The sequence below is a fragment of the Dasypus novemcinctus genome, chromosome 18, assembly GCF_030445035.2.
Source record: "Dasypus novemcinctus isolate mDasNov1 chromosome 18, mDasNov1.1.hap2, whole genome shotgun sequence".
Taxonomy (NCBI): domain Eukaryota; kingdom Metazoa; phylum Chordata; class Mammalia; order Cingulata; family Dasypodidae; genus Dasypus; species Dasypus novemcinctus.
In genome coordinates, this window is record NC_080690.1 from 84293396 (window position 1) to 84363422 (window position 70027).

The 70027-nt window shown below is 52.5% G+C and overlaps 2 protein-coding genes across 4 annotated transcripts in view; both read left to right on the forward strand.

Moving 5' to 3' along the window:
- Positions 1-688: 688 nt before the first annotated feature.
- On the forward strand, positions 689-27762 carry ZNF71 (zinc finger protein 71). Of its 3 annotated transcripts, XM_058280922.2 has the most exons (4): positions 690-766; positions 4736-4819; positions 19472-19598; positions 24836-27762. In XM_058280922.2, the coding sequence occupies exons 2-4, from the start codon at positions 4787-4789 to the stop codon at positions 26320-26322; spliced, it is 1647 nt and encodes a 548-aa protein (XP_058136905.1). In that variant the 5' UTR covers positions 690-766; positions 4736-4786; the 3' UTR covers positions 26323-27762. The 3 variants fall into 3 exon arrangements, with proteins under 3 accessions (XP_058136906.1, XP_058136905.1, XP_058136907.1); XM_058280923.2 differs by lacking the exon at positions 19472-19598 and having other exon boundaries at positions 689-766; XM_058280924.2 differs by lacking the exons at positions 4736-4819; positions 19472-19598 and having other exon boundaries at positions 711-766.
- Positions 27763-63785: 36023 nt separating this feature from the next.
- Positions 63786-70027, forward strand: part of SMIM17 (small integral membrane protein 17) — a 16335-nt gene continuing 10093 nt past the window's right edge. The window contains exons 1-2 of the mRNA XM_058280930.1: positions 63786-63976; positions 68769-69052. Coding sequence (XP_058136913.1) covers positions 68884-69052 — 169 coding nt within the window. The 5' untranslated portion in view covers positions 63786-63976; positions 68769-68883. The remainder of the gene's footprint in view (positions 63977-68768; positions 69053-70027) is intronic.

Consider the following 70027-nt stretch of genomic DNA (forward strand, 5'->3'; position numbering starts at 1 on the left):
TGGTACACAGGCAATTCATTGATGAGGGGTTTAGATGATCATTTGCACCTGGGTGTACTTTCCAGCTTTTCTACAAGCCTGATTAGAGGTTCAAGAGAGCTGCCCAGGACCACTCCTCAAAGCAGTCAATTTATAAAGCGCAGGAAATGGGACAGAGCCCCTTGCACCCCTCATTTCTTTCCCTCCTTTTCTGTTCTTTTCCCTCCTCCCACGGTAGGCGTCCCCGTTCCACCCCTTCTTTTTCTCATCCCTCCCTCTTCTCTATTCTGTCTTGCTATCCTGGCACTCTTTCCCCCCTCCTCCCACAACCCTTCCTCCCAGTCTCCCTTCTCCCACCTCTCTTCCTCTCCCTTGTTGGTCCAGCCTCAGGGTCCTTTGCCCCACGTGCCTCCCTTCCCTCTTTCCTGCCCCTCTCCCCTCCTGCCGCCCTGCTCTCCCTCTCCCTGCCCTTCCTCCTGCCTCTCTCTCCTCTGCTGCCCTCACTCTCCTCCCTCCCTTCTCTTTTCCTGCTCTCCCTGCTCACCCTTTCCCTCTCCCAGACGCCCTCGCCCTCGCCCCTCTTCCCCCGCCCGCGGGCCGCGGTGCCGCGAAGGCCTCTGGGAGAGGGGGCGTGGTCGGATCGCTCCGGCGCCGCTGGGCGGGAAGGCCCGCGGTCCTCGGCGGCGGCGCGGGGGCGCCTGGGAAGTGTAGTCCGGCGCCGTCCGCGCAGGCGCCCTGCGGGCGACGGCCTAGCGGGCCGGGCTTTGTCCTGCCGAGCGGCGCGCCGGTGAGTCCGGCCGCGGGCGGGCCTGGCCTCTCGCCCTCCACCCCGGCCCGGAAGCGGCCCGTGCCGGGGCGGGCGGGGCCTGGGCGCCGGGCGAGGGTGTGCGGGGCGGGCGGGCCCGGGAGGGCGGGGGCGGCAGGGGACGGGGTGCAGCCCGCGAGGGGCTGCGCCCCCAGGTGAAGGTGCGTGCGGCGGGGGGGCGTGGGGGCTCGCGGCCCTCGGGGCCCTGCGCGCGGCCTGCCCCGCGGGCCTCCCTGCGCGCCGCCTCGGGGAGGGCCAGGGGCGTCTTCCTGCCGCCTGCCTCTACCCGCCCGCGTCTCTGGAAGCCTGCCTCCGGGGCCTTCCCCCCGCGGCTCTGCCTGGGGGCGCGTACGTGCTTGGGTGTGCCCCACCCGCGGCTGTCGAGGACGCGAGCTGCCGGCCTTCCCTCCCCCTCACTTCTCCCAGCCTGGCGTCCCTCCACTCTGCCCAGAACTCCCTCCCAGCTCCTCGCCCCTCAAAGCTGCCTCTGGCCCACAGAAGGCCCCAGAGGTGTGGGGACCTGGGAGGGCAGCAAGTGTACCGGGATGGAGCGGGTGCGATGGGGGTCGTTTACTTTCCTGACATCACAGACCCTTAGGTGACAGTCCCACGGGGCCACTGCCCCCTCCCCCATCCTTACCAAGGTGGGAATGTGCATCAGTGGCTCGAGTGTGCCTCCCGACAGCTCTGACATCGGGACCGTCATGGTCCCCACTTTACAGACAAACTGAGGCGCAGAGACTTTAAGTGGCTCACCCAAGGCTACTCTGTGTTGGGGGGGCGGGGGGAGAGGAGCGTTAGGTCGCATCCAGGTTCCAGAGCCCCAGAATTAGCCACCAGACAAAGCGGAATTCCCTGTTCCCTTCTGGCTCCTCTGAGACAAAGTGGCAGGGTTTTTCCCTAGGAGATTTTCCCTTAGAAACAATGGAGACCAAAGAAAGGAAGGAAATGCCAGAAAGCCCAGAGGAAGAGGAGGAGTGAGGAAGCCACCGACCTTGAAGACACACAAGTCTAAGGCCAAACCGGGTCAGCCCTCGCCAGTCCTTGCCAGCCCTCGCCAGCCCAGAGTCCAGAGCTGCAGTGTAACTTTTGGGGCCCTAACCACAAATACTAAAAAGTTTACTTTGTGATGTAAAGACAAGTATAAATCCAGGCTGCAGTACATGCCATTTTTTCTTTATGCCTTTAAAAGAAATTAAAGCGCCTGGGGGGTGTCACAGGAACATGCCTGCTGTGCCCACTGGATAAGTTGGCTGTGGCCACGCCCGCTGCAGTAGGAGTCAGTGCTGCTCACTTCACAGTATAGGGCTGAGAGAGATCACTAATCCAGAAAGAAGAGGTCTGTAAAAAAACCATATTCCATTTCAACAGTCATGAAAGCCACTTGAGGTCACTGCACCCAGGGAAACAAGGGCATACAAAGAAAAAAATAATCACCCCTCTTCTCATGCCCACTCCACACCCTCCAGACCCCTTCTGGTGCCCCCCTTTCCACAGCCTTCCCCAGGCTCTAAAACGGTGGACAGAAACATGTACACCCATGTTTGTTGGTTTGTTTTTTTTTAACATAAAGGGGCTAAGTTTACATGTAAAGCCTCGCAACTTGTTTTCCCCACTTAATGAGAAGACACCACAGGTATGTCTTCAACAGGCACAGAACTGGTAACTTCTGGAGGTGATGTCGTATTTCATAATGTAAGTGTCACTATTCAGATCCAACCATCTCTTTACTGAGCGGCATTTGTTTCCAGCTTTTTTGGTTTGATTGTTCCCTCTACTTAAAAATCACTTAGCTTTTTTTTGCCTGAGAAAGAAGGGCTATTTGGCTTCAGAAAGAGCCTTTGACTTCTTGGTTCTTTCAGTTTAAGAGCCATCAGTCACCTGGGAAGCTTGTTTGGAAATATTGATCCCACAGCCCCACTCCAGATGGTTTGATTCAAAGGGTCTTAGCTGGGGTTTAGTAATATTTTAGTTAACATCCCCCGTGATTCTGATACTTTAACAAATGGCACAGTTCCTGAAGGTCTATGGTGTAGAAGAGGACAGGGTGTTTACCGTGTAACCCCAAGGGTATGGAGATATAGAAAGGCTTGCTTTGGCTGTAGCAGAGAAAACGTTGCTGCCACAGATAGTGAGCTCTCCATCATAAGAGGTATGCGAGTACTGGCAGGTGCCCATGGAGCCAGCATTTCTCAGACGCAGGAATATGTCCACCTTGTACCGTCTGTTACTGTTACTTTGTCTTCTATTTAAATCGACTCACTTTTTTTTAAAACTTAAATCAGCTTAGGTTAAAAGGGCATTCTGTGACTACCATAAGCTGAGTTTTGCTATAGGAAAGGAGACGACAATGAAATGAAAACAAACCCACGTAACTGACTAGATGTTCTGCTCTGACTCCCTTGGGGCCTGAGCCCTGCTGTTCTTTTGTCCAGTGGTGGGGGAGCTTGGGGGTGTGGGGGAGAACTGAACCGGCTACGTCCCCCCTGGCGAGTGCATGCCGCTCTGTGCCCCTCAGTGCGACCTGGAGGTTCAGTGCTGCGAGGCGCTCCCCACTCCTTAGGACTGCTCCGCTGACAACAGCTGCTGTCCATTGAGCGCCTACTGTGTGCCCGGCTCTCCGAGGCCCTCACAGTGACCCTGACCCAGCACTCAGACCCAGGAGGGGGTCAGGGTGGGGTGCCTAGGAGAGGGCGGACAGCCTGTGGGCGCCCCCGCCAGCCTGCGGGCGCGGGTGTGTATATGGCCGCGGAGGTGGGTGGCTTGGGGGTCCAGGTGAGACGCAGTGTGGCCGGGTGGTTAAGCATGTGGACTTGGCTTCCGATCCCAGCAACTGTGATTTTTTTTTTAAAGAAGCTTTTTATTTTGAAGTCATTTCCAGCTTACAGGAAAGTTGTAAAAATAATAGAAAAACGGTACAGAGAGCTGCAGTAGTCTCCCCAGACACCCAGTTGTCCCAGTTCTTAACATTTGGGACATTGATGAAATCATTCTCTTTATCTCTCTGGCCGTCGGTGGGTGCGTCCTAACCGTTCACCCATTTCTCTCCATCCGCCCGTCCATCCGTCCACCCGTATCTGTCAGCCTGCACCGGCTTACGTGAGCCTCGCGTGCCCCTGTCCCGAGAGCAGGGGCACGGACTCCCGTACGGGACACTCGGGCACGTCCTCCGCGCTGGGAAGTGGGCGCTGACGGAACCGCCCGCAGGGTGCAAACACCCCGCCCCTCCGCCTCCTGGGCCGCTGGAGCTGCGCCCACGCACCCCCCCAGCCCCCCACCCCCGCCTCTCCTCCCTCCACCCCGCCCCGCCCCGCCTCCTTCCCGGCCCCGCCCCCACCCCGGCCCCCGCCCCCCCCCCCCCCGTCCTGCCCCGCCCTGCCTCTGTCCCGCCTCCTTTTCTGCCCCGCCCCGCCTCCTTCCCGGCCCCGCCCCCATCCCGGCCCCCGCCCCGCCCTGCCCCGCCCCCATCCTGCCCCGCCCCACCTCTGTCCCGCCTCCTTTTCTGCCCCGCCCTCATCCCGCCCTGCCCCGCCTTGCCCCGCCCCCGCCCTGCCTCTCCTCCCTCCACCCTGCCCCGCCCCATCCTGCCCCGCCCCACCTCTGTCCCGCCTCCTTTTCTGCCCCGCCCTCATTCCGCCCTGCCCCGCCTTGCCCCGCCTCCTTCCCGGCCCCGCCCCCATCCCGGCCCCTGCCCCGCCCCCATCCTGCCCCGCCCCACCTCTGTCCCGCCTCCTTTTCTGCCCCGCCCTCATCCCGCCCTGCCCCGCCTTGCCCCGCCCCCGCCCTGCCTCTCCTCCCTCCACCCTGCCCCGCCCCATCCCGGCCCCGCCCCCGTCCGGCCCCGCCGCTGTCCCGCCTCCTTTTCTGCCCCACCCCGCCCCGCCCCGCCCCGCCTCCGCTCCGCCCCCGGCGGCCGGGCCCTCTCACCGCCTGCTCTCTCTGCCCCCACAGCCGCCCCGGCCAGCGGGCCGACCCGGCGCGGGTCGCTGCGGACAGCGGAGGATGGCTGCCCGGCCGGTGACGGACGAGACCCTGGTGAGTCCCGCCCCTGCGCGCGCTCGGCCCGGGGCTGAGCCCGACCCGGTGTCTCCCCTCCGGGGCCGTCGCCGCGCCCCCTGGCGCCGCCGCGGGCTGCGTGCGGGGCGGGGCAGCTGGGAGGGCCGTCTGCCTCGGCCAGCCGCCGTGCGGCCTTGCGCGGGCAGCCGCCGGTGTCCCTGCGGGCGGGCGCGGGCGGGCGCGGGCGGGTCAGCGCGTGGAGCAGGCGCAGCGCCCCGGGCCGGCCTCGGCATCCTCGCTCCTCGCTGTGCGCGCTTCCTTAGGAGGTCCGGGCCTGTGGCTCCTTGTTGTATTTTTGCTAAACTCTTTATGCCAGGACTATTTCATAATTAAAAATAATGAACTGTAAAATGTGCATTGTGGAAAACTGGGAAAATCCAGTCAACTATGGGTAGGGCAGTAAAAGTCATTTATAGTCCCTCAAAGCAAAGATAACCATTGTGGACATTTTCTGTATCCGTTTATTGTTTAACTGCTCTGATGGTTATTTTTAAAAGATGACTCTTAGGCTTGCATTTTAATCTTTTTTGTTTTCATTAAAAAAATGTATTGAAGCATATCACATATAAACATGCATACACAATAAGTATATATTAATAGTTGTGAACTTACAAAGCAAACACACACAGCATCATATAGGACTCAACTCACCCCACCATCAATACCTTGCATTGTTAAAATTTTTAAACTAATGATTAAAGAGCATTGTCAAAATATTACTACCAATCAGAGTACTTTACCCCAACCCACACTATTATTTTTATATCACTTATACATGAACATATGTAAACAATAAATGTATAGTAAAAGTTGTGAACTTACAAAGCAAACATGCATAACATCATACAGGGCTCCCATACATCAACCCTCCACCAACACCTTGCATTGTCATGAGACATTTGTTACAAATTATGAAGCAATATATTGTCAAAATCTTACTGCTAATCGTAGTCCTTATCTTACATTTAGTGTGCACTTTAATCTTGAGCTTTTTCATCCAACATTATGCAATAGAGATTTGAGAACTTTACAGACAACACTTGTTCTGACTGCCTAAATGTTTATCCAGTATTGGTGAGTTTGGTTTTTTAAAAATAAGTTTTCAATGCTATAAATAATATATTACAAAAGAAAATTCCTGATAGATAAGAAGATGCGTGATGATTATTAAAAACAAAACAACTTAGAAAACCCAGAAAAATAAAGCCAAAAGAATAAAATTCATTCATGTTCTCCCCAAAGACCACCACTCTGGAACATCTTAGCGCCTTTCCCTCTTTTGATGCATATTTTGTTTTGCAAAAATAGGAAGCACCCTGGCTTAGTGAGTTTTATATCCTTTTCCATTGAAGAGTTTGTCCTTGGCGCCTCTGCAGCACAAAACCTCCTCTACCACCCTCTCCACGGCTGCGTTTTGCCTAGTGGTAGTGCCCTGGCTTGCTTAACCATTCTCTGGTTGTCGGGCCTTTAGTTTGTCTCCATTTACTCATGACTAATAGTAATGGCGTAAGTCTTCTCCTGCGGTTTGCGTGTTTTCTTGAGGAGTGATGCCTTGAAGAGGAGTCCTGGGAGGGGTGTTTTCGAGGTCCTTCATATTGCTTTCCAGAACGGTTTTGGCGTGTGTTCCTGTGAAGGCCCCTGCCCGCTCACACTGGCCAGCGTGGGTGCTCATGCTCTCTTTAAAATTTGTGCAGTGGATGCATGGCAAGTGGTACCTCACTGTTTCCTTCTGTGTCGCGTTGTTTGTGTTAGTAGTGGTGTTCAGTTTTGTTTTGTTTTTTTAAGTTTAGTAGCCATTTCTGCGAGTGGGCATGTTATCTTACGCTTATCTTTCATTTACAGGAATCTTAGTCTTCTTAAAGATAATAAAGAATTGTATGTGCACGTGTGTGGAAAGATTTGTGGCAAATGTTTCCCAAAGTTTGCTTTTATTTTCTTACGTAATTTATGTTTTTAAGTACAAAAGTCTGTAGTGTTTTAAAAAATCAAACCTGTTGGTCTTTCCGTTTATGGCAGGGGTTCTTAATTCAGGTATTTAAATTCAAAAATGTTATTCTTGAGGGGACGTGTTGGTGCAGGTGTGATATGTTTATTAAATAATACATAGCATAGTATGGACTTAGTAAGGGGACTGGCAAAGGGGTCCGGGGAACAAAAAAGGTTAAGAACCCTTGCTTTAGAGTGTCTTACTGTCTTTATGCTGTAGGAGGGTTTGTCCATCTGCAGATCAGATAGCACCCGTATTTTCTTCCTTTGTTTCCTTTATCATTTGAATTTTAACATTAAACTTCTGAATCTGTTGAAGCCACCTAGAACTTATTTTGATATCTCGATATGTCCATTGACTTTTCTGAGTTTTGGCTTATCATTTCTCCGTGCCTGCCTCCCTCCCTCCCTCCCTTCCTTTTCTTCCGTGTTGTTGAGCTCTGCTTCCCACACCAGGCAGATCACCGTCCTGAGTGCCAGTTCATTGGCTTCTGGTAGTCACAGAGCTGTGCGGTCACCACCACAGTTTCAGAGCACTTTCACCGTCCCCATTCTCAGCCACTGTGCATTCTCTCCTGGGTTCCGGGTATTTCCTGTCAGTGGAACCATGCGGTGTGGGGTCTTGGGACTGGCCACTTCCCCTCGAGGCTGGCCTGAGCGGGCTGACGAGGGCGCGGTCGCTCCTTCCCTCCTGGACGGCTCCGCGGGTGGCTGTGCCGGCTCTGCCCAGGCACTCCCTGGCTGCCGGGCGCTTGGGCAGCTTCGCCCGTGTGGGAGTTGCGCTGAACCTGCGTCCAGGCTCCCCTGGGGTGGAGCGCAGGTGCTGGGGCAAGCGGCAACGCTGGCCAGCCTGTCGGGGAACCACCAGACCGCTTTCCTCAGCGCCTGTACCACGGAGTCTTCATTTCCAATTCGCCTGTTTTTAAGCATTGTCTTGATTCCTTCTTTTACCTACATTATTTAGAAGTCTTTTTCAATTGTTTGCATTTCATTGTGGCTGGGATTTTTGGTTTACGTTTTAATTTTTTATTTTATTTTTTATCACTTCTAGTGTAATTATATCCTGGTCAGGAAAACAGAGCCTGTCTGATTCCTGCTCTTTGGGATTTGGTGAGATTCTCCTCCTGGTGAAATGATTTTTGTCATTACATAGGAAAGGAAAAGAGATGTCCTCAGGCCTTCTGGGTTAGGCACGGCTCCACGCCGTGGAGCTCCTGGCCAGGGGTGTGTCCCCCCCCATCCAGGGTGACTGGCCTTCTGCCCTCCCAGCACCCTGTGCGGCTGGCCGACTGGTGGCCCGCGACCAGGCCCTGCCGGCGTCGTTCCCCGGCACGTCCCAGGTGCCATCCTGGGCTCGGGAACACGCCCAGAGAATAAGCTGTTGAGCGAGCGCAGGAGTGCTTGGGAAGAACTTCCAGAAGGGCATGTCAGCAGAGCCGGTGGTCGGACAGTAACAGCAGGAGTTAACTGGTGGAGAGCCTGCTCTGTCGCACCTGACCCCGACGGGCGCCACGTGTGCGCCTTGCTCCGTTTAACCTACCTGTGCACCACAGACGGGGCCCCTGTTACGGCTCGGCCCACTCATCCCAGGAGGCCCAGGAGGGAGAGGCAGCTGTCCAAGGCCGCACAGCTGGGGACCGGGTCAGTGTCATGTGGATGAGGCCATCTGCTGCCGGAACTTAGACAGACGGAGCTAATCCTCCACCACTTCATCCTCGTACCACTTCTCTGTGCCTCAGTTTCCCCTTCAGGATAAGGGGGATCGTGCTAGTGCCCACGGGACGTTGCTTTGAGGCTGCCCTGAAATTCATGTAAAGGCTTAAACAGTGCCTCACATTGGTGCTTAAGGAGGGTTATCATCCTTATATATAGATATAATACCACATCTGAATTGCCGATATCTGGTATAAGGCAAAGAATTCTGAATTATTAACCCACAGCCTGTAAGAAATAAAAAAGGAAATTTACTAGGTTGAGATGCTCAAAGACGACACCTTTCATCTGCGTATTTCCCAAATATATGCAGATGGTTTTATGAACCCCATTTCATCCCTGGTATAAAGCAAGGGCTGGAGAACTGCTCTTTCAAGGCCCAGCAGTAAATGCTTTCCTGTGTGTCGTATTCGCAGCTGCAGCCCAGTGCCTGGCACACGCAGGCGCTCAGCGAGTACTGGTTGAACGAGTGGGTGGGGGGAGTATCAGCACTCTGTGTTTCCAGGAACCTGGGTGGAAGAACATTTGGAATAGAATATATCGGAATATGTATTAGACACCACTGAGCTGCTTAAGGGAAGCAAGTCCCCTAAGGCTCCCTTAAGGGAAATGTATCTGAAGCCGTTTTTCCTGTTTGAGGGATGAACTTGGCCATGTGTGCCAGACGCCCAGTGTGAATTAAACACCGGTGACATTTTGTTCTGGTTACACTCGGCAGGGTGACAGCCACCCAGGGCTTGGTGGCCTCGGACCACCTGGCTGTCACCCTTTCTCAGGCCCCGGGTTGGGGGGCCCAGCCCGGCGGTGTTTGCTGGGCACCCTCAGGCGTGGTGGCCAGGGCAGCGGCTGGGCCCCCCGTTCTCCTCGTGGCGCCTCCGTGGCTGCGGGGCCCCCGCCTGCCTTCCTAGGTGGTGACTGGCTTCTCCGCGCAGGCGTGCCCGGCGGCGCAGGCAGAGGCACAGGCTCCAGGAGCAGGGAGACTCCGTGAGTAAAGCACTCGGGGCCGTCTTCAGTCTGCCCCTCGACCACTGTCTGCTTTATCCAGAGCCTCTGCGGGTGGGTGGGGGCACCCGTGTCCTCGGTGCTCGCGACGGAGGACTTGGCATTTCTAACTCTCAGCCCGCGGGAGCCAGCCGAGAGCAGCGCGTGGTCGGTCTGGGCAGACGGTCAGCGCCGGGGACTGCTGTGGCTTCCTGCCACGTGTGACCGCTTCATCGGGCCTGTCCAAGCCCAGCATGAGAAGTACCAGGACTGGTCACTTGCTCTGCAGTGATTATGAGGGACCCGCTGTGCGCCAGCACTGCTGCAGGGCCTCGGGGTGTGGCGGCGGAGCGGAGGCCGAGGTGTAGGCCCTGGGTCCCCCTTTCACAGAGGAGGAAGGGGGGAGGTCAGCCAGTCGAAGGCGGAGGGTTTTACACATTTGCATGGCGGAGCCAGGGCTCCAAACAGGCCTTTTCTACCTCCAAAACGCATGCCCCAGGCAACACATCGCAGCGTCCTATTTTAAAGAAGTGTACACACACTGTGTCAGTTACCTATCACCGCGTAACAAATTACCCCAAAATGTAACAGCTTGAAACAGCAGATTCTTGTCCTGCTGGCCCACGAGGGTGAGGGTCAGGCGCGGCTGGGCCGGGTGGTTCTGGCCTCTCCAGACCCGGCGCTGGCTGGCGCCTCGTCTCCGGGACGGCCCCGTGCTGTGGGGGTCTCAGCTCCCCGCGGGTGCTGGCTGGCCCTGGGGGCCTCGCTCCTGGCAGGGGCGCCCCCTCCTAGGGCTGCTCAGCCCGCGCAGCTGGCTTCCCCAGCGCCAGCGACCCGAGAAGGGGTGCGCCTCGCCGGAAGCCGCCGGCTTTCCAGCCTTCTGGAAGGGACCAGCATCGCCTCTGCTGTGGGCTGCTGAGCCGCGGCAGGCTGGCTGCACGCGCACCGAGGCCAGGGGACTCAGCAGCTCCGTTCCAGGGCAGTCTCGTCCCTGTGCATTGCTTCTCCGTGGATGAGATAAGATGGGATGGGGTACAATCTCAGCGTTTTCACATCAGGAGAAGCTCTCTACAGTCGTTTTACGAAAATGGCTGTATAATCAGGCATGGGGGTAAGCCGTGATTTATTTAACGAATCCCACATCCTGAGGTTTTATGGTTGTCCCAGATATTTGTCATTATAAATACAGTGGGATGGACATCTTTGTGCTGAAAGCCTTGCCAAATATTTTGGAATATCTCTTCAAGATAGATATCCAGAAATAGAAGGTCTGAATATTTTTTTTAATTGGAGAAGTAATGCGTGCGTATGGTAGAAAGGTTCAACTGTTGAAAACAGTAAACTGAGTAAAAGGATTTTCTCTCCCCCCCATCCAGAAGCCTTTGACGTCAGTAATGACTATTACCAATTTCTTTTTTGTAACATCTTTATTGAGATATAATTCACATACTATAAAATTAAATATGTATAACTTAAAGTACACAATTCATGGGTTTTAGTATGTTCACAGAGTTGTGTAGCCATCACCACAACTGTAGACCATTTTCATCACCCCCTAAAGAAACTCTGTGCCCTTTAGCTGTTACCCCCCTACCCCCATTTTTCACAGCCCTGAGCAACCCCTGATCTGCCGTCTGTCTCTAGAGGTCTCTCCAGCCTGAAGATGCCAGGAGGTGGGATCCTGCAGGAAGTGGACTTGGTGACTGGCTCTCTCGCCTGGCCTAAGGCTCCTCCGCGTGCAGCACAGAGCAGAACTAACTTCCTTCTCAGGGCTGAACAATACTCCATCGTGTGGAGAGACCACTTTCTGTTTATCCGTTCCTCAGTTGGTGACCATTTGGGTTATTTTCATCTTTTGCATATTATGGCTAATGCCGCTAAGAACATCTGTGTGTGCGTTTTGCACAGACGTGTTTTCATTTCTTTTGGGTAGATTCTGTGAGGGGACTTTCTGGGCCATACGGTACCTCTGTATGTACCTGACATTTCCCGAAGTGGCTGCACCGTTTTACCTTCCTTCCAGCAGCTTATCTTGCCAGGTACTTGCATGCACTCCCAAAGATGAGGCTGTGCCTGTGTAAGCATGTGTTATTATTTCCTTGACAGGAATTTTAGTAAACTAGGCACCCTGCTTTGTTTGCTGCTTTCTCGTGTAGCAACATATTCAGGAAGTCATTCCATATCTGCACCTAAAGAGCATCCTCATTCTTTATGGCCGTGTGTGTCCGTCGGGTATATATACTGTAGTTTACTTATCCGGTCCCTACTGACGGGAATTTAGGTTGCTTCCGATCTTTGTGTTTCTCCAATTGATGCCATAATAAATATCCTTAAATATGTATCTTTTTGCATGTGTATTAATATATCTGAATTAGTACATTTAAAAAAATGAATTGTTCAAAAGATGTTGGGCTTGGAGTTTTGGTGGGTATGGTCAAATGGCACTCTGTAGGTGCTGGTCTGAGTTCCTCTCGGGACAGTTGAAGATGGCTGTTTCCCCCAGACTCTTGTCCCACAGTGTATTATCAGACCTTTCATCTTTGCCTGTCTAATAATCTGATGCTATGGCTTCATAGTTTTGATTTGTACTTTTTTTCATACTTTCTTAATGAATGCATGCAGTAGAGCATTTTTTCATGTATTTAAAAAGTCATTTGTATTTCTTGTTCTTTGAACTGTTTCTTTATGACATTTGTTATTTTCTTTTGCTTGTGGTCTTTATCTTACTGACTTACAAGAGTTGTTTTGAGATTTATTTTTTATTTATTTCTCTCCCCTTCCCCCTCCCCCCATTGTCTGCTCTCTCTGACCATTCACTGTGTGTTCTTCTGTGTCCGCTTGTATTCTTGTCAGCGGCACTGGAAATCTGTGTCTTTTTTTGTTGCATCAGCTCTCCGTGTGTGTGGCGCCACTCCTGGGCAGGCTGTGCTCTATTCGCACTGGGCGGCTCTCCTTACCAGGCGCACACTTTGTGCATGAGGCTCCCCTACGCACACCCCTGTGTGGCATGGCACTCCTTGCACCCTTCAGCGCTGCACGTGGGCCAGCTCCACACGGGTCAGGAGGCCCTGGGTTTGAACCACGGACCTCCCGTGTAGTAGGCGGATGCTGTATCCATTGAACCAAATCTGCTTCCCTATAAGAGTTCTTTATATATAAAAGATGTTTTTCTATGTCATATGTATTATATTTTTCTCCGGGTTGTAATTTCCCCAGGTTTTTTATGTCATTTTTCCCATTTAGAAATTTTCAGTCTTTATTTTATCAGTTTTCTTTTATGGCTTCTGGGTTTTGTGTTTCACATACAAAAGTCTTTCACAGGCTTTGTTTACAAAAATTGTATTTTCCTCTGTTACTGTTCTAATTTTTTTCTTTAAATATTTGACCCTATCTGGATTTTTAAAATTTTGTGTAAAAAGTAAGGTTGCAATTTATTTTTTCCAGATGACTAGCCATTTGCCCCTCCTAATAATTTCTTCAATCCATTTTAGCCCCTCTACTTTGAAATCTTGTTAAAATGCTTTTTTTCTTTCTATTTCTGTACAGTAGGCAATTAGAGTTTTTATTGGTATTGTGGGTTTTTCATATATGTCCTTTATCATATAGAGAAATTCTTCTATTCCCATCTTTCAAAGTGTTTTTATCAAGAAAGAATGCTAGGTTCTGTTAAATGCCCTTTCTGTATCAATTGATATGAGCTTGTGTTTTTTTCCCCTCAGTTTGTTAATGTGATGTGTTATGTTGATTGATGTTCTTATATTGAACCAGCCTTGCATAACAAGAGAATTTTTACATCTATGTTCATTAGAGAGACTGGTCTGTAATCTTCTCTTCTTGTAGGATCTTTATCTGGCTTTGGTATTAGGGTGATGCTGGCCTCATAATAAAATGTTTTGTTTGTTTGTTTGTTTTTGAGGGTGGCAAAGACTTTGGTATCCCAACCTCTAACCGTGGCTCTTGCCCCAGAGACTAAATTTCTTTGTATAACCTCCCAGCCCCTCAGGGAGCTGTTTAATAAATGTACTTTCTTGTTTGTTGTTTGTTTTCCCTCCTTCCCCCATCCTGCTGTTCTCTTCTCGTTTTCTCTAGGCTTCACCAGGATTCGCTCCTGGGGACCTCTGATGTGGACAGAGGTTCCTGGCACTTGCGCACCTCGGTTCCTGGTTTCTGTTGCGTCTCGCCTTGACTCTCCCCCGCGTCTCTCTCTTGTTGCGTCGTCATCTTGTGTTGCTTGCCATGTGGGCCTGGCTCACTGTGCATGCCTTTACCAGGGGGCCCCGGAGATCGAACCCGGGTCCTCCCGTGTGGGGGGCGGAAGCCCAGTCACTTGAGCCACGTCTGCTTCCCTAAATGGACTACATCACTACATGACACGTTCTCCCCTGCAGCTTCCAGGATAAAGGCCAGACTCCTCTGCAGTGGACACACCTCTGAGCATCCGGCCGCTGCATCCATTCATTCATCTGGTCATTTGTTCAACAGATAGTTGTTTAGCACCTACTACCTGCCAAAAAGGGACCCAGGAGTGGGGTATTTGGAAGTGAAGTGGTGATGGGCATTACTGTTGTATTAGTGAGGCTGTACGTTGGGGTGCTGCAACAAGAGACCCTGAAGATGACAGCCTTTCCCTCTCGCCTGTCCCATCTGGGGACATGGTACCACAGCTCCATATGGGAGGGACCCAGGCTCTTGTCTTCTCTGTCGTCATAAGGGGTCCTGCCTCTGTAGCCCCAGTTGCCGCTCCAGCTTCCGCCAGCCTGGCTAGCCCCCAGCCCCCAGGGAGGGACGTGGTCAGGTGCGCATGCGCGCCTTCCTTTCAAGGGGGAGACTGGACGCTGACGTTGCTCCGCCTGCGCTCCGCTGGCTGGCACCTCATCAACTGGACCCTCACGTGGCTGCAAGGGAGGCTGGGAAAGGTGGTCGCCTAAGCTGGGCAGCCAGCCGTACCTTTATTACTGAAAGAGAAGCCCAAGAGGACGTTGGGGAACTACCAGCAGTGTGTTACAGAGGTGGGCATAAAACACACAGATTAATTTCAAGTAGTGTTTATGTGCTGTGGAGACAGTAAAACAACATGGCATGACACAGAGTAACTTGGGTATGGGGAAAAGGAGGCAGAATCCGTTGGTGCTGGGAAACCCGGGAGGCTTCTGTGAGGTTCACGTGCCCCGAACTGCTCCACCCCTCAGCCAGCACCCCTGCGAGCCCATCTCCTCTCCTGCAGGCCCCCCACTCTCCTCACTCTCTTGGTCTTCGGAACCCCCTCTCCTTCTGCACCCAGAGTGTGCTTTTAAAATCGTAAACTATATCCTGTAACTCTCCTGCCAAAGCAGTCCAGAGGAGGGCTGAGTGGATGAGAGCAGAGGAGGGGCCTGCTGTGCAGAGGTGTGAGGGCAGGGCCTCCAGGGAGGGCTGAGTGGATGAGAGCAGAGGAGGGGCCTGCTGTGCAGAGGGGTGAGGGCAGGGCCTCCAGGGGAGGGCTGAGTGGATGAGAGCAGAGGAGGAGCCTGCTGTGCAGAGGGGTGAGGGCAGGGCCTCCAGGGAGGGCTGAGTGGGTGAGAGCAGAGGAGGAGCCTGCTGTGCAGAGGTGTGAGGGCAGGGCCTCCAGGGGAGGGCTGAGTGGATGAGAGCAGAGGAGGAGCCTGCTGTGCAGAGGGGTGAGGGCAGGGCCTCCAGGGAGGGCTGAGTGGGTGAGAGCAGAGGAGGAGCCTGCTGTGCAGAGGTGTGAGGGCAGGGCCTCCAGGGAGGGCTGAGTGGATGAGAGCAGAGGAGGAGCCTGCTGTGCAGAGGAGTGAGGGCAGGGCCTCCAGGGGAGGGCTGAGGAGATGAGAGCATAGGAGGGGCCTGCTGTGCAGAGGTGTGAGGGCAGGGCCTCCAGGGAGGGCTGAGTGGGTGAGAGCAGAGGAGGAGCCTGCTGTGCAGAGGGGCGAGGGCAGGGCCTCCAGGGAGGGCTGAGTGGGTGAGAGCAGAGGAGGAGCCTGCTGTGCAGAGGGGTGAGGCAGGGCCTCCAGGGAGGGCTGAGTGGGTGAGAGCAGAGGAGGGGCCTGCTGTGCAGAGGAGTGAGGAGGGTAAAGCCTCCAGGGAGGGCTGAGTGGGTGAGAGCAGAGGAGGAGCCTGGTGTGCAGAGGGGTGAGGGCAGGGCCTCCAGGGAGGGCTGAGTGGGTGAGAGCAGAGGAGGAGCCTGCTGTGCAGAGGTGTGAGGGCAGGGCCTCCAGGGAGGGCTGAGTGGGTGAGAGCAGAGGAGGGGCCTGCTGTGCAGAGAAGTGAGGAGGGTAAAGCCTCCAGGGAGGGCTGAGTGGGTGAGAGCAGAGGAGGAGCCTGCTGTGCAGAGGGGTGAGGCAGGGCCTCCAGGGAGGGCTGAGTCGGTGAGAGCAGAGGAGGAGCCTGCTGTGCAGAGGGGTGAGGGCAGGGCCTCCAGGGAGGGCTGAGTGGGTGAGAGCAGAGGAGGAGCCTGCTGTGCAGAGGTGTGAGGGCAGGGCCTCCAGGGAGGGCTGAGTGGGTGAGAGCAGAGGAGGAGCCTGCTGTGCAGAGGTGTGAGGGCAGGGCCTCCAGGGAGGGCTGAGTGGGTGAGAGCAGAGGAGGAGCCTGCTGTGCAGAGGGGTGAGGGCAGGGCCTCCAGGGAGGGCTGAGTGGGTGAGAGCAGAGGAGGGGCCTGCTGTGCAGAGGAGTGAGGAGGGTAAAGCCTCCAGGGAGGGCTGAGTGGGTGAGAGCAGAGGAGGAGCCTGCTGTGCAGAGGGGTGAGGGCAGGGCCTCCAGGGAGGGCTGAGTGGGTGAGAGCAGAGGAGGAGCCTGCTGTGCAGAGGTGTGAGGGCAGGGCCTCCAGGGAGGGCTGAGTGGGTGAGAGCAGAGGAGGAGCCTGCTGTGCAGAGGGGTGAGGGCAGGGCCTCCAGGGGAGGGCTGAGTGGGTGAGAGCAGAGGAGGAGCCTGCTGTGCAGAGGGGTGAGGGCAGGGCCTCCAGGGAGGGCTGAGTGGATGAGAGCAGAGGAGGAGCCTGCTGTGCAGAGGTGTGAGGGCAGGGCCTCCAGGGAGGGCTGAGTGGGTGAGAGCAGAGGAGGAGCCTGGTGTGCAGAGGGGTGAGGCAGGGCCTCCAGGGAGGGCTGAGTCGGTGAGAGCAGAGGAGGAGCCTGCTGTGCAGAGGGGTGAGGGCAGGGCCTCCAGGGAGGGCTGAGTGGGTGAGAGCAGAGGAGGAGCCTGCTGTGCAGAGGTGTGAGGGCAGGGCCTCCAGGGGAGGGCTGAGGAGATGAGAGCAGAGGAGGGGCCTGCTGTGCAGAGGGGTGAGGAGGGTAAAGCCTCCAGGGAGGGCTGAGTGGATGAGAGCAGAGGAGGGGCCTGCTGTGCAGAGGAGTGAGGGCAGGGCCTCCAGGGAGGGCTGAGGAGATGAGAGCAGAGGAGGAGCCTGCTGTGCAGAGGGGTGAGGGCAGGGCCTCCAGGGAGGGCTGAGTGGGTGAGAGCAGAGGAGGAGCCTGCTGTGCAGAGGTGTGAGGGCAGGGCCTCCAGGGAGGGCTGAGTGGGTGAGAGCAGAGGAGGAGCCTGCTCTGCAGAGGTGTGAGGGCAGGGCCTCCAGGGAGGGCTGAGTGGGTGAGAGCAGAGGAGGAGCCTGCTGTGCAGAGGGGTGAGGGCAGGGCCACCAGGGGAGGGCTGAGTGGGTGAGAGCAGAGGAGGAGCCTGCTGTGCAGAGGGGTGAGGGCAGGGCCACCAGGGGAGGGCTGAGTGGGTGAGAGCAGAGGAGGAGCCTGCTGTGCAGAGGTGTGAGGGCAGGGCCACCAGGGGAGGGCTGAGTGGGTGAGAGCAGAGGAGGAGCCTGCTCTGCAGAGGGGTGAGGGCAGGGCCTCCAGGGGAGGGCTGAGTGGGTGAGAGCAGAGGAGGAGCCTGCTGTGCAGAGGTGTGAGGGCAGGGCCACCAGGGGAGGGCTGAGTGGGTGAGAGCAGAGGAGGAGCCTGCTCTGCAGAGGGGTGAGGGCAGGGCCTCCAGGGGAGGGCTGAGTGGGTGAGAGCAGAGGAGGAGCCTGCTGTGCAGAGGTGTGAGGGCAGGGCCACCAGGGGAGGGCTGAGTGGGTGAGAGCAGAGGAGGAGCCTGGTGTGCAGAGGGGTGAGGGCAGGGCCTCCAGGGAGGGCTGAGTGGGTGAGAGCAGAGGAGGAGCCTGCTGTGCAGAGGTGTGAGGGCAGGGCCACCAGGGGAGGGCTGAGTGGGTGAGAGCAGAGGAGGGGCCTGCTGTGCAGAGGGGCGAGGGCAGGGCCTCCAGGGAGGGCTGAGTGGGTGAGAGCAGAGGAGGAGCCTGCTGTGCAGAGGGGTGAGTGTAAGGCCTCCAGGGGAGGGCTGAGTGGGTGAGAGCAGAGGAGGAGCCTGCTGTGCAGAGGGGTGAGGGCAGGGCCTCCAGGGAGGGCTGAGTGGGTGAGAGCAGAGGAGGAGCCTGCTGTGCAGAGGGGTGAGGGCAGGGCCTCCAGGGAGGGCTGAGTGGGTGAGAGCAGAGGAGGAGTCTGCTGTGCAGAGGTGTGAGTGTAAGGCCTCCAGGGGAGGGCTGAGGAGATGAGAGTAGAGGAGGAGCCTGCTGTGCAGAGGGGTGAGGCAGGGCCTCCAGGGAGGGCTGAGTGGGTGAGAGCAGAGGAGGAGCCTGCTGTGCAGAGGTGTGAGGACAGGGCCTCCAGGGAGGGCTGAGTCGGTGAGAGCAGAGGAGGAGCCTGCTGTGCAGAGGTGTGAGGGCAGGGCCTCCAGGGAGGGCTGAGTGGATGAGAGCAGAGGAGGTGCCTGCTGTGCAGAGGGGTGAGGGACTGGGGCAGCCCGTTTTGGACGTAGGCAGGCACAGCAGAGCACGTTTAAAGAGAAGGAAGGGCCTGGGGCTGGCGTAGGCCAGGGAGGACTCCGAGAGGTAGGAAGGGGAACTGGGCTGGGAACCCGGGGCGGCCACCTCGCCTGCTTCGTGAGGAGCGCCAGCGTTTTGAGAGTGGGATCCTGGCCCCCGTTGCCTGCCCGCCTGAGCTCAGGGCCTGGCTGGCCCCTCAGTAGCAGTGTGGCCTCAACAGGTATCCTCGGAGCCTCAGTTTCCTTATCTCCACTTCCACCTCCCTGCTGCACTCCCCTCTGGCAGAGCCAGCTGGTCAGGCAGAATTGGGAGGGCAGAGTTGAGAGGCTGCGTGGCGGCTAGGATGTAAAAGGCGGCAGGAGCTGATAAGGGGCGAATCAGCACTGGCCTCGTCCCGCTGTTGGGAGTTAACAGGTGAATCGACGTGTGAGACGGCTCGACAGCGCGTACCGATGGCAGGCTGTGTTGCCCTCAGTTATGCCGTGGTCATCTCGCCCACCACGCCACCAGGCTCCTGTAGTCCACGTGGCCCTAGGGCACGTGCTTCCGCTCCACCGCGTGACCCTCTCGCCCCCCAGTCTCGCCTGCCTTCGAAGCCTTAGGTCTTGATCCAGGCTCCCGCTGCCTGGTCTCCCCCCAGAACCCCACCACTCGTCATTCTCCCAGCACGTCCCCAGGGCCAGCGTCTTCTGGACCCTCCCGAAAGCGCCCTTGCTCCGTCACCCAGAGGATTTTACTCATGCCGCACTGATAGATTTACCAAACTGCAAGTAAGTTCCACGCCTGCCTCCCCCCAGAGGGGCTGGTTCCTGACGCAGCACCTAGCGCAGGGCCTGGCATGCACTTGAGCTCAGAACTCCTGGAGTCCACCCGGAATTCTGCCTTTTCTGGGCCCTGGTGGACTCACCGTAGAAGGCAATTGTGCCTGTGATTCCTATCTATCTCTCAAACCTGTGACTTCCTCCTCTAAATTGCCTCAGACTTGTTTTATTTCCTTGGTTGCGCACTACTCCTATATAATAGATACCAAGAACCCTGAATTCACTCCAGACACATTCTGTCCTTCCTTCAGTGCTCTTGGGCTTTGGCCGTTTCTCCAGACCTCTGTGAGGAGGGCCCTGCAGTGAGTGGCTGTGGGTTTCCTCTTCTAGGAATCAGTGACCTTCAGGGACGTGGCTGTGGACTTCACGCAGGAGGAGTGGCAGCAGCTGGAGCCTGCCCAGAAGGACCTGTACAGGGACGTGATGCTGGAGAACTACAGGAACCTAGTCTCGCTGGGTAAGGGGGCAGCTTCCCTGAGCCACTCACCATCGGTCTGTGACTTGAGGACCAAGAATAAATAAGTTAAAAGGATTGACAGATATGACTGTAGAAAATGTAAACTACTCTAGGAAAAATAAAGTTGATAGATGACAAAATGGGGATAATATTTGCCACATGTATAATGGTCAAAGGCTTATAATTATATAAAGAGCTCCCAGAAATCAATAAGAAAAAGACTGAATGAATGATAGAAAAATGGATCAAACATATGAGCTGGCAACCCATGGATGTAGAAATACATGAGATTACACTTTTAAATGATTTTTAAGCCATATTTATAGTCAAAGAAATACAAATTGGAATATCTGTTTTTGCCTATGAGGAAAACAGATTAAAAAGAATGACAAAAAGAATAAAAAGAAGAAAGAAAACAAAAAGAATGACAATACCTGTAATATGAGTTTTAGGGAAAGTAACTCATTTTAGGAATATAAAATTGGTACAACTCTTTTGGAGGGCAGTTTGGCATTATCAGATTTTGAACAGTTCCATTTTTAGACATCTGTCCTTTAGAAATCCTCCCTTAAGTGTGCGAAGTTTAACATTGGTAGAAGAAGAGGAACAACTTAAATGCCTAGCCATTCAAGATTGAATAAACATATCAAGATGTAACAATGTGATGGAAAACTACAGCTCTTCAAGGAGGAGGACTGTTTATAGGCACTGACATGGAAAGATGTCTCTAATACATTGCTAGGTGAAAATACTAACTTTCAGAATTAAGAGTATGATCCCATTTCTTTAACAGCTCTTTTGGAGGTATAATTGACCTACAGTTAACTGCCCACATTTAAAGTGTACTCTTGGATAAGTTTTGATACATGTAAACACCATAAAACCATCACTACAATAAAAACAATGAGCATACTCATCACCCCAAACGTTTCCTTATATCCCTTAAGAACCCCTCCCTCCCCTTCATGTATCCACCCTCCATCCCCAGGCATCCACTGAACTGCTTTATGTCACTGTAGATTAATTCTAGAACTTTATATAAATGGAACCATACTGTATGTACTTTTATTTTGGTCTGACTTCTTTTTCGTTTTGCATACTTACTTTGAGATTTACTCATGCTGTCACATTTATCAATAGTTCATTTCTTTTTATTGAAGAGTAATATTCCACTTTGTGAATATACCATGATTTGTTTATCCATTCACCTGTTGATGAATGTTGGGTTGTTTCCTGTCCTGGGCTATCATAAATAAAGCTGCTGTGCTATGAACATTTGTGTACAAGTCTTTATGTGGATATATGCTTTACTTTTTCTTGACCAAATACCAAGGAATGGAATAGCTGGATCTGTACGGTAGGTGAATGTTTAACCTTTAAAAAAAAAAAACTACCAAACTGTTTTCCAAATGGTTATACCATTTTACTTGAGAGTTACAGCTGTTCCACGTACTTGCCAAGACTTGGTGTGCTCAGTCTTATAAATTTTAGTCATTGTTGTAGGTGTGAAGTGGTATAACACTGTGGTTTTAATTTGATACCAAGAATCTGTTCATGAGCTTATTTACCATCTGTATATTCTGTTTCATGAATTATTTTTGGTTTTTTTTTTGGTTGTTTCCTTATTGAGTTTGGCAAGTTCTTCATTTATTCTACATATATATATATATCCTTTATCAGATATATGTTTACAAATATTTTCTCCTAGTTCCTGGCATGTCTTTCCATTGTCTTTTGAAGAAGTTTTTATAAAAAATCTTTATCAAGATACAATTGACATGCCATAAAGTTCACCCTTTTGAAAAGTGTACAGTTCAGTGGTGTCAGTGTTATTCACAGGGTTGTGCAACCATCTCCATTGTCTAACTTGGAACGTTTTCATCACCCCAGAAAGAAACCCCGTACCAACTAGCATTTGCTCCCAGACTGCCCCGTCCTGCAGCCCGTCAGCCACTCATCTCCTTTCTGTATCTGTAGATTTGCCTATGCTGGACATTTCATATAAATGCATTCATATGGTATGTGGCTGTTTGTGACTCCTTTCACTCAGCATAATGTTGGCAGTTTTCATCCACATTGTAGATATATCAGCACATCATTCGGTTTTATGGCTAAGTAATATTCCATTGTATGGATAGATCACATTTTGTTTACATCTTCACCTGTTGATAGCTATTTGGGTTTCCCCTTTTGAGCCCTTTGATGGATATTCTGTTATAAACATTTATCTACAAATGTTTGCATGGACATATGTTTAATTTCTCTTGGTAGATACCTCGGTGTGGAACTGCTGGGTCATATGGTAACTGCTCAGTGTTTTGAGGAGCTGCCAGAATGCCTTCCTAAGTGCCTCCCCCATTTCATGCTCCCCCCGGGGGTGTGAGGGTTCCACCAGCGTTGTTATACCTGTCTTTTTTATGATAACCATTCCGGTATGTGTGAAGTGGTTTTGATTTGCATTTCCCTATGACTGATGATGCTGACTGCTCTTCATGTGTTTATTGACCATTTGTAAATCTTTGGAGAAGTATCTATTCATATCCTTAGGGTCTATTTTTTTTTTTTTTTTTTTTTTTGCATGAGGATATCTAGTTGCCCCAATACTAATTGTTAAAGAGCAGAAGTCTTTAATCTGATGAAGTCCAATTTAGAAATTTTCTTCTTTTCTGGATTGTGCTTTTGGTGCCATATCTAAGAAATCCTTGCCTATCCCAAGGTCACAAAGATTTCCTCATGTTTTCTTCTAGAAGTTCCGTAGTTTTAGGTTCTACATTTTGGTTTATAATCCATTTCGAGTTAATTAATTTTGTACATGATGCAGAGTATGGATTTAAGTGCTTTTTATTTTTTTGTTTTTTTGCTAACGGAGACCCAGTTGTTCTAGCACCATTTGTTGGAGACTTCTGCCACAAATTCCACATATGTATGGGTCTAATTTTGTTCTCTCTTCTGTTCTTTATTTCCTGTTAGTCTATCTTGACACCAATAACACATAATCTGATCCTTTCAAGTTCTGATTTTTTTATTTGTAGTCACATTAATCCACCTGTTCCCACATCGAGATGAGCTTTCTGAGTGTTCTGCCGGGTGCTCTGTGAATTACGAGTTCCCCACCCTGGCTGTGGGATCAGGCAGTGTTCCCAGCCCCGTGTGCGCTCAGGAACTGTTCTCTAATACGTCCGGGTGGTCTTCCGCAGGCCTGGGTAGTTTCCTTATAGACACCTGCTGGCTGCTGGAGCGAGGCCCCACAGACGCCAGGTGCCCTCCCGGGCAGCTCCCTGTCCAGGGTGCTGGCCTGTGTGCTCCCCCGCCCGACCTCAGCTCCTCCTCCTCACCTCCGAGTCCACGGGGCTCTGCTGCAGCTTCCCGTCCTTTGTGTGAGTGTGTGCACGCACATGTGTTCATACTGTTATGTGTATTGTTTTGAAGGTGCATTGGGGACAGCCTTTAAAATATACACAAAATTATTAACTGTGATGAATGAGATTAAAGGAGACTTCCATCTTATGTGGTTTTTTTTTTATGTTCTTATAGTAAGTGTAAACTACTTTGTAATCAAACAATTGTAGAGATATAGAAAATTGGAAAAAGAAACTATGAAGGGACAAGAAATTTAGCATAGCAAAAAAGAGACTATTCCCACTTTTGAATCAAAGGAATAAATAGCATTTTGTCTGTTAGTAGCTTTTGCCAAAGCGCCCTCTAAGGAAGTTGTCCATTTAACGTTTCCCTTGACTGGACAGGAAGAGCCAGCCATGAATGTCGTCAGAGGTTTTGCTGTTTGCCGATGGTGAAAAGTGGTGCGGCAGGGTAGTTGTAATTTAGCTGGTACTGAGCTGTGTTTTCGCAGGTTTTCACGGTTGGGAGCCATGTGGGTCTTTTTCTGCAAACAGTCTCTACTGAAGGGTTTTAATCCATCAGAGGAGGCTGCTCCTTTATCCCCTTCCCTTTAAATGTGGATTTCCTTGGCATTCTCCCTCCAGCTCGCCCTCCTTTCTGAGTTAATAGTCACCCAAAATACTTCCGTCTACTTTTGAGACTCTTCATCCCTCCAATTGGTGTACACTCCCTGGTCATCTCAGACCCCACTGGCCCCAAATCAAACATCCCCTTGCCCTTCCTTCTGCCTTCCACTCCGTGGGAAGTGGTATGCCCCACCCCACCGTCGTCCTGAGCCGGCGCCTCGTGCCGCACCCCAGGTCCGCTCAGTGTACTAAGCCAGGATCATTCTTGCCTTAAGCATCTCTCAAGTCCTTTGGATTTCCTTCTGGATGCAAAGGCAGTGCATGCAGTGTAGCAACACCAGGGCCCCAGGCTCTTGGGTCAGACTGCTAGGGCTTGAATCCCAGCTCTGCCCTTAGTGTGTTTTTGGACCTTGAGTATGTGACTTTATTGTTGGAACCTCAGTTTCTTCATCTGTAAAACGGGGATAATGACGGTATTAGGCCATGACCCTACCTAGCTCACATTGGGTTGTGAGGATTGCATGAGAAGACCTGTGCGCATTGCTTGGCACTGTGCAGGGCATGTTGTAAGTGCTGAGGAGACGTTTTTCTGGAGGCTTCTGTGCTAGGCACTGCTGTGGGGGCTGGGGATGGGCAGCACCCTTGGCCTCATGGAGCTCACCTTTTACTGGGGAGCCGATAAAGGGTCAATCAAAGAAAAGTGCTCACAGACCATAACGACTGCCTGGGTCACAGGGCAGGGCCGGGAAGGGGGCGGAGGGTGGAAATGAACTCAAGGGATGGAGAACAACTGGCGTGTGTCATGTAAATGTTAGTTGTTTCATTATTGTTGCTAATCAAAATCACTGCTCTGGAGAAAGTCAGGGTGTGTGGAAGGGGTACGGCCCTGGGTGTTAGGAGCCTATTACAGTAGTTCCTACTTAAGTGGGCGAGAGGCTTCCGATCACTCCTGCCATCCCGACTTAACCTGTGGTCTCTCTTCAGGTGTCTCTTCCGAGCTCCTGTCTGCTGGCCACCCTTTCGTCCCTCTCCTGAGGGCACATTCCTTGTTCTCCTGCTCACCTCATTTGTTAATCTCCTGAAACCACGTTTGTCCTGGTTCACTGCTTCCCTCTCCTGCTCCCACTGACAGGTTGTGTGCCACTCTGCCTGTGCCTTGTGCATCTTACCTTTGGTTTCATGTGCCCATTCCTACCTCAGGAGTTCCCTGCTCCCAGTTATTGACTACACACATTTGTATCTTCTATTTTTATTTCTTTCTTTCTTTTTTAGACTGGGAGACTAGACCTGAAATGAAAGAATCGGATCCAAAGGAGGATCTTGTGGAAGACAAACCACCTTGTGTGGTGGTCAAGGAAAGACCTACAAGGAATGGTGCATGGTATTCTACCTTAGAAGGAGCATGGAAACAGGGTGAGTGGTTGGAGAAGCAGCGGGGAAATGCAGAAACTCATTTGGGTCATTTGGAAATTTCCCATGAGAATAAACTCCATGAGGAGTTTGAGCCTGAATGTAGTGAATTTAAGGAACTTATCAACCAAAACTGTACCTTGGTTCCACCAAGGTTGGAAGATACAATAGAAAAGGGGACCCAGGCGTTTGTCATTCATGGAAAGAACTTCTCACATAATTCAGACTTTAATAAATCCTCCAAACTCTACGTAGAGAAGAAATCCTATGACTGCAGTGAGTGTGGAAAGGCTTTCAGCCGAAGTTCATCCCTGATAAAACACCAAAGGATCCACACGGGAGAGAAACCCTTTGCCTGCAGCATCTGTGGGAAACACTTCATTGAACGGTCATCCCTCACCATCCATCACAGAGTCCACACTGGAGAGAAGCCCTACACGTGCAACGACTGTGGGAAAGCCTTCAGCCAGCGCATGAACCTCATCGTCCATCAGAGGACGCACACCGGAGAGAGGCCGTACGTGTGCAGCGTGTGTGGGAAGGCCTTCCGGAAGACCTCGTCCCTCACCCAGCACGAGAGGATCCACACTGGAGAGAAGCCTTACGCGTGCGGAGACTGCGGGAAAGCCTTCAGCCAGAACATGCACCTCATCGTGCATCAGAGGACGCACACCGGGGAGAAACCCTACGTATGCACGGAATGCGGGCGAGCTTTTAGCCAGAACATGCACCTGACCGAGCACCAGCGGACTCACACTGGGGAGAAACCCTACGAATGTAAGGAGTGTGGGAAGGCCTTCAATAAGAGCTCGTCCCTCACTCTCCATCAGAGGAACCACACCGGAGAGAAGCCCTACGTGTGCAACGAGTGTGGGAAGGCCTTCAGCCAGAGTTCATACCTCATTCAGCACCAGCGGTTTCATATTGGGGTGAAGCCCTTTGAATGTAATGAGTGTGGGAAAGCCTTCAGCAAGAACTCGTCCCTCACTCAGCATCAGAGGATTCACACTGGGGAGAAGCCCTATGAGTGCTACATTTGCAAGAAGCACTTCACAGGACGCTCTTCTCTTGTGGTACATCAGATAGTCCACACTGGAGAAAAACCCTACAAATGCAGCGAATGTGGGAAATCCTTCAGCCAGAGTGCATACCTCATCGAGCACCAAAGAATCCACACTGGAGAGAAGCCCTATAAATGCACTGAGTGTGGGAAGTCCTTCATCAAGAACTCTTCGCTTACAGTCCATCAGAGAATCCACACTGGAGAGAAACCGTACAAATGCAGTGAATGTGGAAAAACTTTTAGCCGGAACACAAACCTTACGAGGCACCTGAGGATTCACACATAGGATAGTTGTGGGAGCGCGCCAGCAGAGCGGTTTCCTTTATGTCCCTCCAGAATGCACAGAGATGGGGTCCTTGATAAAGGTCATCACTGAGAAATCCTCCTGTTGCAGCACATGGGCACCTCAGTGTTAGAGAATTCACTCCCCAGAGGAGTCATGCTTGCAGGAATCATGGAAAGGCCTTCCATTTGTAGAAGAGCCTTCCTTACACAGAGTGTCAGGAGCAAGCCTGTGAGTAGAGCAAGCCGAATGTCTAACATATCTGGAAGCATTTTAAGGTTCACTGTAGGTGGTAACATGAGCTCCACAACAGAAGTTAGGACTCCAGAGTTCCAAACCCAGCTCTCTGAGTTATAATAGCTTGGACAACTCAGTTACTATCTTGGGGTCTCAGTTTCCTCAATAGGAAAGTGGAGATAAGAGAGGGGAGTGGACTCAACACATAAATATTGGGACATTTTTCCCTTTGTCATATACATCAGAGAGTCCAGATGTCAGCTTGTTACCCTCTGAGAGTTTTACTGATGGGCTAACAGCTGGAGGGGCTTTCTCTCCTTCCCACATCCCAGCCCCCTCACGCCTACCCCTCACAATACATGCTGGAAGACACCAAGTTACCAAGTGGTAGGAGTTTGCAGATCTTTTATGGGAAAAGATATTTTCCAGAGTTAGCAAATAACAATAACCACTCTGAATATGCCAAAGTTTCTTATAGTGGTCCATTGTTAAATTAAAAGAAATAAAACTTTTAATTAAGGGAAGCCATGTCATTTTAAATCATCTGTAGGTATGAGAATACAGATACTAATTGTCCTGCCAAGTTGGTTTCCAGGATTGTGGAAAGGAGGGGAGGGCAATACCAACAGGCCTAATACCCGGAAATACTTACTGATTTAATGGGGATGAGCAAACCCAGCACCATCGAGCTTGAGTCCTGCCGTCTGTTTTCAGATGATTTTGGCAGTTGGGGTAAACGCAATGGTAACTTCATGTTAGCTTCCGAAGGCTGACCTGAAGGAGCGGTTTGCCTGCAGCTTTGTTTACGTGTGGAGTTTCTCCTGAAGTCTAATTTTTCTGTGGCCTTCTGTGCCATCCTTTTTATTTCAACATTTGATACGACTTGTTGCTAATCTGTTCTGGCTTTTCGGAATGTTCCACACTTCTTGACACAGGTATACATGAAGAATAAAGGATTCATTTAACATATCAGTAAGCACATTTTGTTGCAAGTAGGAAAAACAACCACTCAGGCATGCCTGAACACTGAGGACTGTTCGTTAGTGTCTGGTGGTCTTGTGAACATGAGGATGGGATTGACCAGATACTTACCAGAATCATGGCTCTGGTTCTCTGAGATTCTCTGGCCTCCTCTTGGCTGCATGTGATAGAGGGAGAAGACTTCTCCCAGCCATCAAAAAAATAAACCCTACAGTTTATTCTCTAGGGCTCCCCAGCGGATTGACTGCTGATTGGCTTAGCTCTGGGTTTTGTTTTCATCCTTGAAATAGTAACTGTGGCAAGGGGAATGGGATTGGTTTCCTGAACTGGTCTGAAACCACCGTCCACCTGGCTCCTAGGGGTCTAATCAATCCTGAGTCCTACAGGAGAGGAGTGGAATGATACCAAGGAGACCCCAGTGCCCACCACATCATGGCAGGGAAGTGTCATGTGGCGTAAAATTGACGGCTGCTTTTTTCCGTCGTGACAGGGAGGTCTTGCTGCACAGTACATTTTCTTTAGAAAGTCCTGTTGCCATGGTCAGTAGGAGCCCCTCCCGCAGTCTCATGTCCTCTGCCTCCATTAATTCATCCACGAGGTAGGATCCCCGGTCACGGGCCAGTTGGAGGGGGGTGATGGCTCTTCAGGGTTAGGGTCAAAGGTTGCCCAGGATAGCCAAAATATTCAGCCTCACCTGCTAAGAGGCTTTATCCTATAACCTCCATACCTGTTGTAAAGTTAAGAAAAAAGTCACCAAAACTATCTATTTGGGGTGGTTGGGAGAGAATGGGGATTACAATCTTGTCTGAAATCCACGGTTGCACCTGCAGAAGTCTTTGTGGCAAGGGATAAAAACTGGTTGGGGAGAGCGGATGTAGCTCAAGCAGTTGAGTGCCTCCTTCCCATGTACAAGGTCCCGGGTTGATTCCTGGTTCTCCTAAAGACAAAAACAACAAACAAACAACTCAGGGGAGCCAATGTGGCTCAGCGGTTGAGCTCTGGCTTCCCACATTCAATGTTGCAGATTCAATCTCCAGCCCTAATACCTCAAAAACAGCCATCACCAAAAAACTGGTTGGATAGAAGGTGAGTGAAGAGGAAGAGGGTTTTGAGCCCTGCTTGTATAACCCGGGGAAGTTTTATTAAACTGCTCTGTGCTGCAGATTCATCACCTTAAAAATGGGAATAATGACTCAACAGAGTTGGCTGCTAAGTTAGTCAGGTGAAGACTAAGCTGCTATAACAAGTAGACCCGTAACAGAGACTTACAGAGCGAAGTCCGTCTCCTGCCCGCTCCTCCATGTCTATCTGTCCCTCCACCCTCACCCCCTCTACAAACCTAACACCAGTCCCTAGGGATGTGGTCCCGGGCAGCCGAGCAGCTGTCTGTGGGGTCGTTCAGAAACAGGTCCCGTCCTCCCTGCAGCTGCGCTCCCCTTCCCCAGGAACACTGCTGACAGGGCTTGCCAGTGCCCGGGCGCCACCATGCCCGTGTCCTGCGTCCCAGGGCCCAGACCACAAGTGGCCTGTCTCTGCTCACACCCACTGGCAGCTGCTCCACAGGCGGCTCCGCCCAGAGCAATAGGGAAGGAGACCGGTGGAGACAGCCTCGGACCCCACCTCCTCGTGGGCCTTGGTCTGAGCAGCTCGCCGCAGGCGCTCTTTGCCCTGGGATCAGAGCCCACCCGCTTCACTGGTCCTCCTGCAGGTGCAGAGGAGGGAAGGAAGACTGGCCAGGCCCACCCAGCCAGGCCGAGGGGCCGCAGGTGGGCGAGAGCACGGGTCGGATCATGCTGCGGGGAGCGAGGACAGATTTACTTTGCTAACAACGAGGCAAGGATGGGGCTCTGCCCACCTCCCCTGCGGGAGGAGGCTGCTGGGGTCTTCTGCCTGAGGGGACGGGGGGCGCAGAGGTGAGGAGGGGCTGCGCCAGGGCTGAGCGGGCCTGGGGGTGCGCATCGGGACCGGAACAGGTTGCTGCAGATCACAGTGGGTGGGGAGAAGCTCTCTGCCTTGCACGTGCGTGCGTGTACTTACATCTGCACACACATACATGAGCCAAGCCCTGTTTGTGTATTTTGTGTTACACATATGACAGCTGGGCGGGTAGGTGTTGTGGAGGGAGGGAAATCTCCAGAATGCTTGGCTGTGGCTCTCTGATAGCCCGGGTCTCTGGGTGGGCTCTGGGTTGGGGGCTCAGTCCTGCTTCTGGTGAGGGGTCTGGGCCTTCCCTGTGCAGGCACCCGGGTGCCGTCAGGTAAAGCCGGGACTCCTGAGAAGGACGTCAGCGCATACAAGAGAACTTGAAGGCATAAGAGGCGGAGGCTTCAGGAGTAACCGGTCATTTTAAAGCCAGTTTTTAAAATGTTAGAAAGCTTGTGACGTGAGTGTGCTTTGTTATTTAACACGTTAAATAACTCTAGCAGCGGGCGTAGCAACCACCACCATCCACAGCAGGATGGGCATAACGGCTAGTCCAGGACAACTTCCGGGGCCGGAATCGCTCCCCTCCCTCTGTTGGTGACAGAGCCTCGGAGCTGCTAACCCTGCTGGGCTGTGGCCCGTGCCAGCGCGAAGGAAACGCGGCGTTCCCAGGAGAGGCGGGAGGACGCCACGTTTCCGCGTTGCCCTGCAGGCCACGCCGCCCTGCGTCCCCGAGTCTGGGCTGGCGGGCTCGGCTCACGACCCTCCTTGTGGAGCAGGCAGGCGGGCCTGGCGGGGGTGGGGGCACGGCTTCCGGGCCGGCCCGGGGCGTTTTCTGCGTCCACCGCGTCTGTGGTCCTGCCCCACCTACACCCTGACCTCCAGGGGCGCCCCGCGCCTGGGGTGGTCTCTACGCGCTCAGCACAGCAGGTCTGGGCGCGCCGCACAGGATGCGGTTCAGTGGATGGGGGCGTGCGCTCAGCACCCAGCGCGCCTGTGCAGGAGGGACCCGGCAGGCCAGTCCAGGGGCCTGGGCGCCCCTCTCCCGCCCCCCCCCCCCCCCCCCCCCGCTCCGTGTCTCTCCTTCCTCTCTTTTCCCTCTTCCTCCTCCCTCTCTTCTAATGCCTTTTCCCTCCCCTCGTCCTCTTTTGTGGTTTCCCCCCTCTCCCCTCCATCCTGCACCCCTTTGCCCTCCCCCTCCTATCCTGTGCCCCTTTCCCCTCTCCCCTCCATCCTGCACCCTTTCCTTTCCCCCTCCCATCCTGCACCCCTTCCCCCTTCATCCTGCACCCCTTCCCCCTTTATCCTGCACCCCTTTCCCCCCCACCCTCCTGTACCTTTCCCCTCCCAGGCGCCTGGCCAGGGAACAGGCTTCAGCTCCCGCTCCCGCCCCGGCGTCCTGAGCTGCAGGCACAGCACCTGAAGCCTGGCTCTGGAGCCCCAGTCCTGCCGTTTGATGCCGCTTTGCTGGCCGGGGGCTGGGACCCCGGCGGCCACCCGTGGCTCTAAGTGGACAGAAGGGTCACGGAGACGGGTGGCGGGCAAGGAGCAGCGCTCGCACGGGGCCCACGGCCCGGCCCGCACCTCCTGCCCGCGGCCTCAGACCCAGCCAGCCCACCCGAGGCCGGGCAGAGCCGGCGCGGGGAAGGCAGGGGCGCAGCGCAGGTTAGGGCCCCGGAACCGCAGCTGCTGCGCAAGGTGTGCTCACAGCCCGCGGACCCGGGCGCAGCCCCCGCCGGAGCCGGCGGTCGCGCACGTGCCCGAGGCTGGGCACGAACCAGAGCAGTGCGTACACTCGCAGGCCTGGCTTCGCTGCTCCCTTGGTCCCCTGGCTTAGCTACCCGTCCCTCGGCAAGTCTCCTGCGGAGACGGGAGGCCGCGTGCTCGCTGTGCACAGCTGAAAGGAGAGGGGCTGCTGGGGGCAGCGGCTGGGGCGGGTCCCGGAGCTTCCTGCGCCCCCGGGTTCTGGGGCATTCCGTGGGCCCGAGGAGGAGGCCTAGGGCTTTGGCATCGGGGGCCTCTGGCAGTTGGGGGTTGTGTTGCAACCCCTCGGACGGAGCCCCCGACCCCCGGCCTGGAGTGGTGGGAGCAGGTGGGCGCGGCTGCAGCCCCGCGGGGAGGTGGGTCACCCGCGCTCAGGTGGGGGCCGCCGGCCAGCCGAGCCCGCGTGCCACCGGGTCCCCCGCCGCCCTGTGGGAGCAGGCACCGTTCCTACCGCAATTCTTCAGGGGGGAAACCGAGGCCCAGAGCATGAACAACGTGCTCAAGATTACAGAACCGATGAGACTCTCACGTGCAAAGTCTTCCTTTTTAAAAGGCAACCGGTTCCCATAGTTCCTAAGAAACGTCACACAGAAGACCCGTGGGGAGGGGTGGGCCCTGGGTCACAGCCTGCTTGGCTGAGTTCCGCCACTGTGGGTCAGGGGATGCCAGGCTCATTGGCTCCATTTACCAGGCGGGCAAACGCCGGGCTCTTTCCGTGCCTCAGTTTCCTCGCCTGTCAGCACCTCCCTCACAGGGTTGGGGCGACTGCGTGAGGTCACTCATCTTGCGCTGGTTGGAGCGGACTCTGCAGCCACAAACCACAAGGCCAGTGGCGTCCCTCGTGAAGCCACCCGGCTGCTCGGCTCCAGCCCGCGACTGCTGACCACACCCGGGTGCGCCAGCCAGGGCAGAGCCAGGGCGCGCGAGGGCAGGGGGCACTGCTGGTTCCAGGCCCCTTCCGCGGCTGAAGGGTTGCATTGCTGGCCATTTGGGGGCATTTTGAGCCCCAGCTGCTGCGTGGAGGGCAGACCCGTGGTGGCCGAGGGGTGGCAGCGGCTGCTGCAGGGACACGAAGCCAGCAGGATTGTAAACCAGCGCTACCCCATCTGCTGGACAACCCGCGGTGTCTGCCAAGAAAATCCGCACCGCTAGGGGCCGGGCTGCACAGTGCGCACTGGAAAGCTCCCCAGAGCCGTCCTGGCCGAGGCGCCCTGCCTAAAGCCAGGGGTGCTCAACTCCCAGGAAGTGCCAGGTAGACAGCACCGCGCTCAGGCCGCGCGGGGCGGCACGCGAGCTGGGGCCATCCGCGTCCACCCCGACGGAGCCGCAGAAGACGGAGGCCAGGGAGCGGCGAGTGGCAAGCGGGGCGAAGCAAGTCCAACTGCCGTCCCTAACCGCCGGCCCTCGGGGGGCGCGCAGGCCCGGCGCGGTCACTGCTTCCTTTCAACCTCACAGCCTGGCGGTGGCCAGCGCTCTCGCTTAGCCCGCAGGCCGTGGCTTGCCCTCCCTGCGAGTGTGTCTCCCAAAGAGGGCTCAGGGAGAAGGTGACCGCGAGGCCCCTTGTCCGAAGGTGCAGAGTTGCAGCCGGCCGCGGCAGATCAGCCACCAGAGGCGCATGCCCAAGCCACCTCTCAAGACCGGGCGCCGGTCCTGCCAGAACCTCAGGGCCGCTCCCCGCAGGCCAAGGCCCGGGGCTCGGGTGGCAGGCCCAGGGCCCGGGCCCGTGCGCAGCCCTTCTGCTGGTGGCCGCTGAGGTCCCCGGCGCTCCGGAAGGCCGTGCCGCACGCCCCGCACGCGTAGGGCTTCTCGCCGGTGTGGCCCCTGCGGTGCGCGGCCAGGGTGGGCTGGAGTCAAGGCCCTGTGGCACGGCGCGCAGCCCGCCGGCCTCTCCCGGGAGTGCGTGCGGCCGTGCGCGACGAGGGTGACTTCCGGACGGAGGCCTTCACACACGCGCTGCCCCCGAAGGGCCTTTCCTCGTGCGCATCGCCGGATGCTGGCACCGAAACGAGACCGTCCGGTAGCTTCTCCCTCTGGGGGATGGACGGTGAGCCTCTGGCCGGAGGTGTCCTGCACTCCCGGCACGCGAAGGGCTTCCCGCCAGCGTGCGCCCGCTGGTGACGCTGAGGCAGCCCTCTGCTGTGGCTCCCGCACGCGCCGCCGCGAAGGGCGTGTCGCCCGCGCCGCGCGGGGCCACCACCAGGGCCGCTCCGCGAGTGGGTGCGCTTGTGGAGAATGAGGGCAGAGGACTTGGCGAAGGCCTTCCGGCACTCGGCGCCCCACCAGGGCCGCTCCCCATGTGGGTGCGGGGGTGGTGGACCAGGGCCGGCTTCTCGCGGAGGGACTTCTCACACGCCCCGCACCTGTGCGGCTTGTCGCCCGCGTAGACCCTGGGGTGCCCGAGGAGGGAGGAGCGCTTGGTGAAGTGCTTGCTGCACATGGCGCACGCGAAGGGCTTCTCCCCGGGTGCAGCCTCTGGTGGTCGATGAGGTGGGAGACGAGGGTGAAGGCCTGTGTGGCCGCTTGCCCGGGTGCGTGCGCCGGTGCCCCACGAGCTGCGCGTTCTGGCCGGAGGCCTTGCCGCAGTCCTGGCCCCGAAGGGCCGCTGGCGCGGGGCGTGCGCCGGTGCGCCGTCAGGTTGGCGTGTGGCTGAAGGCCTTGCCGCACTCGGCGCACGGGCAGGGCTTGTCGCCCGTGTGCGTGCGCCGGTGCCCCACGAGGTGGCGTTCCTGCGGAGGTGCTTCCCGCACTGCTCGCACCCGAAGGGCTTGTCCGTGGCTGGACGAGCTGGTGCCGTGTGAGCTCTGCTCACCGGCTGATGGACTTCCTGCACTCTTTGCACACTGAAGACTTCTCTCCCATGGAGACTCTCTGCTATCTTTCCGAGTTGAGTCCCTTTCAGGGTCCCTTCTGGAATTTTCACTGGCCCTAAAAGTCCCTCCTGATCTTCCAGCCGACACTCCAAAGCATCTTCTGGCCTCCTGAGTTGTCCTAATACAGGGAGCCAGTGGCAGCCCCTTCCCAGCTCCTCCAGCGCCAGTCCAGGGGACTTGGGTGTGGGGACAGCCTGCTCTGGGCAGTCACTTCCTGGCCTGGACTCCAAATCTGAAAGACAAAGAAAATGCAAATGTCACCTGTGCCACCTGCCCCCAGAGCTGGGAAAGGTGGAACTGGTGGGGGGTGGGGGGACTCAGGACGGGGACACTGAAGAAAAGCACCTCACGGCACTACCTAGGTGCAGAGGCAGCCAGAAGAAGGGGGAAAGAAGGAAGAAGAAAGGGGAAGAGAAGCTGCAAGCTGGAGGGACGGGAGTTTGCAGACTGGGACCTGGGGACCGCTGAAAGGGAGTGTATGGGAGGTCAAGCGTCACAGTGAAGAGGGTATGGAGGTCAACGGTCATGGTGAAAAGCAGGATAGGTCAATGGGCATGGTGAAGAGCAGGATAGGAGGTCAACGATCATGGTGAAGATAGTATAGGAGGCTGTAGCAGTTCGATATGGTTTATGAAATCTAAAAATCTAGATATTAGATTATGTTTGTAAACTGATCTGTACCTGGGCAGGATGAAATTATGATTAGGGTTTTGATTGGGCCACATCAGTAGGGTGTTGAGTCCCCGCCCCTTGTGGGTGGGGACTCACAGATAAAAGACATGGCAAAAGACAGCGTTGGGAGTTTTGAGCTGGAGCCTGAAAGTGAACACACAGGAGAAGAACACAGAAGAATAGAGACAGCTCCTTAGACAATGGCAGAAGCCCCAAAGAGAGAGAGACAGAACCTTTTTTACCTGAAAATCTATAGCTGGCCTTGTGGAGAGGCAAAGCCTATAGAGCCTAATAGTCTACAGCTGGCCTTGTGGAGATAACAGAGCAATTGAACTTGGAAAAAGGCAAGCCCTGGGAAGAGAGGAACCCAGGAAGCCTGAACCCTGGCAGATGTCAGCAGCATCTTGCTTCAGCATGTGGCAAAAGACTCTGGTGAGGGAAGTGACTTATGCTGTATGGCCTGGTACCTGTAAGCTTTTATCCCAAATAAATACCCTTTATAAAAACTAACCGATTACTGGTATTTTGCATCAGAACCCCTTTGGCTGACTAATGCAGAGGTCAAGTGTCATGGTGAAGAGCATATAGAAGATCAACAGTTGTGGTGAAGAGCACTGTAGGAGGTCAACAGTTGTGGTGAAGAGCAGTATGGGAGGTCAACCATCGTGGTGAAGAGCATATAGGAGGTCAACAGTCGTGGTGAAGAGCAGTATGGGAGGTCAACCGTCACGGTGAAGAGCGTATGGGAGGTCAGCGGTCACGGTGAAGAGCGTATGGGAGGTCAGCGGTCACGGTGAAGAGCGTATGGGAGGTCAGCGGTCACGGTGAAGAGCGTATGGGAGGTCAGCGGTCACGGTGAAGAGCGTATGGGAGGTCAGCGGTCACGGTGAAGAGCGTATGGGAGGTCAGCGGTCACGGTGAAGAGCGTATGGAGGTCAACGGTCACGGTGAAGAGCATTTGGGAGGTCAGCGGTCACGGTGAAGAGCGTATGGAGGTCAGCGGTCACGGTGAAGAGCGTATGGGAGGTCAGCGGTCACGGTGAAGAGCGTATGGGAGGTCAGCGGTCACGGTGAAGAGCGTATGGGAGGTCAGTGGTCACGGTGAAGAGCATATGGAGGTCAACGGTCATGGTGAAGAACAGTATAGAAGGCCAACGGTTGTGGTAAAGATCAGTAACAGTGAACACAGCACCTACGAGGTATTTACGGGACCAGTGCTTCTCCACTGGGGGGGTTCCTGCAATGTCTGGAGACATTATTTGTTGTCCTGACATCTGGTGGGGGGGGGGGGGGGCTGGGGGTGCTGGTGTAAGTCCTACAATGCACAGGACACCCCCAGCAAAGAAGCGTCTGGTCTCAGGTGTCAGTTGCGTCGCACTGAGAAATCCTGTGTGGTCGGCTGACAGGTGTGCTCTGTCTCTGCTCTCTTAGCAGCCCTGAGGGCAGGTGCGGTCCTCACCGCACTGGACAGGTAAGGAAACGGGGGCCCAGAGTGCATCGAACCCTCCCGCACAGCCTGAGGAAAGCAAGTGTCCCAGGACACTGCCCTCAGCACAGCTTTAGGGTCAGGAAATAGGAGAAGGAGTAACACTTTCACAGTGGAGGGAAAGAGCTAGGGATTGCCTGGTGCTGTGTGCCTGGCCCTAAACTCTGCACCTTCCTCAGGAGCAGAGAAGGTGGTAGGAACACGGACTTGGGAGTCCTTTCCCGGCACCTCGGGTTCTGGGCCAGGACTAGGGTGTGCCAAGGCAGGGGTGCAAATCTGAGGCGGTGCCCACTCTCAGGCTCGGCCGCGCAGCGGCTTCCCTCAGAGCAGTGCCGCCTGCACTCTGGCCTGCCCAGGGCCTGCAGGCCACGCCTGTAAAATGCCGTTAAAAAGAGCCCTTCCTCAGAGGCTGGGAGGATTACGTGAGTTTGCTCCCAAGTGTTTGGAACGGTGCCTCATACCTGATTACAATTATTAATAAGTGACGGTAGTGCTGATAAAACATTCAACACAGCTCAAAGTGCACAGTAGATGTTCAAAAAATTTTGAGTCCTTTTCACTGCTAAATTCAGTGGACCTACAGTAGGCATGCTTTTTAATATGACGTCTCTCAGTCTTTATTCCCATCAATGTTTTTATAGACACTTATTTGTGTAAATATTACTTTATGGTATTTTGGTATTCTGCACATTAAATTTGTCCTGAGTCTATTAACTAGATTGACTGTGAGACCAAAGCTGAGGCTCACTGCCCGGCTTGAGAGCAGGGACAATGGCGAGGGAAGGAAGTAGCCGTTCTAAGCCGGCAGCAGCCGCCAGCGCCAGGAGGCAGGCCGTGCCCCCAAATTCCAAAGCCCTCCCCCCACCCCGCACCCCCCAGGTGGTGCTGAAGACTTTAAGCTGGAGCCCCAGGGAGAGAGACAGCGCCATTGGCCTAATAGTCTACAGCTGACCTTGTGGAGAAAACAGAGGCACTGAGCCCAGAGTAGCCCAGGAAGCCTGAACCCTCGCAGTCAGACGTCGGCAGCCATCTCGCTACATGTGGAAACAGACTTTGGTGAGAGAAGTAGCTTAAGCTTTATAGCCTGGTATCTGTAAGCTCCTACCCCAAAAACTAACCTGTATAAAAACCAACCAATTTCTGGTATTTTGCATCTGCACCCCTTTGGCTGACTAATACACCATCTAACTTCTAAATGCTACACACTCGCCATTGACATTTACATGTGTCTCACACACCACTGACATTTAAATGTTGCATGCACACCTGATGTTTAAACATGTTGCATGCACACCTGACGTTTAAATACATGTCACATGCACAACTGACATTTAAATGTCACATGCACACCTGACGTTTAAACATGTTGCATGCACAACTGACATTTAAATACATGTCACATGCACACCCCTGACATTTAAATGTCACACCTCTACACTTAAGTGAATGTTGCACACACACCCGGCATTTAAATGTCGCACACACACCTGATGTTTAAATACCTGTCGCATGCACACCCCCGACGTTTACGCATGTCACACGCACATCCCTGACATTTAAGTAAATGTCACATGCACATCCCTAACATTTAAATGTGTTACTCACACCCCTCAGACATTTAAGTGTGTCACACACACACCCATCTGACGTTTAAGTATGTTAAAATGTTGCACACTCACCCCTCTGATGTTTAAACGTCCACCGCAACCCAACATTTAAGTGTCACGCACTCCCCTGACTTTAAATACATGTCTCATGCACACCCGACATTTAAATACATGTCGCACGCATGCCCTGCTGTTTAAATACGTTGCATGCACACCCGTCTGACATTTATTTTTAACACATTTTTTAAAAATTAAAGTTACTAGATCACACAGAATGTTATATTAAAAAAATAAGGTTTCCAATAACCCACTCCCCACCCTCCCAATCCCCATCATTTTTATAAATTGTATTTTTTGAAGATACATACATCACAAAAAATGTTACAGTTAAAAAGTGTAAGAGGTTCCCATATACCCGTCACCCCCCACTCCTCCCACATCAACAACCTCCCTCATCACTGTGGCTCCTTCACTGCATTTGGTGAACACATTTTGGAGCACTGCTGCACCACATGGATAATAGTTTACATTGTAGTTTACACTCTCACCCAGTCCACCCAGTGGGGTTATGGCAGGATACATTTATGATACACGTTGCTCGCACCCCTGACGTTTAACTGCACGCAGCAGCAGGCCCCTCTGATACAGCTGCGTGCACGTTTGTTCCCCGCCACGGAGTGCGCGCTGCGCTGCTGCTTCCCGCTGGCCCCGCCGTGGGCAGGACAGGTGGGAGCACACCCGGAGGCCTCGCCCGCGCCCGTCCTTGCTGCCCCCGCTCTCAGCGCCCCGGCCTCCTCCGATGCTGACCCACGGGGCCCGGCTCTGCGGACGCCCTCGGCCCGCAGGGGCTCGAGACCAGAGGGCGCGACCAGCGAGCCACGGGCGGCGGGCGCGGCACCTGTGCAGCCTCTGGGGCGGGCCCGGAGGAGGGGGCGCCGCGGGCTGCAGGGCGGGAAGAAACGGGGCGGGGGCTGCGCGTCAGGAAATAACGCCCCTGCAGACAGCGTAGTGGGTGGAAACTTCTAGAAGCACGAGCAGGGAGGGGTTTACTTTATCTGCAAGAGGAGTGCGGAGTGGAGAGGCTGAGGAGCGGCACTCGGGGACCGGGGGCGGGGGGGGGGGGGGGGGGAGCGGCAGCTGCGGGCCCTCCCCAGGACACCGCCCCCCTCAGGATGCCCCCCCTCAGGACGCCCCCCCTCAGGACACCGCCCCTCCCCAGGACCCCGCCTCTCAGGACACCCCCCCTCAGGACGCCCCCCCCCTCGGGACACTCCCCCCTCGGGACACCGCCCCCCTCAGAACACCGCCCCTCCCCAGGACACCCCCCCCTCAGGACACCGCCCCTCCCCAGGACACCCGCCTCAGGACAGGCCCCGCCTCAGGACAGGCCCCTCCCCAGGACCCAGGCACTGGCCCTGCCCTTCGAGGCCGCCCTCCCGGCGGCTCAGGCTCCCGTGGTCCTCCCGCAGCGCGTCCCCGCTCAGGTCCCTCGGGCCGCGTCCAGCCGCCGCGCCCCTCCTGGGACATCCACGGCCACCTCTCTGGAGGTCACCAGCCCCTGCCGCAGCGGCCGCCCGCCCAGGCCTACCGCGAGGTCCCTGATTCCATAGCTGGACGCAGCCCCAGCGTCTCCGCAGGTAGAGGATGCCCACAGCCTCGAGGGAAACGCCGGGGAAGAAGTTCTGAGCAGTCGCCCTCAGGGAAGAGCTTCCCCCGGAGCTCCTGACTAGCCGGAGCTCCCCTGGGTGCATCGGGGACGTCACGGGCCAGCCACGGGCAGCCCGTGGAGTGGGCGGTGCCCAGAACCCCTTATGGTCCAGAGAGTTCTCTGCTAACGATGGTGAAGCAGGCTAGTAAGACAGGGAATCAATAGACGGATCTGGAGCCTGGCAGAGTCCATGTGGACGTCAGGAACCCCAAGATGGCTGCTGGAGGACCCCACCCCAAGATCCTGCCATCCAGAACAAAGACTTCTTCTGGAAGCCAGGAAAAGCCCTGGATGGTCCCCAAGGACTTCATCATGGGGCTCTCCTGGGGGATTGATGGGTGGGGTGATCAGTCAAAACAGCAGACAGCTGGAACCCCCCCTCCCCTTGCAAAGGGGCGCAATAATGAACAGTTCAACAGCCACGTCGGGCCTGAACGAGCTCTCTCGCTCTCCGCTCTTGCTCTGGACCCATCCTGCGCTCTGCACGCTGCTCTCGCCGTTTTTCCCCTGCCCTGTGGCCGTGCAAGTAAACCTGGGGGCTTATAACCTGCAATGGGGAATGGCAGTGTGTACATCAGCTCTCTTTATCCCTTTTCACCCCCTTCCTCTCTACCTGGGACCCCTGATCTGTTATTTTCTCCCATTTCTCTTCCCTCCCTGCCTGAATAAATTACTGGCCTCACTTACCCGGCACGCTCTTGAAATTCATTTCTGCAGCATAGCCAAGAACCTAAACAAAACCCGGTAGCAATGGGGCGCCTCATCTGCGGAGCACGTGGACGACCTCCTGGGGGTACTTGCATGTTCTCCTGTGTCTTCCTGCCTCAGGTGGCTCCTGGAGGGCGCCAAGGGGCAGGGGAGGCAGAGGGGCCCCTCCTCTGGCTGCCTGTGCTCAGTTTCACCATAAGCCTGAGGCCCTCCACTCACAAGGCTTGGCAAGGTGGCCCCTGGCCAGCTGTGGGGCCAGCACAGCCGTGGCTCAGACGTCCCCACCCATGCCCCTCAGGTCACGGCTTCCATCTTGGGCTGGCACCCAGTGACCTCAGGGTGTCGACCCAAGGAAGTTGCTCCTTCTCCTCCTCCTCTGAGCTCGAGGTCTTCCCATTCTTAAAAAAAATTAATTTATTGAAATATATCACCCACACACAAACATACACAAACAATAACTGTATAATAGTATCTGTGAACTTACAAAACAAACATATATAACATCATACAGGACTGTCATATCTCACCCTCCCACCAGCACCTTACATTGTTGTTAAACCTTCTTAACTATTGATTAAAGAGCATTGTCAAAATATTGCTACTAACCAAAGTATTTCCCCCCAACCTCCCTATTATTATCTTTATATTTATACATGAACATACATAAACAATTAAGTGTATAGTAAAAGTTGTGAACTTACAAAGCAAGCATGCTTTGTAACATCATACAGGGGTCCCATACATCAACCCTCCACCAACACCTTGCATTGTTGTGAGACGTTTGTTATAAATTATGAAAGAATATTTTTAAAATATTACTACTAATTATAGCCCTTATCTTACATTTGCTGTGTTTTTCCTCCAACACACCTTATTTTTTTTTTAAATATATTTTTTATGACAGAAGTTGTAAACTTATAAAACAATCATGCACATTTGCAGAATTCCCAAGCAACACCCCTCTATCAACACACCACAATGTGGTGGAACATTTGTTACAGATAAGATAATATGATCTGATTGTTACCATGTCCATAGTATACATTTGGCTCACATTTTCCATACTGCCCCATTATCAACACAGTACATCTTTGGCATAGATGCAAGAATATTTTATTATCACTGCTAACCACAGTCCATAGGCCATTTCAGTTGTATTTTTCCCATGCATTCCCAACACCCTGCAGTAGTGATATACATCTGCTCTAGCTCCCAAAAGACACTCTTGCATCTGTACCATCAACCACAGTTGTTATCCACCTCTTGGTTTACTATGTTATTCAGTTCCTAGATTATTCTCTATCATTCTGTCAATTGGCATTTTACATCCCTAGACTACCATTTTCAGCCACATCTGTATTTATAAACTATTACTATTTTTACCATCCACTCTATGCATTTCCACACTTTTACAGTAAAGGTAATTAAAACTTCTACATACATGAAACATCAGTAGTACACTCAGTCCTCCTCTTTTCGCCTTTAAGAGCCCACCAGCTACCACGTCTTGAAGATATTTTTCAATAATTTCTTCTGGAAGTTTTATGGTTCTTGCTATTATTTTTAGGTTTTTGATCCATTTTGAGTTAATTTTTGGATAAGGTGTGAGATAGAAGTCCTCTCTCCTTCTTTTGGTTATAGATGTGCAGTTCTTTCAGCACCATTTTGCTGAATGGACTGTTCTGTTGGAAACGGAGGCACAGTGGCCTCACAAGGAGAGACGTGCTGTCTCCATGGCTAAGCTTGCGACATAAGGAATGCAAGAGTTGAATGCTTGATGGCTATCAGGATGATGCCACAGGCTGAGATTAAAATGAGCACATATATTTTATAGTAAATAGAACACTTAGACTTTGCACCTTGAGATAAGATTTTTTTAAATTCCTTAGATCATGAGTAATCCTACTAGTTAATTGCAAGTTGCTGCTTGTTCTCACGTAGACTGGGGTATATAGAGAGCCCCTTGTAAACAATAAAGTTGTCTAATGAGTCTGTGCTCTTAAATCCCCTGATCCCAGTCTTCTCTTTGTCTTTCATTCCCGATACCCTTTGGGCTGACATTCTGACACTGTTCTGCCTGAGCTGTGTGGGCTTGACAGGCTAGTCAAAAATCACCTGACCATACATGTGAGGGTCTGTTTCAGAGCCATCAATTTGGTTCCATTGATCTATGTATCTGTCTTTATGCCAGTACCATGTTGTTTTTACCACTATAGCTTGGTAGTATGATTTAAAGTCTGGAGATGAGGGTTTGCTTTTCCTTTTTAGGATGTTTCTAGCTATTTAGGACCCCTTCCCTTCCAAATAAATTTGCTAATTGTGTTTTCAAAATTTCTTTTTAAATGCTGGTGGAATTTTTATCAGGATTGCATTGAATCTGTATATCAACTTGAATAGAATTGACATCTTAATGATATTTTCTCTTCCAATCCATGAGCATGGAATGTTCTTCCAATTATTTAGGACTTTTTTGGTTTCTTTTAACATTGGGTTGCAGGTTTCTGAACACAAGTGCTTTACATCGTTGGTTACGTTTATTCCTGACTACTTATCTGTCATATTTCGTTTTCACCACTCTTTTGACACTTTTAGTTACTTTGATATAATCTTCATTTCCAGACTCTCTAGTTTCTGTTTATCTGTGAATATTCTAATCTTGCCCTCATTTTTGAGAGACAGTCTTGCTGGATATAAAATTCTTGGCTGGAAGTTTTTCTCTCATAGTGTCTTAAATATGTCAGACCACTGTCTTCTTGCCTCCATGGTTTATGGTGAGAAATCAGCACTTAATCTTATTGGATATCCCTTATATGTTATGCATTGCTTTTCTCTTGCTGTTCTCAGAATTCTCTCTTTGTCTTTGGCATTTGACATTCTGATGAGTATGTGTCTTGGAGTTGGTCTATTCAGATTTTTTTGGATGGGAGTACGTTGTGCTTCTTGGACATGGATATTTATGTCCTTCGATAGGGTTGGGAAATTTTCTACCATTATTTCTTTAAATAGTCCTTCTGCCCCTTTTTCCTTCTCTTCTCCTTCTGGGACACCCATGACACATATGTTTGCACATCTCTGGCTGTCATTTAGTTCCCTGAGACCTTGTTCAATTTTTTCCATTCTCTTCTTCATTTGTTCTTTCCTATGTTCACTTTCAGAGGCCATTTCTTCAAGCTCATCAATCCTTTCTTCTGCCTCCTCAAATCTGCAATTATATGATTCCAATTTTTTAAAAAAGATTTATTTATTTATTTCTCTCCCCTACACCCTGGCCCTGGTTGTCTGTTCTCTGTGTCTATTTGCTGAGTCTTCTTCTTTGTCCGTTTCTGTTGTTGTCAGTGGCATGGGAACCTGTGTTTCTTTTTTGTTGTGTCATCTTGTTGTGTCAGCTCTCTGTGTGAGGCACCATTCCTGGGCAGGCTGCACTTTCTTTCACACTGGGCAGCTCTCCTTACGGGGCACACTCCTTCTGCATGGGTCTCCCCTACGCGGGGGACACCCCTGCATGGCACGGCACTCCTTGCGCGCATCAGCACTGCACGTAGGCCAGCTCTACATGGGTCAAGGAGGCTCAGGGTTTGAACCGTGGACCTCCCATGTGGTAGACGGATGCCCTAACCACTGGGCCAAGTCTGCTTCCCTCCCATGTTTTTTTATTTCTTTTATTGAACCTTTCATTCCCATAAGATCTGCTGTTTTTCTATGCATGCTTTCCAATTCCTCTTTGTGCTCATCCAGTGTCTTCTTAATATCCTTAATCTCTTTAGCCATCTCATTGAATTTATTAAGGAGATTTGTTTGAACATCTGTGATTCATTGTCTCAATTCCTTTATGTCATCTGGAGGCTTATATTGTTCCTTTAACTGGACCATAGCATCCTGTTTCTTGGTGTGGATTGTAATTTTTGGTTGGTGCCTTGGCATCTGGCTTACTAGAGTATTTATTCTGGGTGCAGTTTTTCTCTTTAGTTTAGGGTTTCCTGTCCTTTCTCCCTTGCTGGTTGGGCAGTAGGAGCCAAGGATGTGTTGGTGCTGTAAGCTTTGGAGGCTCAAGCTGCCCTCATTGCCCTAAGAACAGATGAAATTTCTCCCAACTTTCTCCTTTCCCAGAGGTAGGGACAGAGTCACAGTTGTGTGGAATAATCCAAGTCGTGAAGGCCTAGACTGTAGTTGCCCAGAGAGCCTGATGAAGCTTCACGCGCCTTTCTTTCCTGCCCGGGGCATGGATGGAGCTGCAGGTGTGGGCAGCAATCTATGCAGTGCAGGTCAAAGATGACTGCAGTGGACTTTTATTTTATTTTTATATATATATTTTTTAAGATTTACTTTATTTCTCTCCCTTCCCCCCTTTGTCTGCTCTCGTGTGTCCATTTGCTGTGTTTTTCTGTGTCCACTTGCATTACCCGGTGGCACTGGGAAACCGTATCTCTCTTTTTTGTTGTTGTTGTTGTATCATCTTGCTGTGTCAGCTCTCCATGTGTGCGGTGCCACTTCTGAGTGGGCTGCACTTTTTTTTCACATGGGGTGGCTCTCCTTCTGGGGTGCACTCCTTGCACATGGGGCTCCCCTATGTGGGGGACCCCTGTGTGGCATGGCATTCCTTGCATAAGGCAGCACTGCATGTGGGCCAGCTTACTACATGGGTCAGGAGGCCCTGGGGAGCGAACCCTAGACCCTCCATATGGTAGACGGGCACTCTGTCAATGGAGACATGTCCGCTTCCCCCAGTAGACTTTTAATTACTCAGTTTGTGCCAGGCAATGGTGCCCTCGGTTACCTGGATAGGCTGGTGCAGGGCTCCTCAGCCTCCTCCCTGCCAGAGGTGGGGCTGAAGCCTAGGCTAGGGCTGCAGGCTGATCTGGGTGAAAGAAACCTGTTCCTACTGGCACTGAGAGTTTCAGTCCAGCTTCCCCTCAGGTTGGGGACGGAGTCAGAATGGCAGCTACCGGCCTCTTTCCAACTTGGACAAATTCACACCCCAGCTGTTCCCAGGGTTATCTCTTAGCCAGCCAAGTCTACCAATCAGTAGCTGAAATCGGCAGCCAACTCTCTCCTCCTCCCCTGTTTCTGGGAAATGGAGCTTCCAATTCCCATCACAGAACAGCTCCTGGGCAGCCCGTGCCACCAGAGTAGGACAATCACCTGCCTCCGCAGCTTGGCCGGTGATTTCCCGGAGAGGCTAGTGCAGGTGCACACAGCTTCCTCCCTGCTGGAGGTGGCACTGGGTCCCAGGCTAGACCCGCGATATGATCTGGATGGGAAGAAGCCAGTCCCCACCAGCACTGGGATCCTCAGTCCACCCTGCTTCCCCTCGTGCCAGGCGCAGAGTTCAGACGGCGGCTCCCAGCCTCTTTCTAACCTGTACAGGCTCAAACCTTAGCTGTTCTCAGGATTACACTTCAGCCCACTGAATTTCCTCATCAGTAGCTGAAGTTGGTGCCCAACCGTCTCTTCCTCCCCCATTTTGGGGAAGTGGAGCTTTCAATTCCAGCCTCGGAGCAGCTCCCGAGGCAGCTTGTGCCTCAGTGGAGGATGGGCACCAGCCTCTGGGGCGTGGAGCCTCTACTTACGAGTCTTCTCTGCACATGGCAGTCTCCTCCTTCCACTCCTTCAAGGATGTTGTAGGATGCCCTCCTGGCCTCCTGGGGCCCCCACACAGGTGCTTCAGCAGCTCCAGAGAGCCCTGGGTGTTTGCTAACTGCCCTGTAGCGGGAGCTGACTCCAGGAGCTCCTTACTCCACCACCAGCTTGCTGTAATCCTCTTCCCATTTCTTTCTAATACAGTTTAATTGTCAGTCTATACAATTTGATTTTTAACAACCGGGTGGCCAAATTCTGAAAATTTAACTTGCGTCTCAGAGGTGGCACGCGCCAGCTCCCACATCACTGTCCCGGGTGTCAGCTTCCTCGTTGGCAAAGTGGGGTCAGAAAGAGACCCCGCGGCCCAGAGGGTGACTGCGCGCCCGGGGTGAGCAAGCCGCCCAACACCCCCGGGACACTGGGCAGCTCAGGAAGCAGGGGCTGTGCGCAGTGGCGCATGGCACGTGCGAGGGCCCTGAGCCTCACCCAGGGCAGAAGTGGGCGCAAGCCCAGTGGGTGCAGACAAGCCCCGGGTCTTAAAAGCAATTTTTTTTTTTTAAAGATTTATTTATTTATTTAATCCCCCCCCCCCCCCCCCCGTTTGTCTGTTCTTGGTGTATATTTGCTGCGTCTTGTTTCTTTGTCCGCTTCTGTTGTCGTCAGCGGCACGGGAAGTGTGGGCGGCGCCATTCCTGGGCAGGCTGCTCTTTCTTTTCACGCTGGGCAGCTTTCCTCACAGGCGCACTCCTTGCGCGTGGGGCTCCCACGCGGGGGACACCCTTGCGTGGCACGGCACTCCTTGCGCGCATCAGCACTGCGCATGGCCAGCTCCACACGGGTCAAGGAGGCCCAGGGTTTGAACCACGGACCTCCCATATGGTAGACGGACGCCCTAACTACTGGGCCAAAGTCCGTTTCCCTTAAAAGCAATTTGAGCAAATGTTTAAATCTGATTTCCTATAAAAAATGCAGACTCCTGGCTTCTCTAGGGAATTTGGGAAGAGAGTTCTGGTGGGCCTGGGCCCCATCTCCAGCCACATTACCAATTTCCAGCATGTGCATATAGAGTGCATTTTCCAGTACCCTCGCTGATATGGGGTACAATGCAACGTTTTTATGTTTGCTGCCCACAGACTGAAAAAAAAAGGGTCCAAGAGAGTTGTTTCAACAAGGTTCAGTGCATTTTTAAAAAAGGTTTTATTTCTCTCTCCCCACCCCCTTGTTGTTTTGGAGTTGCTGTGTCTGTTCATCATCTTTGTTTCTTTAGGAGGCACCAGGAACCAAACCCAGGACCTCCGATGTGGGAGGGAGGCACCTAATTGCTTGAGTCATCTCTGTTCCCTCCTTTGTTGTGTCTCTTGTTATGTTTTTCCTCCTGTGCCTCTTGTTGCATCAGCTCACCATGCCTGCTTGTTGCGCCAGTTCACTGTCTTCTTTAGGAGGCACTGGAACAGAACCGTGGACCTCCCATATAGTAGACGGGAGCCCAATCGCTTGAGTCACATCCGCTTCCCAGTACATTTTTTTTTATTCCCCCTGCCCCGCCCCTGTGGCTTTTTTGCGTGCTATCTGCTCTGTGTCCATTTGCTGTGGGTTCTTCTGTGTCTGTACTTATTTTTATTTATTCCACTCCTCCCCGCGCCATGGTTTGCTTGCTGTCTGCTCTCTGTGTCCGTTCACTGTGCACTCTTCTGCATTTTCGCTTGTCTCCCCTTTTGTTGCGTCACCTTGCTGAGTCGGCGCTCTGTGGCGCTGGCAGGCTGGCAGCGCTCTGCGGTGCTGGCGGGCCAGGAGGCATTCCATGGCCCCCAGGCTGGCGGCTCTCTGCAGTGTGTGGGCGAGCCTGCCTTCACAAGGAGGTCCCGGGACGTGAACCCAGGACCTCCCATATGGTAGACGGGAGCCCAACTGACGGAGCCACAGCCGCTTCCCCCAGTACACGTTTATATATTCATTGGCATTTATTTTCCATCTTCTGGGAACTGGCTGATCAGATGCTTTGCCCATAATACTAATATACTTTCTGCCTTTTTTCTCATTGAATTATAAGAGCTCTTTGCATACCGAGAAGACAAGCTTTTGCCTGTCATATGTGTAATAACTAATTTTCCAATGCATCTTTTGAGAAATGGCTGTGGCCAAATGCTACTGATTTCACTCCTAACGCCCATGCCCATGTTCATCTCCACCTCCACTGCCATCACCCGCCCTCCTGGCTGACCCCCCGCCGCTCTGCCTGGCCCCCCTTGCCCAGGCAGATTCGCTCTACGCTGAGAGAGCTCTGTCACAGGCGTGAATTAGATCCCACTCCCCACCGAAACTTCCAGTGGACCCTCATTGCTCTCGTGGGAGAACACCACCCCCAAAAGGGCCCCTGGCTCCCCCTTCACCCCACCCCTCCCATTCTCCTCTCCCCTTGCTCCTGCCACTCGGCGCTTCCACGTTCCAAGCCTTTCTTGTCTTTGGGGGGCCAAGACTTGGGGGAAATGGAAATGGACACCCAGACTTCTTTCTCTTTCTTTCTTTCTCTCTCTCTCTCTTCCCCCTGCCCCCCCTTCCCCCACCCCGGTTGTCTGTTCTCTGTGTCCATTTGCTGTGTCTTCTTTGTCTGCTTCTGTTGTTGTCAGCGGCACAGGAATCTGTGTTTCTTTCTGTTGCATCATCTTGTTGTGTCAGCTCTCCGTGTGTGTGGCTCCATTCCTGGGCAGGCTGCACTTTCTTTCACTCTGGGCGGCTCTCCTTACGGGGTGCACTCCTTGCGCGTGGGGCTCCCCTACGTGGGGGACACCCCTGCGTGGCAGGGCACTCTTTGTGCGCCATCAGCACTGTGCATGGGCCAGCAGCACACAGGTCAAGGAGGCCCGGGGTTTGAACCGCGGACCTCCCATGTGGTAGGTGGACGCCCTAACCACTAGGCCAAGTCCGCCACCCCAGACTTCTGTCTGGGAGGATAAGTAGGTGCAATGTTATAGAAACCCAGTAAAACCTGGCAGTAGCTGTCAAACGTGCGTAGTCAGTGTTCCGTTTCTGGGCAACAACGCAGGCTTCACGATCAGTCAACGAGGCTACGCTGTGTGCAGAGACGGGCAGCAGCCCCTGCCCTGGGCTGCCCTCCCCTCCGGTGACAGACACACAAAACCAGCGACAGACGCACGAAACCACCAGCCTCGCCGAGCCTCCGCCGTCCTCGTGTGTCCAGTGGGGCCAACACTATCCATTGCAACAGGAAGGTTCTGTAACTTCAAAAACACCAGATGAAGCAGCAGCAAGGAGAAAGGTAAGAACGAACTAAGCAAGGAATGCTCCAAAATTCTAAAAGCACTAAGTGAAGAAAGCACTAACTCAACGAAGAAGGAAGCCACGGGACAAAGTAAAAATGACTGCGACTGACCGGTCACTGTCAGCCCAGGGCTGCGGTTTTGCTCTGGGCTCTGCTGACACTGAAGGTCACGCCCTGTGGTCTAGACAGCTTCCTTCAGAGTTAGCTGTGGGCCACCTCGGATTCTCCCCACTCTAACACCGCTGCGGGGCGCTGCGGGGAGCACCCCAGAGGTGGACCCCTGTGGGCCCCGAGTCTTGTCAGGGCTGCTTTCCCCTACGAGGGAATCTGCCCACACATCCTCCTCCGCATTTCTGTTTCGAATCTTTTATTAGCAGGGACATTTTAAGATAGAAGAGACAAAGGCTATTCAGATTTTTTTCTTCCCCTTTTCAGATAATTGTTGACCTGTTAACCGATATTCCATTGTCAGAAATAATAGAGACTCCACTTATGTTTTGCCCCATTTCCCCTGACGCTGACATCGTGCAAAACTATGGAGCAGCTTCACAACCAGGAATTTGACATCGCCACAATTCATTGGGCTTATTCTGATTTCACTAATACTGCCCACGAGTTTAGTTTTAAATTAGTCTGTCCACCCTCAGGCAAGACACAGCCCGCCGGCCTCCAGCCCCCACACCTGCCGGCACGGCCACACCTGCCGGCACGGCCACACCCGCCCCTCAGCCCCTGGAAACCACTGACCTGCTCGCAATCTCGAGGACGTTTTGCCATTTCAACAGTGCTGCATGAATGCAGTCACACAGCACGGGACCCTATGACCTGGCCCTTTTCACTCAGCGTAGTTCCCTGGAGTGAAGATTTCTCACACGTGGAAGAGGTAGAGTGTGGAATTTCCTAGGGTGTGGGAAGCTCATCCGCCCCAGCTTCGGGTGGTCTCCTTTTCAGAAACCTTGGATCATGGGGAAAATGGGAAACAGGCCACACTGTGGTGTTACTTTGCATGTATCTGATTAGAAATTTAAACACTTATTTTCAAGTGTCATTTTTCTTCTCGGTATACTCCCGCCTTTTCCCAGCAGCCTCTTGGGCACCCTGCTTTTCTGTTTGTGTGAGCTGTGTCTGTCATGGACATCAGCACGGTCTTACGGGCTACCAGGTATCTTGTCGCCGTTTCATGGCCCTGCATTTCAGTTTTGTTTGGAGCCTTGGTCTCAGAATTGTAAGCTGCTGGCTTTGGTCTGGGGACGATCTTCCACGGTTAGGCTGAAGACGCTGCACCTGCCCGCACCTGGGCGCACGTCCACCGAGCTGGCGCTGAGCTGGTTGCCTTGGGGTCTTGCCTGAAGGTGGCCGGGAGGAGGAGGTGGGGCCCAGGCCCGCAGGCCACGCTAGCCGAGGCCTGGCTGTGCGGCCCGCGCCCACCGCCCACTGCGCCGCTCACCCGCGCCCCGGCTAGCAGCGGGCGGCCGTCCCTCCACTGCCCCGGGGCCGGCGAGCAGCTGACTTGGGAGGGGGCTGTGGGGAGAGGGCACCCGCCTCATGGACAGCCACGTGAGCACGCACACTCGCCCGCACGGGGACCACAACAGACACTGCACAGACCCCGCAACCCCCAGGGTGGCCGGGCACTGGGGGCCACCGTCTCGGATCCCGCCGCTCTGCCCAGATGCCCACGGGTCCAGCCCGCGCTCCAAGCGGCTGAGCCCGCCCCAGTGCCCCAGGCCCCGCTTACACGCAGGGTTCAGCTCTGCTACCAGGTAGCTGGGCCCCCGCACTTGGGGGTCCAGGGAGAGCAAAGCCAGCCCCCCGGGGAGCGCCACCACTCCCTGCGCCTGGTCCCGCTGCCCGGGGGCTCTGCAGCGGCCAGGCTGCGGCTCTCCCGAGCCTCAGGCCCTGCAGCGGGGCTGCGGAGGCCGAGCGCCGGCTCCAGCCCTGGCTCTGCCCGCGGCTGCCTGGCCGTGTGACTCTGGACCAGCGGCTAGCCTCTCTGGGCCTCCATTCCTCACCTGGACAGCGGGGCTAGCAGGAGCACCGACCTCACGGGGAGGGCAGGAGCTCCCAGGGCCAGGCCACGGCAGGGAGGCGCGTTCTGTTGCTGTATTTCTAAACATTGCCACCGGTCTAGAGGCCGCTGCCCCCGAGGACAATAGATGCTTGAGGAGCTCAGCACATTAGCACAACATCACACCGTAGACTCCCACTTAATGTTAAAAGCATTATCATAAAACATTTATTTTGAGTTAGCTTGATATGCAGCATAATCCAGCTGATACAACAGTCAACTTGAACAGAACTGTTGGAGTTTAGAATAATGGGCTCCTTTTTATTTTGAACATGTCTTCGGATTTTAAGGCAAATGCATGAACACATTGTTTGTAAATTTATTTCAGACAACTCTATTAAAATGTGACCACAGCTGAGATACTAGCCCATCTCATCCAGAAATATTGGAAGTATATGACTGTGCAGGAACAACTTGTTAGGCTGAATCTCAACAATCTATTCTCTGAGGAATTTTTATGTAGGATTTCAGGCTCTTGTGAGAGTCTTCCTTTGTTCATGAGGACTGACTACAGTTATTTATTTTTTACAATATGATAGTGAATAACTTTTATTTTTGGAATCCTTTTAAAAAGAAGTGTATAGTTAGTGTACATTAACGGATTTTTCAGGAATGAAATTACCTGTGCATCTAGAATGTAAAGTGTAAGACACAACTTTGAACACAGACTTGATAAGGTAATGGATGGTAGGATACATACAAAGACTGTTCACCCATGGGCCTTCCAATGGTAATGGTGAAATTTAGAGAAGGAAGATATTTGATTTTCCTAAATGGAAAGATTCTTATTAGCAATTAAATAATTGAAAATATGTACCTCGATCCTGCATTTAAACTTTTATGTTTTCGTATTTAAGTTCACAAATGGCTTTACTGCAGGTTCTATTTCCATGAACAGATCAAAGAACTACAATTGCTGCCCTGAAAGGACTTTTGTGCCCAGGAATCCCATCACCTCTGCAGCCCCAGGACAGATGATTCCTTCATGGCTTCATTGCCAAACGTGCTCCTCGTGGCCCTTTATGCCTCTGTTCCTCAAGCTGTAGATTAAGGGGTTCAACATGGTGTGACCACAGTGTACACAACCGAGGCTGGCGCACTCGACCTTGCATTATGCGAAATAGTAGAAGTAAGGTATACACCTAGACTTGTGAAAGAAAATAAGGAGGCTGATGTGAGGGAACTAGGAGACGGGGAAGGGGAGAGGGGAAGAGGAGGAGGAGGGGAGGGGAGAGTGGGGAAGAGGGCGGCAAAGTGACAGGAGGGAATGGAGGGGAGGGGGCCTCAGGGGGGAAGGAGGCAGAGTGGAAGAGGAGAGGGAGGGAAGGAGGAAAAGATGAGGGACAAGAGAAAAGGAAGGAGGGAGGGGGAGAAGGAAGGAGGGAGGACAGGAAGGAGATGGGGAGAAAATGAAGGAAAGGGGGGCGGGGGGCGGGGAGCTTCCTGGGCCCTCCTCCTCCTTTCCCTTCTTTGCGGCAGACATTTTGCCTGCACCAGGCTGGAAAAGCCCTTTCTGTATTTGCAGGATCAACAGCAATTCCTCTTTTTTTTTTTTTTTTTAAGATTTATTTTATTTATTTCTCTCCCATTACCCTCTTGCCCCCTGTTTTCTGCTCTCTGTGTCCATTGGCTGTGTGTTCTTCTGTGTCCACTTGCATTCTTGTCATGCGGCACCAGGAAGCTGTCGCTTCTCTGTTGTTGCGTCATCTTGCTGCACCAGCTCTCCGTGTGTGCAGCGCCACTCCTGGGCGGGCTGTGCTTTTTTTCACGCGGGGCGGCTCTCCTTGTGGGGCGCACTCCTTGCGCCTGGGGCTCCCCTATGCAGGGGACACCCCTGAGTGGCAGGGCACTCCCTGCACGCATCAGCGCTGTGCGTGGGCCAGCTCCACACGGGTCAGGAGGCCCGGGGTTTGAACCCTGGACCTCCCATGTGGTAGGCGGACGCTCTACTAGTTGAGCCACAACCGCTTCCCAACAGCAATTCCTCTTGAGGCCTCGGCTCGGGGACTTGAAAACCATCACTTCTGCTTCATTTTATGGACCAATAAAATCTATTTCCCCTCCCCTTGACCCCTGGCTTGGGACTTGCAGAAGGGGCACTGGAAAGTCCTGGTCTAGCAGGAGGAGGCTGGAAGCGTCCCTTCCTCCCGCTTGCAGCCTGCACCGTCATGGAAAAGGCCCTGCTCCTCTGCTGGAGGGGACCCGTGGGGAGAGAAGCGCCGCCAGCACCCAGCGGTTCCGCCGTCCAGCTGCGGCGGCCACAGGCCAGCACCATGCGGGCAGACCCGCCAGCTGAGCCCTCACTGGAAACAGTGTGGCAGGGCTGCTTTACGCTTCTAAGTTTGCGGAGGGTTCAGTAAGCAGCAATAGGCCCCAGAGACGTAGCATTTTTAGGTTCTGGAAAAATACAGAAGTAACTTTATTTTGGAAAAATACCACTGAATAGCATAAGACCTCTTAAAATCATGTTTACCAGTCTTTAACGAAGTGAAAATCTTCCTTCATAAATTCATTGCAGAAATTTTCCAAGATATAGGAAAGCAAAGTAGAACAGAAAAATTCCATCAGCCTAGAGGCCCCTGTTTGTATTATAACACTTGCTGTTCTGGTATTTTTTCCCCAGGAATATTTTTATGCAGTTAAAATACTAGTATTTATACAATATTACCTCCTGCTGTTGTTACTTAAATGGTACCCTAAGCGTGTTCATACTTCTTTGTATAAAATTTCCAAATGAAGTAAACCAAAGGGCAAATACTTTAGTGGTGAGCTTACAGGTGATTTTTCTTTTCTTTTTCAAAAAACTTTCTTGTATTTTCCAAAAGTTAGGCTGAACCATATTAAATTGTCCTCTTGTCAAGCTAATCTATAAACTCATGAGAAATAAAAAATAATGCTTGTTACTTTGTTAAATTACTAAATGTTGTGGTGGTTTGTTATGCAGCAATAGCTAACTGATACAGCTTCCTGTATGAGAATGCCTGTCTCACCCCTCACTGTTGCATCACAGGGAGTACCTAGAAGCTCCTGAGATTTTAGATCCTAATCCTAAAGAAGCTCAGAGAGTGCAGGTTGCTCATTGTTCCCCAGTATCTGATCTCTCCTTCTTACATAGAGCTAGAACCTCTAAAAAGTTGTAGCTGCCTGGAATAAAAGCTGTATCTCCCAGTCTCTCTTGCAGCAGTTACAGTAGCTATCATGTGACTAGCTTGTGCCGAATGCTGCGGCGTCATGTAACAGCTTCCAGGAGATGGGTTGCTACATTCTAATTCTGCTTTGCCATTTACCATTTAAGGGACTTCGGGAAAGTGACTTAATTTCTCTGTGCCTTAGTGTCTGTTACAGTATTTTCCTTACAGTGTTGTGAAAAACAAGTAAAGTAATACAGTGAAGCACTTAGGATAGCACCCGGCACAAAGGGAGTTCTATTTAAGTGTTACATCTTCATCATCTTAATTATCACCTCAAGGTTGATGTGAAGTTTAGGTGTGACCATGCTCCACACATTTCCCTGGGGATATTGGCTTCCCAAGACCAGGGAGAAATGTTAGAGGGAATTATACCCATCCACCTACTCACACCCACCCCCCACACGCCACGAGGCTCAACAGATATTCCATCTCCTGCACAGTAGATACTCACTTAATAAATATTTCCCAGGGCATGAAAAGTCATAAAGGGACTTGTCCGTTAAGCCAAGTTTCTTTAGAGATCTGTTTACAGAGATTATAAACGTTTATTTATAGGTGATCACCTGCTTTGTGCAGAGACTGAGAAGCGGGAGGCAGTGGAGGGGAGAGGCGGTGAGCAGTTGGCCTGTTTTCTTCAGTGCTGATTTGATAGACGTTGGTGTGAGGGGAGGAGGGAGGAGGCTAGGAGGAGAGGTTTTGGTCAGGAAGGAGCTTGGATTCTTCTCCCCAGTTGTTGTGTGGGGGGCTGTTCTAGGAATTAAGATCATGCTTGTATAATACATGAATGCCTAGAATATTTGCATCCTCTGATAAGAAGTAGTCTGCTTTATCTTCTGTATTTAAATTTTGGTATATTGTATATTGAATTTTTGCAGTAAACATTTCAGTTTTGAACATTTTGCCGTGGAAGTTTTCAAGCACACACTGAAGTAATAAGACTAGTGTAGTAAACCCCCACATACCCATGGCCCAGTTCCAATGGTTACCTACATGAGTGTTGTCTAATTTAACCACCATGCCTACCTTACCAGCCCACTGAAAAGCAAACCCAGCCATCACCTAGTTTCACCCACGCTCAATACGTCCGCACATGTCTCTAACAAAGACTTCCTTTCTGGATTTTCTTTTCCTTCTCCTCCTCCTCCCCCTTCCTTAGCCATGACATCAATATCACACCAAACAAAACAAACAATAATTTAAAATACCGTCTAATACTTGACTTGATCTGCGATCAGCTTTCCTTTAATTGTCTCAATAATGGGTTAAATTACAGTTGGTTTGTTAAAAATGGGGTTCAAGAAAGGTTTACAGGTGTATTTTGTTGAAACGCTTAGAATTCTATTTAAGCCAGGAAAAATAACATTCATTTTTATGCTTCTTACAATGTCAGATATTTTGTATATGTGCTTAAATATTTATGTAAAGGACTTGTCCAATTAAAAACTATGGGTATTTTTTAAAAACCTTACAAGATTACCAAGTTTATGAAGTTTATATTTTTTCATTCGTGATGAAAACACAGAAATTTCATTAAGTGAACTCATGGCATAGCTTCAAATAGCAGCATGAAAATCCCAGGGATAAATTTGTCTTTTAAGTCTTATCACAACAGGCATGTTTCCAGAGACAAGCAAGGACACCACATGTGAGTACTGAAACAACAACAAGCGGACTTCAGAAGGCAGCCCTGCCGTTGTGCAGGCCGACTACTTGAAGTCCACGCCCCGGCAGAAGGGGAGGCTGGCGGAGGGGACCACGGCAGTCTTTGAACGGAGGCGGGAGCAGGCCCATTGCCCTGGCAGGTGGCACCCTCACGGCGCCTTGAGTTTGCTCCTCCAGGTTTCATAGCTGCCTTCAGCGGGAGAGACGCTCCCTCTTTTCCTGGAACTGGCACCTTCCGAGTGTCTTCTATTAAAAAAAAAAGCAATGAGGAGCTGGGAGTGGAGGTTGCTCAAGCAGTTGTGCACCCACCTCCCACACGGGAGGTCCCAGGTTCGGATCCCATGTGTTTCCTAAAGGAAAAACAAGCAGACAATGAGCAAAACAAGAGAAAAGAAAAAAGAAAAAACTGAGCAGACAACGAGCAAAATCAACTAGCAGACAATGAGGGTGAACAACGAGGCAGCCATCTCAGGGGGGAAAAACTCAAAAAAAGTAATAAGGAGCTATTTCAGGCTTACAGCAAAATACAGGGAATAGCAAAGCATCTCTCAGGGGCCCATTTCTAAGTACTACTTGATTATTTAAAATGTGGCATATGGCTTTGATTTTATTTATTTATTTTTAAATCTTTTTTCTCTTTCTTTTTAAAGATTTATTTTTATTTATTTCTCTCCCCTCCCTCCCCCCCCCCCCTTGCTATCTGTGTCCATTCACTGTGTGTTCTTCTGTGATCACTTCTATCCTTATCAGCGGCACGGGAATCTGTGTTTTCTTTTTGTTGCGTCAGCTCTCCGTGCGTGTGAGGCACCATTTTTGGGCAGGCTGCACTTTTTTTCGCGCTGGTCGGCTCTCCTTATGGGGCGCACTCCTTGCACGTGGGGCTCCCCTACATGGGGGACACCCCTGAGTGGCACGGCACTCCTTGCATGCATCAGCGCTGCGCATGGGCCAGCTCCACACGGGTCAGGAGGCCCAGGGTTTGAACCATGGACCTCCCATGTGGTAGACGGACGCCCCAACCACTGGGCCCAGTCCTCTTCCCTGGCTTTGATTTTAAATATCAGTGTTAAGGTAAAATCGATCTCATGCCAGCATGGTATCCCAATTCTTTTTTTTTTTTTTAATTTTTATTCATTTTATGCTAATCCTTTAAAAGGTTATTTCATTTTCCACACACTCATTTATGTGCGTATTTGATACAACGTTCAAGAGGCATAAGCGCCCTCGATCAGAAGCGGCTCGCTCCTCTCCCTCCCCAGCCCTCCTCCCGGGCCAGCCCCCGGTCACAGTTTCGACGCCAGCAGAGGCGGGTCGGCGCGCACGCACACGCGGCCTCTTCTGACTCCAGAGACCGCCGGGAAGTCCCATCAGACGAGATCGGACGGCCCAGCCCAGACCGGGAAGGAAATCAAGCGGTAGGCGGGCGGGGGCCGGGGCGAGTTTCCAGAGCAGCCCACCCGCTCCCGCGGACGGAGAGAGGAGAGGCGGTCACCGGGCGGTGGCTCGGGTGCGCTCTGAGGAGAGGAGGGCTGCGTCCCCGCCGCCCCCTGCCCTCCTGCCCGCGGGCGCCCCGAGGGGCTCTGCTGAGGTCGGAGAGCCTTGGGGGAGGCGCCGGGCCGAGCGCTCGTCCTCGGGTCTGAATCGCAGCTGCCGTTCCGGCCGTGCGCGGCGGGCGCGTCGAGCGAGCGTTACAGGGGCCGGCCGTGCCGGCGTCGTGGAGCTCGCGGCGCAAGGCCCTCGCCCCCTTCCAGACAGCCCTGTGCTTTCTCTGAACCCGTTCTAAAAACCCTGTTTCTTGACAGATGGTGAGGAAACACACTTTCTTTATTAAAGGTGTAGAAATACATATTGATAAAGTAGGGCTTCCCGCTGACCACACTTTACCATGCCTTCCCCGCCTCGGCTCCAGAGGGAAGCATCTGCTGTTGTGGGAGGGTGTTTCCTTTCACTGGCATATGCATACGTGCCTATAGAAATATGGGTAAGTTACATGTGCATATATGGCAGTGAATTGAACTGAACCTCACTTTCTTCCTCCCTAAAATGGGACTAGCTCTTGCTATGCAACCCGTTATTACAATCCCAAGTGTGTATCAGCTGCTTCCAGGGAGCCTGGCAATACCGTTATCGAGTAAGTTGTGATAATGAAATCTTTGTGTCAAACGTCATCGATACTAAAATGAACTGCTGTGCTTTCTGACTTTAAGATATGTCTTACAATTGCCAATATCTTTGATCCAATGAAATACAGCAACCCTTAACTCTTTGGATTCTTCTCTTTTCTTTCTTTTTAAGATGTTAATTTTAAATTTTATAATCAATTCCTGTGGAAGCAAAATCATCACCTTCATGGCATACTATGGTCGGAAAAAACTAAGTTGCCTCTGAGATTAGGTAGAAGAACACGCCACTCCCCTAGCCCTGGTCCCCAGACAACAGAGTACGACTGACCACTCCTGTAGGCCTGGGCTCCTCAGCAAAAGCGGCTTATCCCGGAGTTTTCCATGCTGACATTTGAAGATGTGCCACGAGTTTCATTTAATAGTGAAATAATAATTACTGCGTTTTCATCATGAGTGAACCAATGTAAACCTGATACATGTGGTGATCTTGTGAGGCCTTTTGTCATTTAAACACCTGTCGCTTTCAGCTTGGTCAGCCTTTGCTTGCACACCCATGCATGCCTGTGAAGGGGCTGACATTGTTTTATGTGCCGCTGAGCTTGCACAGAAGTGACATCAGGCTGCACAGGTGCTCGCAACCTGCTTCCCCCCCCCCCCCCATCAGCTATATGTCTTAAAGATCTTTCCATATCCATCCACAAAGATCTATTTCATCCTGTCAAGTGAAGATAATGTCACTACCTGATTGGTTTGTGAGGACAGGGTCGGGAGGAGGGTATTTGTTTCTTTAAGTAGACATGGCAAATCGCTGCCCTTCTATGTGCCCCAAGGTTCTTGACACTGGAAGGTCTGAGGCAATAGGTGAGTTTTCCCACCTCTGTCATCCTTCTATTTTTTTTTTTAGAATAAACTGAAGAGTTTTCAGTGGTAATGAAACAAGGTCTTTGGGGAGAGATTGCCCTGGTTAAGTCTGAGCTGTGCCATTTACACATCAAGTAAAGGTGTTGGATGCTCCCAAGTGGTCACTGTTTGGAGATAAGCTAAATGTCCACTCGTTGGCTAATGGCCAGATAAACCATGTGCACATGTACTTGTGGCTTCTCTGCAGTGTCAGAGACAGCGAGGTAGATTCTTCTCTTTTTGGGGTGGTCCTTACCAGCAGTGGTTTGCTCGGTGCCACCTAACCCTGCCTTCTGGGTAAGTGGCAGAAATGGCAGGCCACTTGCCCTTGGGATGGTCTCATGGCAGGTCCTGCTTTGCAGGGCATCCATGACCTTGGATGCCCAAAGTGGGTGGGTCGTCAGCTGCATCCAGCCAAAAGATGTTTGTTTCCGTTCACTCATTTTCTTTCTTTAAAAAAAAAAGATATATTTCTGTCCCACCCCCCACCTTGTTGTTTGCACTCACTGTCTGCTCTCTGTGTCCATTCATTGTGTGCTCTCTGTGTCTGCTCATCTTCTCTTTAGGAGGCACCAGGAACCAAACCCAGGACCTCCAATATGGGAGAGAGGCACTCAATCACTTGAGCCACCTCTACACCCTGCTTTGCTGTATCTCTCATTGTGTTTCCTCTTGTGTCTCCTTGTTGTGTCAGCTGGCTGCCACAGATGGTCAAGCCAGCTTGCTATCTTGCTCATCTTCTTTAGGAGGCACTGAGAACCAAACCTGGGACCTCCCATGTGATAGGCAGATGCCCAAAAGCCACATCCACTTCCCTCATTTTCTTTTTAATCGAATGAGTTGCAAATATTTTAAAATGTAGATATTTTACATTTACAAAAATTGCATTCATTCATTCTATCCTTCATGGAGCATCTAGTGTGTGCCAAGGAATTTTCCAGGTGGCAGCAGCATAGGGATTAATTAGATACACATAGCACCTACCAATATGGAAACCTAAATACTTGTTGAGACAGACAACAAACAAACAAAAAAACCTCATGTAATGACCGCCGACTTTGAGATTTTGGAATACTGAGACCCACTTGGCCAGCTCCTCCATGAGAGGATAGAAAAGTAGGTAGGGACCAGATCACGGTGCCTTTAGCTGGGCAGAGAGCTCAAAGTCAAAGCCTGAAAGCTTCCTGCCCCTTGAAGAGGGAGGACACCATCTTCCTAAGGGCAGGACACCTGTCCAGTCACCTTGGATGTCCCCTGTGGTGTTCAGCACATGGTGGACATTCTAGGAATGCCTGTCTCTTGAGTGGTGGGGGGAGTATAACTTTCCTGATGAGCAGATCTGGGCACAGAATCAACTTGTCCATTCATTCAACAGTCCAGGGTGATTGGATTTTATGCCAGGGACTCATTCCTGAAGACCTTGCACAATTCAAGACTGACCCTGACAAAAGATGATGTGTACTTATATTCACCAGCTAAAGTTATACTAAGATAACAGACTTTAAAATTTATACAGTTGGTCCTATTTGAAAGAATGGGTTTTTGAGGAATATTTAAATGTCAATGATTCTCATCATTTCAAAAATGCCACCCAAATCTCATGATTTCCAACGTTATCATTCAAGTTAGCATAATGTGTAGCCATGCCATATATATATATGCACACACACACAATAATATCCTTTTGTGGCCCCACCCAGCAGCATAAAAACTTGGACCTTACTAATAACTCCCATATACCTCCGTAGCCCTCCCACCCTATTCCCATGCTTCCCCCAGCCAGGTGACTGACAACCTGAATCCTCGGTACGTACATCCCTTGTTTCCTTCTTATGAGTTTTCCCCCTCAGTTCTATCTTGGAAACTCCATGTTAGTGATTTCAGCCAGGTTGCAGCCAGGCCCTGCTGTCCCAATAGCCAGGGCTGTGTCTGGGAAGTGACTTTGCAGTTTTTGCTCTCATCTGCTTTCATCCCACGTTCATCCCACGACCTCCACAATCCAGAAGGCTCGTTTCCAAGACACAGCAGGGCTACTCCCTGGCGGGTGGGTTCGGGCCCTGCGCCTCCGCTCCGCCCGGGAATTCAGCACCACGGACAGGTCTCCCCGGAGGTTTCCGCCTGCGCCGCTGCGTCTGCTGGAGGTTCTCTTTCCAGCTGATTTCTGAGCCCCCCTCGAGGTCCCCGGTGGGGATATCTGAGGCTCTCGTGGGGACATCTATGATTTATTAATCTCAATTTTATTTCCATATTAGTTTTGGCATATGGAACTGGCTTTCTATTATGGGAGTGCTGAAACATTTCATTCTTAAGGTAGTCTAAGCAAAAGTTTTAGGAGAACGAGTTCGTTTAAAATAAAGAGCAAATATTAACACAGATGTTAGGTGGAAATGGAGGCAATCACAAGGTAATTTTCACTGATGCAGAAACATGGCAAAAATTGAGAAAGGGATATGGGAAAGACGGGAGTTTGGAAAAGATTAAACTAAGGCATAGTAAAAAGGTTCCTTGGGGAGCGGATGTGGCTCAAGCGGTTGAGCGCCTGCTTCCCACATGGGAGGTTCTGGTTCGGTCATGGTGTTACCTAAAACAACAACAATCAAAACAAACGGGAAAACCAACCCAGGGGAGCTGGTGTGATTCAGTGGTTGAGTGCTGGCCTCCCACATTTGAGGCCCTGGGTTCAATCTCCTGTCCTGGTAGCTAAAAAAAAGTTCTTTGGGAGTGAACCCTTCAGATGCTCTCCACACTGCTTTCTTCTCCTTCTGGAAGAAATCGTATCCAAAGAAGTCATTCTGTAGCACTGCACCCCCACCCCCACCCCCGGCCACGGGGAACACCAAAAATTTGGGTCTACCTTAGCAACAGCCCTTTATCTGAATTCTCAGGATGACAAGTGGACTTTCCCCCTGTTGAGGGCCTGGTCTTAACTGAGAAAACAGTAATAGTGATAATACTGGTGACATCTGTTCAGAACTCAGTTTGAATGAGGCTCATGTACTAGCTCATTAACCTTACGAGGCAGGAACAATTATTACCCCTATTTTACAGATAAGGAAACTGAGATCGTTGATCGGCTTCCCAAAGTCACAAAGCTAGTGAGCGGTGAGTGGGGGGATGACGGCAAGCTCTTCACTTACTGCCTCGAGCTCTGTGGGAGGCTGGAATGACGCCTCGGGTTCTTTGGCAAAGCATCTCTTCCTTCTCTGCTCCCAACTGTACTTGGAAGGATGGGGAAACTGTCTCCTAAACATCCAAACAAAGGAAGTTCCCCCTCTTAATTATGTGATACATTGATATATTAAAACGTTCAAGAAAGTCCTGAAGTTTAAAGAGCCAGGTTCTTGAATCCTGGCTCAGATTTTCATCTCAATCTTTCCATGTTCTGTGCGTCCTTTTGGCAAATCACTGGACTCCTCTGTGCCTCAGTTCTCTTCTCTGTAAAATGGGGGTGATAATAGCTACCACTTGAGGTTGTTAGACTCAAATGAGACAATGTGCCTAAGATTTCTTTGTTTATAGTATATGTTGGATAAATAGCAGTTGCTTTCATTGTTTTCCTGAATAATCAGTCATTCTATTATCTACCCACTTGGAAAAGAAAGACAAATCCCTCCTACCTGATAACATCAACAATAAAATTCCAGAAAGTTTAAGGAACTAAACATGCAAACAAAATTATAAAGTATGAGGGGATCCTAGGAAAGTGTGTTTATGACACTAGGGCAAGAAGAATCTAAAAGAAGACTCCCAAGCAAAATGCGTGATAGAAATTGATATCCTGGACTTTGTCAAAACTCAAAACTTCAGACACTGTGTAAACAAAGTGAAAAGATAAGAGACACACCAGGAAAAAAATTGCCACATATCTAACAGGCAAAGGACTAATATCCATAATATAAAAAGAATGCCTACGGAAACAATGTGGCTTAAGCAGTTGGGTGCCTGCCTACCACATGGGAGGTCCGGGTTCTTTTCCCAAAAAAAGACAAGCGCACAACGGACACAGACAGTAGACAGTGAGCTCAAACAATGAGGGAGGAGAGAAAGAAATTTTAAAAAAAATTTAAAAAGTCTAAATCCATAAGAAGTTAAACAGAATAATGCTAGGAGGCTCTAAACAGGCAATTCACAGAAAAGAATATAAGCGTGGTTAACAGGCACGTAAATTTGCTCAATCTCACTAGTAACCAGGGAAATGAAAATATGACTACAGAGGGAGACCATTTTTTCACCTATGGCTTTCTCAAAAATGAAAAAAAAAATTGATGTAGCCTCCATGATGACAATTTGGCAGTAGCCATTGCATTGTAAAATTGCTACCCTTATTGGGCTCTTAAGCACTGTTTTAAGCACTTTGTATGCTCTCATCAATTTTTCCCTTCACAGCAATCCGTCACGGAATGGGAATCTGAGGCACGGGGATGCCGAGCGCCACACGCGAAGCCACACGGCAGCAAATGGCCAGGCCCTCCCCTGGGCTGGCAGCCTGCCTCAGGACCCGCGGGTGCCACCCCTGCCGGAGCTCCGCCCTGGGCCGCGCGCCCGCACCTGGTTGTGGACGGGAAGCCGGGAGCGGCAGGCCGGGGCGGTTCCGCAGCTCTGGCCGCCTCCGCAGCGGGGCGTGGGGCGGACCTCCGCGCCCGTGGGCGGCAGGGGCTGCGCGACACACCCGAGTCCCACGGCGCAGCGCGGCGACGCACTCCCGCCCCGGGCGCTGCCGCGCCTCGGTCCCCGCCGCCAGCCCCGGCCGGCTGAGGCTCCCGGGGTTGGAGGAAGAAAGGGGCGCCCCGCCCCTACCCCCCAGCCCCCCCCAGGGGCGCCCCGCAGCCTCCGCGTCTGCGCAGCCGCGGCGGGTGCGGCGCCCGCTCTGCAGAGCCCGCGCAGGGGCTGGCCGGCGAGCGTGAGTGTTCCAGGGACCCCCGCCGTCGGGAGCGGGTGCGGGAAGGAGCGGGGGCGCGGGGGCGCGCGTGGAGGTGGTCCCCGGCGTGGGGGTCTCCGGGGGTCTCCCGGCCGACCCGTGGGAAGGGCCCACCCGTGGGAGGGGGCTGTCCTCAGCGCCGGTGAGTGCCAGCCTCCGCCCGAGGAGCGGCGCGTCGGGGCTCCCGCGTCGGGGCTCCCGCGTGGGGGCTCCCGCGTGGGCGGCGTGCGCGCGCCGCGCCCCCTGGGCCTCCTGCCGCGGGGCCCGCGCCGGACCGCGAGCGCTCGGGCGTGCAGGGCTGTCGGCGCCTGGGAGCCGGGGGCCGCGCAGGGCGGCGGGGCTGGGGGCCCGGTGCTGACGCGGGGCAGCGCGGCGTCCCCGACCCGCTCCCCTTGGCTGCGAGGCTGCGGCGGCTGAGGCCCGGCCGGGGTGGCGGTGCCCGCGGCGCTCGCAGGCTGCTCCCGCACGGCCGGGTTTGCTCTGTCACCGCCCACCCGGGCTCCAGCCCTGGAGCCCCCACGCGCCCCCTCCCCGCCGCAGACGTCTCCGCCCTTCCCTCCCCCTCCCAAGGCAAATCCAGCGCCCTTTGACCTTGACCCCAAGGCGCCCGCCTCTCACCGTCACCCTTCCCCCCCCCATTTTCTCCTCTTGCCATGCCTTTCCCCCCTTAACCTGCGTTCATGATTAACTACATCTCATATTTTCCAAAAAGCCAGTAAACAAGACACTATCCTTTGGCAGTGCTCTCTCACATTCTTTCCCATTACAGACATTTTTTTCCTAAAAAAAAAAATGTCCTCTGTGCTCTCAGTCTCTCTTCTCCCCGCCCCACTCCCCACCAGGTGGCTGACCCAGCCCTTCAGACTGTGGTCGGAGTCTTTCTTCTTCCTTTCTTTTTTTTCCTGTTTGAAGTACCGGGACCGGGGATTGAACCCCGGACCCTGAAAGTGGGAAGCCGACGCTCAACCCCTGAGCCACATCGGCTCCCCAACGCTTGAAATAATGATTCCCGCTTAAAAAATACGGAAGATGTCATTTCAAAATACAGATTTCCAAACATCTCTCGAGCAATCAGAAGACTGGAGGCCCTGGGCGGGCGTGGGAGCTCAGAGGCCTGGGCTGGGCTGCTGCGGCAGCTTCTTCAGGCAGCACGACCCTCTCGCCTTTGCCGCAATCCCCACCGCCCCCTGTCGACTCATGCCACGAACTGCATCAGTTGCTATTCCTTGCAACAGAGCAGGGTTTCTCTGAACTCACGTCTTCTTGCAGGAGAGTGAGTGACAGTACAATCCAGACAGAAGAGAGCTCTTAATTTTTTTTTATACGGAAGGCATTTATCTGCCAAACCTCTGACAGCGTTTCTGTCTGGATTTACTGGTAGCACTTGACTTTGCTGAAACACACAGTCCCTACTCTGTCTGTTCCAGGCCACTTATTTTTCTCCTCTAGGAGGATGTGAGCTACTTTGAGGGCCTCGAATTCAGCTTCAAGCCCCCGGGACTTAGCATCGGTTTGGCGCAAAGTTTTGCATAAGAAATGGCCCGAAAAAGTAATTTCCGTTCAAGCACCGAGAGGTGCCAAATATCCCCCAAGAGGCGACCTTAAGCTCAACCTTGAAGTCTGGGCAGGAAGGGCAAGGACATGCCAGGAGAGGGAGACACTTTTGTTGTTGCTGTTCCTTTTCCTTCATCCATCAGCTATTTAATGTATTCATTAGAAAGCTCACAATCCCTCTTGAAAGCAGCTGCTGTTTCATCACCTCATTTTACAGATGAGCAAACTGAAGCATGCAGAGGTTAAATGACCTGCCCAAGGTCACAGCTGAAGTCCACGTCAGGCGGTCGCCCCCACATCCAGTCAGCATTTTATTAATGCCACCTGCATGACTGTTGTCTCCTTCTAGCAGCACCTGCACTAGCACTTACCTCCTCGCTTTCTTTCTCTTTCTTTCTTTCCTTCTTTCTCTGCGCCCTGCTGTTTTTGCTGTCTGTGTTGTCTTCTCATCTTCCTCCTCTAGGATTCACTGAGATTTGATCCTGGAGACCTCTGATGGGGAGAGAGGTTCCCTGTCAATTGCACCTCCTCAGTTCCTGGTTTCTGCTGTGCTTCACCTTGACTCTCCCCTTGTCTCTCTTTTGATGCGTCATCATCTTGCTGCGTGACTCACTTGCCGGGGACACTGGCTCCTCTTGCTGGCACTCGTGCGGGCACTGGCTCACTGCGCAGGCACGTTTTCTCTTCTTCTTTTTCACCAGGAGGCCCCAGGGATCGAACCCAGGTCCTCCCATATGGTAGGCGGAAGCCCTATCACTTGAGCCACATCTGCTTCCCTTGCTCTATATCTTGAAATCACCTACCATTTTTCCCTCTTTGGACAATTTTCCTCTAATACTGGTGGTAGGTATAATACTTATCCCCAAAGCTCTCTACCTCCTAATCCCCCAAGCCTGTGGGTGTGTGCAGTTATAAGGCGAGGGGGTCGGGTTGCGGATGGAATTGAGGGTGTGAATCAGCTGTCCTTGAGATGGAGGATCATCCCTGGTCATTATCCAGATGGGCTCATGTCATCACGAGGGTCCTTGAACATGGAAAAGTCAATGTCAGCGGGATGCAGTGTGAGAAAGACGAGATGGAGGGAGGGGGCCGCGAGCCAAGGGGTGCAGGCAGCGGGAAACGGCCCCGAAATGGATGCTCCCCTAGGACTGAAGCAACGCAGCCCTGCGACCCCTTGGTTTTAGCCCGGGAGACCATCTCAGACTTCAGACCTAAAGGACGGGGAGGGAACAGGTTATGGTGCTTTGTCGCAGCCGCAACAGGACACCAAAGCAATACCCAAAGGGCTCCTTTAACTCAGAATTTTTATTGTGAGGACTCCAAGGTGGTGTTGACAGCCCAGCAGAAGTGGGTTCAAACCCTGCAACAACACACACACTGTGCCGCTGTTTTCTCTTTTTCTTCTATAATCTATTAATGTAGTTAATTCTGGCAATTTATTTTCTTGTTTTGAGCCAACGTTGCATACCTGGGTTAAAATCCACTTGTGTTTTAAAAAATATGTATTTTTATTTATTTTAAAAAGATACATAGATCACACAAAATGTTGCATTAAAAAATATATACGATTCCCATATGCCCTACTCCCCATATCCCCCAAATTTCCCACATCAACAACTTTTTTCATTAGTGTGGTACATTCATTGCAATTGATGAACATATTTTGGAGCACTGCTGCACTGCGTGGATTATAGTTTACGTTGTAATTTACCCTCTCTCCCAGTCTATTCAGTGGGTTATGGCAGGATATACAATGTCTTGCATCTGTCCCTGCAATGTCATTCAGGGCAACTCCAAGTCCTGAAAATGCCCCCACCTCACACCTCTTCTTCCCTCTTCCTGCCCTCAGCAACTACTGTGGCCACTGTCTCCACATCAATGATATAATTTCTCCCATTGCTAGAGGCACATGTCTATAGTAGACTAGCCAACACTTATTTACACCTGTGTTTAAACAGACATACGCAGCAAAGTTACATGAAATTTAAACAATTTGCATTTTATTTTCATTTTCTTTTTTACTCAGGGCTAAATAGAATAACCTGCATAGGAGGGACTTGCCATGACCCACCGTACGTGTATGTTCAGCTCTAGGGGACACTGCTGATGGTTTTTAAAGTGGTTGAGCTAATATACACTGCCACCAGCAGGCATGAGTCAACCAGCTGCTTAAAAAGTCTACCTCGGTCCACTTAAAGGGACACGTTATTTATTTTTTAAAGATTTATTTATTTATCTCCCTCCCCGCCCCCCCAACTGTCTGCTTTCTGTGTCCATTCACTGTGTGTTCTTCTTTGTCTTCTTGTATTCTTGTCAGCGGCACCGGAAATCTGTGTCTTTTTTTGTTGCGTCATCTTGCCTCATCAGCTCTCCGTGTGTGTGGCGCCACTCCTGGGGGGGCTGTGGTTTTTTTGCATGGGGCAGCCCTCCTTCCAGTGCACACTCCTTGTATGGGGGCACCCCTGCACAGGGGGCATCCCTGCGTGGCACAGCACTCATTGCGCATGGGCCAGCTCACCACACGGGCCAGGAGGCCCTGGGTTTGAACCCTGGACCTACTATATGGTAGGCAGATGCTTTATCAGTTGAGCCACGTCTGCTTCCCAGTTGATAGCTTCTTACAAGCAACCCCCTGAATCTCAAAGTAACAAGATACAGAATAAGAATATTAAAGAATATCTCGCTGAAAATCATAACTTTGACTCCCACCTGGTGAACACAGATGTATATATATATATCTTTAGGGGGTTCTACATCTGCTCCCCAGTGAGAGTTGGATTTTTTGGTTTGTTTTAGGAAGTAATGAGGATCGAACCCAGGACCTTGTACATGGGAAGCAGGCGCTCAACCACTCGAGCTACATCTACTCCCCTATATTTTGTTTCTATGACAAAGGGGAAAGCCAGGGCTTCCGGGGATGGGAGAAGACTCGGGGGCTTCTCTCCTCAGCCAAAGGGACTCCAGGGGTAGCACCGGCCTCCTCCTGAAAGCCCCTGACCTTGGAGATTGCTGTGCCGCCCACTCCCCCCACCCTACACCCCTCGTTCCTTTCCCTGCTCGCCTGCCCCCAGGGCCCCTGCCTCCGCCTCTGCTCTCCACTGTATCTGCTAGCCCTGCTGGAATCCCACGCCCGTGGGGGCAGGGACCGCTCCTCTCGGCGCCCGGCGCACGGCTGGCCCTTTGTGGCTCCTTGCTGAGTGGCTCGTTGTCCGATTCACAGGTTCTGGATCTTGTGCCTGGAGAGCCGGACGGGACGCTGCAACGGGAGGAGACAGAGAAGGTGAGAGGCTGCATCTTGCCCCCAGCCTGTCCTAGAAGCCCCACCCCTTGGGGAGATGCAGAGTCTCAGGCCTGAGCAGATCCGGAGCCTGCTGGAGCCGGAGAGGGCCAAGACGCTGCTGCCGCGGGAGACCAGGCCCCGCGAGAACCCGCCGCATCCCGCCTTCACCAGGGACTGGGAGGCCGTGGAGGTCGGGGCCACCAGCTGGGACAGCGGCGAGAAAGGTGAGGGCAGGGCCCGTGGGCGCTGGGGCAGGCTAAGCGTTCATTCCTTCACCCCTTCAACGAGCAGGCACGGAGCGCTGTGTCAGTCAGCTTCTGCTGGGTAACAACTCACCCCAAAGCACAGCGTCTTAAGGCAGCGATCGGTCATCTGTTCCTTGTTCTTTGGGTCACAAGTTTGACTGGCCTTAGTAGACATGTCTTCTTGGTCAAGGTAAGCCACACACTCCAGCCCAGAGTCAGCGAGGCAGGGGCTGGCCCACGCGTGTGGGCAGAGGGAGACGCGAACAACGGGGACATTCGGTGTGAAACTCTACCACCAGCACCGTGACTTGCCAGGCATTGTGCTCAGGGATAAGAAGTGAACGCGGAGGCCCTACTAGAGCCCGGATGTCAGCGAAGGAAACGGAGAGTGTGTATTTTAGCAATAAAGAAGAAAGTGATGTCTGGTGGTGACGAATGCTTGGAAGACAATGACACAGGGAGCTTGACGGAACGTGACTCGAGGGTAGCCGGGCAGGTCGGGGAAGACGGAAGGGGTCCGGTGTCCTGAGTTGGGGCCATGGCACGGGCGGCCCTGCTGTGGACGGAGAGGCCCTGCAGCGCTCAGGAGGCCGTGGGGCGAGCAGAGGGACGGGCCTGTTGTAGGCGAGGCTGGGCCTTGTTGGGTTTTTCGTTGTTTTTTTTTCTTGTCTTATTTTTTAAAGATACATGGATCACAAAAAGTGTTACACTAAGAAATACAAGAGGTTCCCAAATACTCCACACCCCACCCCACTCCTCCCTCCATCACTGTGGCACAGTCACTGCATTTGGTGAATACATTTTGGAGTGCTGCTGCACCACGTGGATTATAGTTCACATTGTAGTTCACACTCTCCCCCAGTCCATTCAGTGGGTTATGGCAGGATCTATAATGTCCAGCATCTGTCCCTACAGTGTCATTCAGGACAACTCCAAGTCCTGAAAATGCCCCCA

What these genes read in the sequence shown, in the direction of transcription:
- ZNF71 (XM_058280922.2), top strand. Translation starts at nt 4,787, where the DNA reads ATGGCTGCCCGGCCGGTGACGGACGAGACCCTG. An exon ending in CGGTGACGGACGAGACCCTG is followed by an intron (nt 4,820 to 19,471) that starts GTGAGTCCCGCC and finishes TTCCTCTTCTAG; the next exon opens with GAATCAGTGACCTTCAGGGA. An exon ending in CAGGAACCTAGTCTCGCTGG is followed by an intron (nt 19,599 to 24,835) that starts GTAAGGGGGCAG and finishes TTTCTTTTTTAG; the next exon opens with ACTGGGAGACTAGACCTGAA.